A 71,703-nucleotide genomic window follows, 5' to 3' on the forward strand; every position below is an offset into this window, starting at 1 on the left:
CGGCGGGGCGGGTGCTGCTGCGCGCGCGCGCCTTCCCGCGCCCCGTGGCCCCGCCCCTCCGGCTCCATATTGAGGGTGGAGGAGACGAGAGAGCTCACAAAATGGAGGCGGTCGGTGCTGCGTGGAGCTTTGGCTTGAGGGAGGCAGTCAGTACTCAAGGCTGGAAAGAAAGTTCCACGCCTCCTGAGAACCTGTTAATATGTTTGGGAAGTCCCTTAATCTGCTTAGGGGGAGAAACGAAGCTTCTTGCCAGCTTGCTGGCTGCAGGCAGGCTAGGCATTCTTACAGCTGCCCCGCCCCTCCCCCACCCACCCCGGACCGACAGAGCGCTGCAAAATGGCGTACTGGCCTGCAGTATTGGCTGAGGGGGAGGGAGCCTGCTGATCTTGTTGAAGCAGTGTGGTGTTACACGAGGGAGGAAGGGAGAGGTGTGTTGTGCAAGGTTTGCTGCCCAGGAAAGACTGCTGTTATAACTAGCTTGCAGCAGAAGGACTGAGAAACAGCATCTTGTGTGGTGGAGGACAACACTCTGAAAACCCTAGAGATCCTTATCCCCAGTGAGAACAAAATGCTTGAAAAGAAACAACTAATTCCCTAAGAAAATGTTGCCTCTTATTTCTGTTCCTGTAACATAGCTGTGTCCTGAGGATAATTTCTCTCTGATAGAAGAGAGAAGTTGTAACAGCAAGTGTTTTTCCTCCCATATGAGAATGGCAGTTTATATGCACATAATAAAAATAAGCAGGAAAGGACTTCACTTTTCCTTTCAGGAGTGACCTGAAGAGTTCTGTGGTCATTCTTTTAAGGTAAAAGCTGGCTGAGTTGCTAACTGAAAACCTTGTAGCCATGAGGGATGTCAGAGAACATCAGAGAACAGTAAAAAGTCTGTCCAGTTTTTCCTTATATAGGTTTTGGAGAAGTCTAAACTCTACAGTTTCATATAATAGATTTCCTTTAATATGTGTAGGTGAGTTGGAAACACTTCATGTTCCCAGCTTTAACATAACCTCACTAAAAATTAAGTAGTGTCAGTATATTAAAAAAAAAAAAAAAAGAATTGCAGTTAGCAATAGGAAACAATATTTCACTTAACTGCAGTTTCTGTATACAGTAGGTGTGTTACCCTGTAAGATTTTAAGTTAACGTATAGTTAGAGGAGATTTTTTTTTTATTATAGTTCCGTAGTCCAGACCACTTGGAAGACCATCGAAAAGAAGCTTTACTTTGTAGTCACAGGACCATTGACTGTCAATCATTTATATAACGTTCCTGTAGTAACAAAGTTAGTGCCTTAAATAGAAAGTTGTTACCAAGAATGCTGGGGCTTTTTCTCGCTAAGTTTAGCAGGTGTAAGAGCAGGGATCTACTTCCCAGCCAGCTTTTCATAATCTTAGGCATTGTTTCATGTAGTACAACCTGCACATTATAAACAAATGGTTTCCTAAAGCATTATATAATTCAGAAATTCTCTTTCACCATGTATTGCTTCACAATATTTATTGCTCTTTAGGGTGGTTGTGTTGCACTCAAAGGGATGTATGCTTTTCTGACCAACCCTAGTACCACTACCCCCTTTATTTAAACTGTGGCAGACGTTAAGGCATTTCACCTTCAGGTTTAAAGCAAGAAAGCTACTTGTAGAAGTCTGTGGCTGGTTTTATGTAGTTAAGCTCTCAGGCTAATGCTGCATCTAGTCTAGGTTAACCCACTGTAGCAGAAACAGTGAAGCCTGTTACTCATTCATGCTGCAGAATTGAAGTCATGCAGCATAGCTAGCCAATGCCTTGTTGTCGAGTGTTTTACATGCACAAAAGAACCAGCTTGCTAAATAAGATTTTAATCTGGTTGCTTTTTGTAAGGCTTCTTTGTCTTGGGCATGAAAGAAAGTTGCAAAATAATTTTTCATAAACTCTTGTCAAATGTATGGGGATATTCCCTGCCCAACTGAAGAAAAACATGCAACACTGAAAAAGTGCAGAAACACTAATGCACTTGTAAGCCCACTTTAATTGTGCTATAGAAAACTGGGCTCTGAAAATTAGCACATTTTAAAATGCGGCTGGTCATATATAGGTGATATCGTCAAGAGCTTCAATTAAACTTAAGTCTGGTTTACAATGCTTGTTAAGATGCCAGTCTTAATTCCAGTAGTTGTACCCACTACTGGTCATTGATTGGTCATTATTCAAGACTTTTTTTTGTCTGCAAGGCGTAAGTCCATGTTGATTCACATTTAAGAGGTATTTCCTGTAACACTGAAAACCAAATACGTACTTCTACTTTCTTGCTTGCATGCACTCAACTTACAAAATAATCCGAGTACAAAATTTACAATATTAAGGAAATAAGAATTGATAAATTTCTTCAAAATGCATAAAAATAACCTTTCAGAATGGATATCCCAAAGACTAGAAACTCAACGGGACCATAACCTTTTTTCTTGTACACTGTGTTCTTAAACTTTTTATAGTTCTTCACGATTATGCTTCATAAAGTGCTAGAACTTCCCTTTATCTAGCAGTGCTTCATTGCTAATCCCTACAGAGCAATATGCAACTGGAACATAAGATAGGCATAAAATGAATGCACTTCCAGAGGGTTGGGTAGCAACCAAATTATTTAGTGTATTGAAATCTCTTTGCTGTTGTTTGCGTTTGAGCACTCTTAAGTTCTTAGTTAGTTAGTGTTTTAATTAAAATCACACCTCATTAAGAATGCTGCTGTCTAAACCCATTAGAAGTCATTGTTTTTATGTAAATGTATTCCACCTATTTGTAGTTATAATGTGCACAGATAATTTTTAGTAATTCTGTGAAATTTTAACTCTGGGTTATATTCAAAATACATTTTTTATTTTTGATTTTGTAGGGCCATGAGCCAAAGGAGCCAGAGCAGTTGAGAAAGCTGTTCATTGGAGGTCTGAGCTTTGAAACAACAGATGATAGCTTGAGAGAGCACTTTGAAAAATGGGGCACACTCACGGACTGTGTGGTAAAGTGTCAAATATTAGTTTGTGCTTTTGAAAGGCTACAGGTACTTAATCTAGTACAGAAATGCAGAGTACCCCCTGTGTTTTTGCAGGTGATGAGAGACCCACAAACAAAACGGTCCAGAGGCTTTGGCTTTGTGACTTACTCTTGCGTTGAGGAGGTAGATGCTGCCATGAGCGCTCGACCGCATAAGGTTGATGGACGTGTGGTTGAACCAAAGAGAGCAGTTTCGAGGGAGGTAAGTTAGTGTTTCTGTTAACCTTCTTTTGTAATCTTTACCTGATAATTTAAAACACTGAATGTCACTTTTGGCTTTGTAGGATTCTGTAAAGCCTGGGGCACATCTCACCGTAAAGAAAATATTTGTTGGTGGAATTAAAGAAGATACAGAAGAATATAATTTAAGGGAGTACTTTGAAAAATATGGCAAGATTGAAACCATAGAAGTCATGGAAGACAGGCAAAGCGGAAAGAAAAGAGGCTTCGCTTTTGTAACTTTTGATGATCATGATACAGTTGATAAAATTGTTGGTATGTAACTCTTCAGTGAGAAATGACTTGTGGGATAAAAGTGTAATGTTAGATTTCAGCACAGCAGTGTGGAATGTAAGATGTTGGCATAATCAGCTGATTGACTATTGTAAGAGATGGGGTATATTTGATTTTCCATTTAAAAGTGTATTCATGCCTTACAGTAGCTTTCTATGAGAGTTTTATCAATGATTTGATTTTCTAACTCTCCTATTCCACAATTTTCTCTAGTTCAAAAATATCATACCATAAATGGACATAACTGTGAAGTGAAAAAAGCACTCTCAAAACAAGAGATGCAGACTGCTAGCTCTCAGAGAGGTGAGTTTGGAGTTGTGCATGGTTATTTTATGTAACTGGTTTTCAATTAATGTAATTTAAGTAAAATATTTTGTAGGTCGTGGGGGTGGCTCAGGCAACTTCATGGGCCGTGGAAACTTTGGAGGTGGTGGAGGGAACTTTGGCCGAGGAGGAAACTTTGGTGGAAGAGGTAAATGACTGGAATGCTTATACAGAATGTGATTTCTATTTTTTTTAATTTCCTGTGTCAGTTGGCTGAAACACTTGGCACATGTGTTCAGGAAAACGTTCTCATCTGTTTTGTGTTCCAGGAGGCTATGGGGGTGGTGGTGGCGGTGGTGGGAGCAGAGGAAGCTTTGGGGGTGGTGACGGATACAATGGATTTGGTGATGGTAAGTGTATTGTTCACTTTTTTTTCCCCCCAATGTTATAACCAGCTGTAAGTCTTGCCTTCACCTTGGAAACCAAGTCTACTTTGGTGCTAACATTTTCTACATTGTAGAGCTGTGAAGAGATAATGTTTTTTGTTTTCCCCACAAAATGATGGGTGAAAAAAGAATACTCCTGTATATTTACCCTTTAAATAACCTCATGTCATGAGGTCGTGCAGCAGCTGTTTATGATTATTGAGAACTAAATGAAGATTGTGGTGACAGTTGAGACTAAAACTGAGTAAAGCAGTGTCCAACTAATATACCAGAAATCTTTTCAATCAACTGTAAGACTTTTCATGGCTCAGGTAGTATCTTTTTCATTATGAAGTTTGCATGAGTATCCAAAATGTATCTGAAGAGAACTGTGGAAATTACCAAATGGCTGTGGAAGTAGCATTTTGGGGGCGGGGGGCGCGGAAATGAGGGAAGTAGCATGTAGTTACTTACGTCCTGATTCTATAAGCAGATATATGTAGTGATGTTGAGTTCTTTGGAACTGTTTCCCAGTTTGGAACTACTCCATCAAAATGTCAGAGACCGGATCAGTATCTGGAATACTAAGTCTTTCAGATAGGCTTTATGTGATTAGAAAAAAAGAATGTCCAGTAGCTTTGACACAGATGGAAATAAAGCTATGTCTAGAAAAAAACTAAACCAGAAATCTTTTGAGGGCTTTGCCTACTGAGTCAGTTCAGAGGAATAGAGAGGATGATACATAGTACTGACAAAGCCATTTGTGTAAAGAGGCAGTTGTTACATGTAATGGATGGTGGTGGTAGCAGCTTGTCTATGTGTTTTTGTGAGCCAGAATGAACTTGTAAGTATCGTGCTGCAAGGGTATACATAAAATAAGTATGGGGGGTTTTTTTGCTTGGACTAAATAGTTTAGATAAATTATGCAACTGCAATGAATATAATACAGGGAAGACATTGTAGGACATTTTTATTGTGTGTTTTTGTTGGGTTTTTTTGTTAAGTGGACCTTTTCTTACCAATAGTTAGCTTTGGTGTGTTTAGTGTGACTCTTCTATTCAAAGGTGGCAACTATGGAGGTGGTCCTGGCTATGGCAGCAGAGGAGGTTATGGTGGTGGTGGAGGACCAGGATATGGAAACCCAGGTGGTGGATATGGAGGTGGAGGAGGAGGATATGATGGCTACAATGAAGGAGGAAATTTTGGTGGTGGTAAGATGCCAGCTTTAATTAAATTAGACATCTGTCTTTTTAGGCAGGTCTGAGTTGTACAATGCCTCAAGTATGATACTTTATAAAATTAAAATTAGGTCTTAATGCAGAACGCTATGTTATATAAGTAAAGTTCTTTTCTCTATGGATCAGCTTTGATACACTATACGACAGTGTTTTGCCTAGAACTTATTTTTGAAAAAACAGCAGCTATAAATCTGTGTGTGGCAGTAGAGCAAGAGAGTTTTTAAACTCCTGACCATTTGAGGTATGCTGTTGCTGTCAGAGACCAGTTCACATCATGTAGATCACGTCCTGCTTGATAAGGAGTGTACATCTAAGTTTCTGTTAAGCTTTTTTTATTGTTTGCCTGTGAAATGAGCTACTCCAGTTATTTTTATAAAAGAAGTTCTTTTGCCAATTGCACATTCTAATGAGATTAACCTGAAATCGCATAATTATAATACTGTTTTAAAGCCTTAACTAGTGTAAAACCCTTGATAAGTACATTTAAAATCTATGTTAATATCTAACCAAAATACACCTAGCTATGTCTTGTATGATCAGTTTAGCCATGTTTTACATTGTCCGTATTAAATTACCTGCAGGGATTTCTGAATGATAAGGCTAGTTTTTAACTCTGGGGTAAATTTATGGAGGCTTTTAGTGATAGACAGGATGTTTCTGGTAAGGGTATCCAACAAAGCTTAGGTGCTTTACTGGAATGTTGCAGAAGGAGTAGTAAGAACTTCAAAGGACTAGTGCAAGTTTGCGGAGTTAAGCTGCAAAATCTGCTGCATACTTTGTTGTACCCTCTGATGTCTACATGTAGCATGCCCGTTACAGTTCTATCACTTTTTGTAGCAAATAAATTGTATGTAGTATACATTATTGTCGTACATGCAAAGCGTCGGGCAGTGGAAGAATGACGGTGAAACTCGTGTGATCTTCTGAGTTTGGAGGCCTTAAATTTGGCCTATTGTGTTAGCTTCAAATTGCCTACTCAAACCTGTAAAAATTTTCTAATGTAGCATGACCTAATCTTCAAAATGCTCAGGGTCGTCTGTCATTTGTTCATTGTGAGTAGAGGGGGCATGCAAAGCGCTTGCAATTGTATTTTAAATTGTCTTAAACAATTACAATTTACACTTGCATTGGATGTCATAATTAGGCAAGCTTCATGTCCTAAGTGTTGAAGAAAAGTGGCTTTATAAATCTGCATTTGTTTCAGGTAATTATGGTGGAAGTGGAAACTATAATGATTTTGGCAATTACAGTGGACAACAGCAGTCTAACTATGGTCCCATGAAAGGTGGTGGCAGCTTTGGTGGCAGAAGTTCAGGCAGTCCCTATGGCGGTAAACATGATTTTGTACAGAAAATATTTTTTTGTTTGTTTAAAATTTCTTGTTACTCTTATTTCAATATACATCCTGTGTTTTGTAGGTGGTTATGGATCTGGAAGTGGAAGTGGGGGCTATGGTGGTAGAAGATTCTAAAAATGCTACCAGAAAAAAGGGTAGGTGTAATGCATATTTATAATGATGATTAATAATGTACAACTGTTCACTGAGAGTAATAATTTTCTTATCCTGTATTCAACAGGCTACAGTTCTTAGCAGGAGAGAGAGCGAGGAGTTGTCAGGAAAGCTGCAGGTTACTTTGAGACAGTCGTCCCAAATGCATTAGAGGAACTGTAAAATCTGCCACAGAAGGAACGATGATCCATAGTCAGAAAAGTTACCGCAGCTTAAACAGGAAACCCTTCTTGTTCAGGACTGTCATAGCCACAGTTTGCAAAAAGTGCAGCTATTGATTAATGCAATGTAGTGTCGATTAGATGTACATTCCTGAGGTCTTTATCTGTTGTAGCTTTGTCTTTCTTTTTTCTTTTTATTTTCCCATTACATCAGGTATATTGCCCTGTAAATTGTGGTAGTGGTACCAGGAATAAACAAATTAAGGAATTTTTAACTTTTCAATATTTGTGTAGTTCAGTTTTTCCACATTTAGTACAGAGAACTCTATAACAGAAATAAAATGTAGTTTAGGGTGTTTCCTTGTTAGTTAATAGAGAGGATTAATGCATTTCTCAATTACTATTTTGTATTAATTTAAAGTTAACAATAGAAACACCTATTGATTTGCAGTCTTAAGGGGTCTAGTCTCAGTGTATATATGTAACTGTCATTGACATGAGTTACATAGGCATACAGAGGGAAAACATCTGTATGTTGCATTATAGTTTGTTTAGATGTATAACTAGGATTGAGTTACTCAAATTAGTGTTTGTGAATTATAGAACTAAGCTTTACCTTAATGAAAATTTCAAATTACTTTTTGGTTTGTGCATATTTTTTTAATTTGTAGTTCTGTATTAGTACTAGCGCTTCAAGAAAATAAGGCATGATAAATATTTTAACAAGACCAACTTTAGACACATTAAAGCTGTCTCCCGTCTCATTTGAGATGTATAAGGCATAACTGCAGTTGCTTAAGTCTTGGGTGAAGAGAAAAAGAAACGTGCTTTTTACCTTTATATTTACTGTAATTCCCAAGAAGTTAAGGTGGGGGGAATCAAGTGCCTGTTTCCTTGGGATATACAATGATTCTGTTTCAATAAAACTATACTTTGGGGAGGGTGGCTTGGAATTTTCATCCCCTTCCTTTGTCCCCATTTCCCTCTCCCTCACACCAGACTGCGCTGTTTCAATTAAATGAGGCATTATAGTGAGAGTAAGAGGTGTGTTCCTCAATAACTTAATGGCTATATACTTTCTTGCATGCACCCTAGGCAATTTTCTGGACACATTCTTCTGACTGGGAGCCAAGGGTAGCACAGGTGTAATCACTGACAGTCCCAGGTAACGCGTTCCAAAGCCCATTCACGATGGGCTCTAAGTAGTATAGTTTTCAAGCTTTTTCCCTTGCGAACGTCTACGCTCAGCTAAGAGCTCGAAGAGAAAACAAAACACCATCTAGCTGCATTTTACTGACTAGAAACACTTCCCACAATGTAGAATGGTACAGTCTTGAGTTTCCACAGGTAGAATGATAGTGTGTTACAATTTGATTTGATGCACTGGAGTAGCAAATCTTATCAGCACATATGGCTGGAAATTGTACTTAATTCTCACTTCTGACCCCCAAATTAAGGCACTACAGTCTGTCCTTTTCTCAGCCGATGCGAATTCTGTCTCGACCATTGCCAGGACAGTGCTTTCTGTCAATTCAGACTCAGAAGAGTAGGGACCCAGTCAATAGAAGAAAGACTCAGACACTTGACAATATGGTATTGGAATTATTCACACCTGTTTCACTTCTGGGTCAATGTGCAGTATAAGGTAAATGCAATTCCAGTGTAGGAATGAATCTGCAAAGATGTATGAAATGGCTCAAGGCATAATCAGTCATATTAATAATGAATTATAATTTTAAGAAGTAGTAGAAAAATGAGTGTGTTGTTTGAAAAAAAAAATTAAACAATGTTATTTAAACACTGTTATTGGAGTGTATTTAGACTGCAGTGCACTAAAACAAGGAACCGGTGTCAAGATGGTAGCCTCCAAACTGGATTTCAAAGTCTGCTTATTCTTTTCTGTGGAGTTTTAAAATATTTCTAAAGTTAAAGCAAGAATTGCTGATTTAGTGAACGCTTCTGTTGTTGTATATATTAATTTGGGCTTCGGGTGGGGGGGAGGCTGTATTTCAATAAAAGCATTTTTTAAACAACCCATTTGGAGTTTGAAAACATTGAAAACTTAAACCACAACTCACTAGGGAGTGAGCCACCTAACTACCGACTTGCTTTGTACGTTACTACGCCTAGAAGATGTGTAGAGTTGTACCTGGGGCCTGCATCTGATTGCAGGGACAACTGGAGGATGGGGTTGATGTCCCTTCTGACAATTGATCTGGTATTTCTAAATTTTTTTAGAATGTATTGACAGTGTTCTTTTTAACAGGGCCTTTTGTAGCTGTACTGTGACAACAATGTTAACTTTGAAAAATAGTGTCATAATAAACTTTATGAACAAGATCTGTATGCAACCTTTTAAGAGATGGATGTAAGTGATCGCTTTGTAGGTGGGTGGGGTAGCTTAGCTGTTGTTTGTGATGTGGAAAAGTGTGAGGACAGTGATTAACCAGCTTTAAAGAACCTAGGATGTACTTCTTTGATCCATACTTTGCTAAGGAGACTCATAAGACAGGACTTCAGCAGCCTATTGAGTATGGAGAAGTCAGCCTAATTAAAGAATGACAAGGCAGCAGGAGCAACAGCTTCAACTTCCAGAAAAGTGAAGGCATAAGATACTGTGCTGATAGTGAGCAGCTTTCCAAAGGCTAGTTAAATCTGCTTATCACAGCTGAAATATCGAAGAAAGTCTAGCAAGAGTTCTTCACCTTTTGGAACCTCCTTGAGTGATAGCTACTTGAGTTGACTCAAAATCAATAGGTCTAGCGTTTAGACCTGAAAGGAAGGGCAATGAGCATAGGTAAGGTTTGCCTTTAAAATTTTTCATGAATTAAAAAGAGTAGTGGGAGGTTTTTAAACAAGGTAAGAGTAATTTCTTTAATTTTCAGGTTGAATGAGAAGCTGCTGCTTGACAAAATGGGGAATGTCTTGCACATCCTCTTCAATTGAAGGTTTCTGACTGGGTAAGATTTGTAGTGTATAGTAAAACACTTGTTTAATGCTTATTTCCTTCTAGGCTTTCCTTTGCCAGCCTTTTCAAGGAAAGGAAAGCCTTAAGTACTAAGGAGCAAGTATTCCAGCATATGTCATCCAGCGTTTCCTGTTCTGGATGAGCGTTGCTTGCTGGCATAATTGCTATTAAAGAATCTTCTGTTCCCGGCAGGTACAAAATCGCTGTGTGTCTGAGACCAACAAGACAGAAACGATAAATGTTTTGAAATATGTGCCCTGCTTTCCGTGGGGAGCGTACTGTGGGGGGGTTGAGAAATTGTTCGTTGCCTGGTAATAGAGATGCCGTACGGAAACCCAGAAAGGTGAAGACACTGAAGCGGGTCACGGCAATTCTCAGTAGCATGCGATACACCGCTGCTGCAGTAGTTCTGTAAGGGCACTTTGCATTGCTTAGAGCAGTGAGCTCCCTCCTAACACATTCATCTTGGCTTACCAGGTGGGCTTGTATTTATCCACACAAATCAAAGAGTTCCCTTTCAGATTTTTGGTGCTTTCAGGCAGGGTAGTTCAGTGGAGGCTGTCACGTGATGCCCCGCTGAAAGCACAACTGCCTCTATACAAATGAATGGCGATAAAAGAACGTTCCGTGGAATCTGCTTTTGCGCACATTGGTTCTTAACTCTTGGAACATGTATTTCCTTTTCTTCATCTTCAATTGTTACAGGCCTCGGATACTTTTAACTCCTTTTATACAGTAGTCTAGTCCCTATTTAAACTTACCAATACGTTTTTGAGCCTGCATCACTTTTGTGAAGTCAGTTTCCACTTTAGTGTTGGTTATGCTTCAGTTGCTCAGAAAATAAAAGTCAAATGGAACCTGTGCATTTCAGTTTAACCTGGGGCTTAGTTAGGCATGTTCACAGGCCGATTCAGGTATTTAAACTTGTTACCTGCTGTCTGTAAACATCCAGAAAGCAAACTCTTGACATTGTAATGTACAATTAAAAGTTAACTTGGAAGTAGTTTACAATGGTAATGTTGAGATTTTTGTATAATCAGGAGCTACTTAATGGAAATCTCACAATGACTGAATATATTTTTAAGAAAGGCTGACAAACATTTTTGGTTAGCCAAGGTTGAGCCAAATTTAAAACTGCTGCAGTAAGGTCATAGTCTCACCTTAGTGTAGTATGCTAGACAGCTTGTCGCTGGGGTGACAGGCTTGCTTTCTTACACCTAGAGGTGGAAAACCGTCGCTTTTCCTCTGCTTGGCAGGGTTGCTCTCGTGAGCTCACCTAGGCATCTGTACGTCGTAACAAGTAACAGGGAAGAGCCTTGGTGTGTCTTATGATTACTCAGTTGAGGGCAAATGCTTTTGTACTCGGGGGAGGGGGAACGTTACAATTTTTTAATGGTAAAATCTTGAAAATGTTTTGATGAAAGTAAGTTTTAACAAAAACTCTTTCTAGTTTGCATCCCATTACTAGGCCTGTGGGTAGAGCAACGCTCTACCTTAACATTCGAGGATTCTACATTGCTGCAGACTTGTTCTGTGCTCTGGAGGGGTCTTTTTGCACCACATATAGAACTAATGTTCACCATTAGAATTATTTTTACTCTTGGATGTACAACACTCTTGTTAGACTAATTTGCTTAGTATCAATTATTCATATCCCAATTTGTTCAGAAATAAACCTTGTCAAAGATAAACACATCTTTAAGGAGTACTTGGTTGAGTGTATCTTTGTCCAAGAGGCACTTCCAAGAGTTAAGAATATTGTTTCATGGCTAGGTTTTTCTATAGTGGTTGCTATTGAAAATAGCAGCTGTAAATGGAGATGGAAAGATGTAAAGTTAACGAAGCATTGGTCCCTAAGCCGCAGCTCTGCAGAAGTTTATTTGATACCAAAACCTGTGTGTGAGTTTAAAAGCAAATGGTCCTTCCAGGTAGCATAAATGTATTTCCCCCAAACGGGCCCAGGTTGATGCAGATGTGGTAAGTGTTTTGTTATTACAGAACACTGAGATTAAACACAGCATCCCAACTTTGATATCCTTTAAATATTTAAGGTGGGAAGGGGAATGCTCCTAGTCTTTCAAGCATTGATTGTGTGATGTACTGACTTGCTGTCTTTGGTTCCTGTGTTTACGACATTAACGTGTTTTCGTATACTGTCTACACTGTGGTGGAATATTCACTTACGTATCAGTCTGTGGTCTCTGACAAGTGTTTGTATCTTAAATTGTGTGAGGCATGAAAGATCTTGAGTATCGCTAAAATTCAGATATCTGATGGATGATTCTTTTTCTGCTGTGGGTGCTACAGGTTGACATCTCTCTCTAAGATTAGCTTTTTCCTGAACTAAAGTAATCCAAGTATCTCCGTAGAAGAAAAATGGCCTTCATGTAGAAGATAATATCGCAAGATTGGAAACAGAATAATATGTTGTAATAACTGGCAAAGACTTCAAGAGCAGTGGTGCTAGTGTGCTGAAATCTTAGAACTTGTGGTTAAACAAGTTTAAAAATAGCATGGAAATGAAAATTTCAGTATAGTCCATAATGGATTGAAATTGTTAAAGTATTTCAATTTTGTATCAGAATAAAGTGTATATTGTCAAATGACTTACAACCTAAAATGCGTTGCCATCACCTTTTTTTAGTGCTGTGAGGAACACAAAGCGGTCTTAAAGTACTTCAACACATTATGAGTTACAGGATCATCTTTCCAACTCGGGACTGCAAATCAGAAAACCTTAGTTCAGCCCAGCTCCTTGGTTTACTGTTGTTTTAAAACTGAATGTTTTGATCAAGAAATAAATGGTCTCCATGTGGAGAGTTGTCAGTGTATGAGGGCAGCATTGTGATGCATTAGACTTGGCAATGTCACTGGTTGCTCTAAGGTTTGGGAACATACTCTGTACCTCAGTAATAATAATAATAATAAAATGAAGGATATAGTTTGCAATCTGATGTTTTCACATATACCGAAATAATCTAATGTGGGATATTGTTTTCTTTAACGATGTTGGGTGTTTCAATGTGAGTGCAACATTCACTGTGTTCATTATATGAAGAATACTGGTTTAAACTGAATGCAAGTTGTTGTGGTCTGGGTTACTTCAGACCGATTCTTTGCCTGGTGGAATTCGAACAAGGCTTCTGTGTTAACTGCAGGTTTTTTGTGGTTGCTCTTTTCATCGTGGTAATGGAATAAGTATCCCTGTATTAGGTTTCAGTCACCTGGGTAGTACCAATACAATGGCCCCTGCAAGGATGCTGTTTGCCTTTGGCTTTTGCGTTAGTGCTAAAATAAGGCACAAACTGAAGTGGGCGGCAGGGGTTTACCGAGGTCTCTGGTTTGTAGCCAATTTGTGATTATTTATATTACAGCTAGAGAGAACATTTTCTCTGCAAGTCAGACATTCGATAGCCTAGTTCATGGCAGTGGGGAACCCAGGAGCTCTTTTAGGTTCTCTGTGCTTTGCTGTCAGACCTACCTGTGCATTGGAGCTACCGTGTCTCAGTGTTGAAAGACTGTCCAGGGCCAGAGCTTGGTGTGCTCCTTCTTAACACTGATGCTCTAAAACAGCCATCCTTAAATATGGATTAGATCCTCTTGCTTTAAATGGCAGCAGGGTCTCACATTCCCCTAGTGTTCACCCAGGCTTGGCGCTTGTTAGGGGCGTTCTCCTTCCTAGGCAGTGCTGGTGGCAGAGTCAATACAGGCACATTTGAACAGCAGCGGGAAGAAAAATATCCCTCAAGGCTGCGGTACCTTTCATTTAGTTTAGTTGGTGCTTGGCTGCCCTATCTAGAGCAAATAAACCTGCTTCATCCATCAAATCCAGCCTCTAGGTTTTCAACCACTGGCATTGACCTCTTGTTCCAAAGAGGAGTGTTCTTCCATTTGGAGTGTGTCAAGGGCTGTGCAGGGGGATGGACTGACATGCTGTTAACAAGGAAGGTCGGTATAAACAAGGTAAGCAGCCTCCAAGTGCAAGTTGGGTCATCTGGACGTATGTTTCCCAAGGTCTTCTGCAAAAACACTGCAAAAAATGTTACTACTTGATGTAAGGGGCAGGGTTCTTAGCACTTCCAGGGATGCTGGAAATCTGAGGCTACAGGTTTTTTTCATTACTTCACTGTATCTGCTGGCTCAGATACAGACATTTTGTGGGGCAGGACCTCACAGCAAATAACAGTAGGAGAGGTGGTGTGTGAAACTGTTACTTTTCTCTTAAGGTAGGCAGGGCTGGAACATCTGGCAGTCCCAGGTTTAGGTGCCAAAGACTTTCTTCTGGCACTGGCACTTGGCCATTCACTACGCCTGCCTTTTTTAAAGAGGATATAGTCAATAGGATCATGGTTTCTGATATTACGCTGCCCTGGAGCAAAACTGCTGCCTTGGGGAAGCTGTTATCACTGCTCTGCTTTCCTACCCCTGCTCTTCTCTGGTTTGCTAAGGCTGCACTGCAGATCAAATTGGGGGCGGGGGGGGGGGGGCGGTCTGCTTGCACCAGGCACTAGAGAGGCCTCTGCTATTCAGAATTGGTAAATGAGTTCACAGGAAGATGGGTGACAAAGATTGGAAGTCAAAAAGTATTTGGGGTGAAGAGCTGTTTGTGAAGAGTTACACTGATACTGCTGTGACCAGCTGGACAATAAAATAGCATGTGAAATTCTGTGTGTACAGGGAAAAACAAAACCAGTACCTACATAGTCATAGGCTCCAAACTAGTTAATGTGATTCAGGTGAGAGTGCTTGGAGTCACTGAAGAGTTGTATGAAAGCAGCAAACAGCAAAACAGTCAAACCCAGGAGACCTGCTACAGCATCCTGTGCCAGAACAATATTCATCAGAACCGTGGCTTGCTGTACTTCCCCTTTGTGCCTTTTTTTTTTTTTTTGAGGACACTCAGAAAGTTTACAGAAAGTGATACAGTATAGAATTGGGATTACAATGACCTAAAATTGTTCCTGTGGCTTTTATGGCCAGACATGAGATAAGATGCTTTCTGCTGGCTAATGCAACTCCAGCACAGTTAAAAAGTTTGGGAAATAAAAATCTCAAGACTGACTTCACCAACAACCATATAATTTTATTTAGCATTACTCTAACTTTGTGCATAATAAGCTAATGGAAGGCTGGTTCCCTAATCTGATGTCCCTCTTTAAACCCTTTCTCCTACAACATTATTAAAAAAATCTTTGTGGGTTCTACTCAGATTAAATGTGCCTTTTAGAAGTTTCATAGAAAAGATGAAAGATGATATGTTTTTTAACATTCAGATCAATATGTGTATTACAAACTACACATTTCTGTACTCAAAAAAAAAAAAAATCCAGTGATCAAGTACAAGTCCATTTGAAGAGTAAACAAACCAATGCTATTTATTTGCCCAATTTTTATTCTTTTATAAATCATAATTTAAACTCCACAATGCTTTCCAATTAACTGAGCACAGGTTCCAAACAGTGCAGTTGGTTGGCAGTTAGCATGCCTTTTTTGATAAGCTCCAAAGTAATAGCAGTGACAAACAATGCTTCCTGATCAGTCAGAGACACATGGTGTATTTCTAGAACAGTCAAAAGTGTAAAGACCTTTTAGTTGGAAAAATGCATAATGCTGACAGTGTCTTAAATGCCTTTGGAGGAAAGATCTCATCATGAATTTAAGTAGTGTTCAAAGAGCAAAACAAAAATCATGTAAACTGAGCATAGACTTGAAATGTAACTTTGTGTTATACAATCCTTCCAAATGGCTGTTAAAACGATGCTGAACAAAGCATTAGTAATGCTGACAATGCTGTGCGATACATCTCAGGTTATTAAGCATATTTGTTACACGAAAACTTAGCCTTGGAAAACTAGTGAGGATTTCCCTTCTTTAGGGAAATAAATGTGTATGAAGTAGAGTTAAAAAAAATTTAATGAACTGATAAATCAAACACTAAGTATCAACTTTTATACTAAATTAAAATAATATATTAAATATAAAGGAAGTATAAATGTGTAAGAAAAATGGGAAACACACTATTGCATATTTATAAAAAAGTATCAGAAGCCATACTGTTTGTCTTGCAAGAATTTATATTTAGAAGGCTAAAATCATTTATCTCTCTCTCAAATAAATCTATGAATATAACAAGAGATAGGAACAGTATATAAATATGGTATCTTTAAATATTTACATGTATATGGAAACTAGTCAAAGCAGTGCTATAAGAAGGAAATGTCTGTTATAAAAGTGAGATTACAAATTTTGCATACATCCATCCGCAATACACTATTAGTATTAAACTTGCATCTTCCATAAAGTAATTATTAAACTTTAAAATTATCATTGCATAGAATTACTTGAAAAATATTACCTAATTCTGTATTCCACCTCACAGTAAAAACTATCAGGATAATGATACAAAAATAACAACTCTGAGAACAGTAGCCAGCTGTGCTGCCCTTCAAAGTTTAGTCTCTGACTTCTTGCTTTTAGGAACAAGAAAGACATTGCCATCTCTAGTCTGCTGCAGCGAATATTCACTAGGAGAGTAAGACTTTCCATCTTCATCACGTAGCATGCTGAAGACCTCAAGGTACAAGGTCGTTAGTTGCTTTTTCATTTGCCGAAGGCTTTTGTCATGCTCTCCTTTTTCCTTAAGCAATTTCTCTTTCTCATCTTTTAGGTTACTCAAGTCTTGCTCCAGTTCCACTATATTTTCCAGTTTTCTTTTACGGCAATTTTGAGCAGCCACTTTGTTCTTGCCTCTCCTGCGTATATCTCGAATAAGCGCAAGCTGGGCTTCGCTGAACTGCTCCTTAGACATCATTTCATTGAAGTCATCAACAGGGAGATTGATGATTTTTTCAACAGGAAAAGGGATCTGCAGGGCTTTTGCTCTTTGCTCATCTCTTGTGAGATGAGCTTCAAGGCAGCTTGAAGGCTTATCTTTTGTGAACAGAGCTTTGGGGTGGCCTGGACCAGCAGGGGGTTCTTTCTTTGGTGTGTTTGTACACTGCAAACTAGGTGTTTGAGTGCTTGGCCCCACAGAAGAAAACACTTGATCCTGAAACTGTGAAGAGTACACACTAGCATTGCTCTGCGGCACACTTCCAGGAGCACTATCCATGTCTTCCATTTCAGAATCGCTACAACCAAAAGTCTTATCTCCATAGGCAGATGATTCAGCAGAGTGTTCAGGCGATGCTACACTAGAACTTGCATTCAGTGAAATACCAGAGTCAGAATCATTACATTCTGGTATGGTTCCTGAGTGGTTGCCATTAAAAGCTTTACACAGTGAGAAATCGGAAAGATCAATAGGTTCACTTAGAATTTCCGCGAGTGATTGACTGATAGTGTTTGTCGTTGCTGTGTCACCGTTTGCCTTTGTATCAATAAAGGCAGTGTAGAAATCCTCACAGAAATCAGAGTTTGAAGGGGACGTGTCATTTAAAGAGTTCACACTCAGCTGGCTGGTATCTTCTGGTGGCAAAATGCTGGAAAAGGGGCCCTCAATACTATCCAGGAAATCTGGACCGCAGTTAACATCTTTTCTCATGATGGGTAATGAGCTGTAGTAGTTGTAGCTGTTGTGCATCTCTGTTGGCTTGGTTTCGGGGCTTGTGATCGTGGTTACCTCAGCCAGGTTATCATTTTCAATGTTAAGACACTACATGGGAAATGCAAGAGAGAGGTTGAGCAACACATCTCCAACTGATAAAACCACGCACATAAAATGGGTATTACAATGTTGCTGTAACCTAGATGACTACAACACACTTCTACTATGGAGAGGCAATCTAGGAAGACTAGATACCTAAGCAAGAGTATGAAGCAACTTGTTCTGGATAAAGCTATTTATTTAGATTAAGAGAACACAGCCTCATAGCAAGATGCTGAAGAGACCCATTTCCAATGCTATATGGAAACTGCACGGAGCCCTCCTGTTCTGGAACATTGCCAGTGGGGATCCTGGAGCTGCCAGGTCTGAACGTCTCACAAGCACCACTGCTAGGAATGGCGTGAATATAGTAAATGTAAAATTACTGAATGAGACTTAATGAGCATTACTAGCAAACAGTTACTTTTAGCACTCTTAAATTTCATGTTATGGGATAGATTTCTTTTCCTCAAAACCCAAGATTCTTTTAGGATTTACTGAATGAAGCAGCTGTTCAGTGCAGAGGAATGTAATTCTCAGTGAAGTAAAGAGTACTAACATGAGCATTAACTCACCCCACGTACTTTTAGTTAAGCTGGCTAACATCAGCGTGAGTGTCGAAGATGATTACATTGATGGGCTTTCATTGGCTACAAGACCAATGTTCTTTCCAACAGGGTGGCAGTTTCTTAACTGAAGCTGAAATAAGTGTGCCTGCTGTCCCCAAAGAATTAGGCAATTGCCAAAATGATTCTGTTTCTCTTAAGAAGGAACCACACACTGATTATTTAACCAGAGATTGTTCAAGGCTTAAGCTAAGGTTTTGAATACAAGAGCTCTTTTTTTTTTTTCTTTTCTTCAAACATAATTCATAAAAGGTGATGCCCTCAATTTAATTATCTCACTTCTTTCAGAAGATTATTCAATTACTATTCAGAATTACTGCAATAGATATTTTTGTTTGGTTTCTTAATGTATTTTCAGCATCACTGCTGCCTCTTCACAGCCAATTGCCCTTGTTACTCATGTAGGGCTTTTAAGCCTACCACAGCAGTAAAGATTGGGAAACTAGGAAAATTTTGGAAAAAAAAAAAAAAAACACCAAAAAAACCAACCCACACAAAGGGAAAATGTACAGTGGCAGGAAAAATGCAGTTACTACAAACGTTTTGTGGGGTTGTTTTTTTTTTTTGTTTTGTTTGGTTGGTTTTTGGGGTTGTTTTAATATGATTTAGATTTACAGGCATTGCACTGAGCATTATTCTCTTGTGTTAACAGCATGAAGTAGAGCGGCATCATGCTGAAGCATGATGATATTCTACAGATATATTTGAAAATAAGTTCTCAAATTTATAGTCAAATCAAAAATATAAATAGAAACATAAGGATAGGAGAAAAATCCCTAGATGTCCTCTGTAATGCACAATTTAGAAATACAGCAAAGTGATTTCTTTGTTCCTTTGAAATATTCAGTTCATGTACGTTATATAATTAGTTATTACTGAACATATATCAACAGTAGTTATATAACTATGCCTGACTCTTCTATGTATCTAAATACATGTTCTATTATCATCTTTACAAAACCTTTTCCGTAGATAAAAGTTGAATGCAAAAGTAACCACAAATGATTCACACAATCAGGCACTGCAAAAAAACATTTACTATAATGCTTGTGGAAAGAATTCTTGTTGTAGATCCATAATTCAGAAGCTTCCATTTGTAAGCAGCTGGAATTTCAGCCATGATCATGCTGTAACATGTTGCATACAGAGGCAGTGATTTGCTAAACATGGGGAAATTCTGATTGGGAAGATAGGTCATGTTTTATTAAGGCCTTCTGATAAACAACTAGCTTCCTTCCTCCTACATGTTTTTCGATATATTATTTTTAAAAAATTAAAGCTTATATTGAGTTATAGACATCCTACAGGTGTGGAATCCAACATGATAGTCACAATCACCATCTGTTAAGATGCTATTGTACTACATTCTCCAAAATATACTCTTCCAAAATATCATGCTATTTTTTTTTCAGGCACTTATCACACTAAACCTTTACCTGTAACTCTGGAAGGGACAATAATTCTTCCCAAACTTGCTCTATGTTCTGCATATTCTCAGCATCAGTAAGTGGAACTAGAACAGGTGAATCAGGTGGCTGAGTTTGATCAGAGGAAATGAAGACTGCGTTGCTATCGATCTCAGCAGCAACCAGTGACTCAAATGCGGCTGAAGAAGCCTGGAGTATTTAAAAAACAAAATTAAAAACCCAAACAAAACAATAACAAAAAACCCCACATAAAAAAAAAAAACCACTCAAAAAACCAACTTTGAATTTTCCAAAGCAAAAATCTGGTTTCTGGTGTTCTACCATTTCTGCAGAACGAACAGACAGGTATTTCTTAACAACAGTGTTTTTTGTAAAACAATGGGATAATATAAAAATATTCCCATGAAAGGCGTTTTCATATTAAGGAAAGAAATGGGGGGGGGCACGGGGGGAATATAGGAACTGGCTGGTGAAGGGAGTATCCTTACACATCAAATAGTTTGGGTCAGCACACGGAAATAAAGCAACTCAAATGCACTAACTCCAAGAGAGCTGCACTGAGTTCACGGTAACAAACTGACGAAGCCCACTGCCATTATTTGCAGCAACTGGAACGGTTGCCATCAGTTGGCATTGCACACTGAATCCTGGCTGCAGGATTCAGTAAGCAGAAGGAACACAAGACTACCACTCCACTCCACTCCCTGCCAGACACAGCCCTACTTCAAGCCGACTACACCACTTTATTCCAACTGGAGTCAGCTTGAGGACAAAACTCAAACCATATCACAAATTAATATTATGCTGAAGAAAAATCTTAGTAGGAGAAGACATGAGACTGATCCCCTAGAAGACCACCTGTGAAACCGCCGTACTGAGCATTTTTACCTCATTGTCGTCTATAAACGGGAATGCTTCTGCCAAGAGCTGCATGCAGTCATCAAAGGACAAGGCCTCTGCTTCTGGTTTTGAAGTCTGTGTGGTCTAAATAGGAAAGTTATGAAAAAATGTTACTGCATCTTTGAATAACTGAAGAATCTTCCATTACAGTAACAAATGCAAATTCATTTTAGGTAACCACTAACATTGTGTCTTCCTGTGAATGGAAAAAGGTTTAAACACACATATTAAGAGTTTACCTGTGAGAAACCGATTGGTGGCTCAGTATTTTCTGACTGGATGCACTGAGCTGGCTGAACAGGAACAAATTCACCCGTCTCTTCGTCTAACTCCAGCTGAGCCAGCAAGGCTTTCTCCTGCTCTTTTTGGAGCTGCTCTTGTCTTTCCTTTTCAAGTTTCTTCTGTTTCTCGAGTTCATACTCCTTCCGTCGTTGACTAAAATCAAAAACTTCACGCCTTGCCCCAAGGTCTATATCTTGCCTCCAAAGAATGTCAATCAAGTTCATGTCCTGTAATAGAAATGCTTTTTTAAAGCAAGCATCCTCCCCAGCAAAACTGGGTTGGAACAAGAGCAAAGCTTTTAATTTCTGTATTATACAGGTAGACTCACGTAACTGAGGCTTATTCTCTTAATCCTACAAAATTATCTAAATAAAATAGGGCTCTATACAACCTTTCTGAAGTGTGTGAACTGATGGTTTGGTTGCTGTGGCCTGCACACAAGCTCACAGAAACTAAGCAATTTGTTACAATTGGCAAGGTAATACATGAACTAGCCAGAGGATGAATATATTCCTCTTTCCTAAGTTTCTCCTAATTTTTAGAAGAAAAGAACAGAAATGGAAAAGTTTGGCAGTGTAAATTTTTTTCAGGTGATCTTATAAAACAGTAAAAGCTGACTAAAACATGACAGGGGCTGTCTGAAGTAACTATAATAGCCATACTGCAAAACGTATTTTAAAATATTTATGTTCCATCCTGGTATTAAGTATTAATCTTAAAGATCAACACAACAGGGCTTCAGAGTCAGAGGATAATCTAGTTTCAAAGTCACCAAGTGACATGACATCACTGTAGCACTAAACACAATTATTAAGACTATTACAAAAAAAAAAGTAATTTAAAGCTTAGTCTAAGTTGATGTTAAGTGCAGTTGGTTTGGAGCAGCTGAGAATAAACTACAGGTCAACAGGTCTCAAATTTTGTTAAACAGTTGGCCTCTGGCTCATCACATTTCTTGGAAATCAGCCACCCCTTGCACCTGTAGTGTTGTCAGAAGACAAATTAAACTCTGCTATTTAGGGAAGACCAACTGGTTAATATTATTTGATTTGGCTACAATTTCTTTTAATTTATTGCATAAGGGTTTTTTTGGGTGGAAGGGGTTAGTGGATTGTTTTGTTTCATTTCTTTACTCTTCAAATATTCAATATTTTTAAGGGCTGAAGTTTGGACTATTTTCTTCTGTGAAGAAAACCTAACACTCAAAAATCATCAATCTGAACGTCAGCTGATGCTGAATTTTGATACTTGGTAGCCACGTTTGTCAGATGGGTAAATGCCAACAATTTCTAGCTGGTGCCTGGGAGTTTTGATTTTAAGGCATGTTTCATTATTCTTAAAAATACCCTTTAGCGGCAGCACACAAAAATAATGCTCAGTGTTGGGCATTCTCATCAGGCTAGCACACTACAAATAATATACTGAACACCAATTTAATTTAAACAGAACTTTACTCATTCAGTTAGCAGTTCCACACCCAAGATACATTTATTTTGCCATATATCAAATTAAAACATTCCCTCACCTCTAAAGACCATTTTCAAAAAAAGAAGCAAAGTAACCTGAATGCCAAGTCATGTTAACATTCAAAATGATCACTTCTGTTCAACAGTGAAGGCAAAAAGCTTTAGGACAAGTCCACATTTGAACAAACCAATTCAGTATTCTCATTTCTTCGTTAAAAATGCTATAGCGTTAACACTCATATTTATACATTGCATGAACTACTTCTACTAGTTACTATAAAAAAAATTACTTTTCTCTAAAATCAGGCGGTTACATAGAATATCTGTGTGTAACACAACACAGGCATTCCCAAATCTAAGACATATTTAATATACCTTGCTGGGAGAGACCAAACTCAGCTTTAATGGCCAGCAATGAAGAAGCTGAAATAATTACAGTGGCTGCCCAAGACAATGTTTGGTCTCTCCAGATTGGCAGGGTAAAATGAACTAATTAAGTTCTGCAGTAATTGGAGATATTGCAATATGGTATGGCTTCATTAAGGGCCAGTAGTTTACCAGCTGCTCACTGTCTCTTTCTGCAGCAGATTCAAAACTGCTTCCTAGTCTCAAAGCATTTGCAATATGTTCTGGATAAAACTGCAGGATCTGGATTTTAGGGCTCACTTCTGAATTATTCATTTACAAGGCACCATTAAAAATGTGACTCAAAAGATTTTTTTTTTTTGTGCGTATAATGCACGAGGCTGTGAACTAACAGAGCTGTTTTTCTCCCCGTGTTGCAACAGACTACAGCACAAAAATAGCAGAACTGGTGCTCAGTTTCAGTTTAAATCAAACAAAAGTGATCAAAAAGAGGTACAGAAGGCATAACATTTTCCTTAAGAAGAAAAACCACATAGCCTTAGTGCAAAAACTTAAGGCACAGCTATTAAATCTTTCATCCATACTACTGGCTATACTCATTATCAAAATAAGTAGCTTTGGGTGCTGCCTCATTTGTGGGATGAGAGATCTCCAAATACACCAGCTGGGGAAAAAAAAAACCAAAAATGCTGCGGCTGTACACAGCCTCTGTGTGCAACAATCAATTCAGCAAGCAGGATTATTTTTTGAATGAATATGCTTGCATGGCTTTCAGGATTTTCAGGATCTTGGGCCGTTGTTTGAGAAATAAGACAGCATTGATTAGCTCCTGTCACCATTTTTCAAGGGACCACATTTAGCCCAGCATCTCATCCCTGGCAAAGGGCTGAGCTTTGCTAAACAGCATTATGCTCTATCCTGGAGAGAGATGCTTGTCAGAAGCACCTTTTAAAATTTTATTTAGTTATTGTGTTTGTGGCATTTAAAACCAAAAGGGTAGTTTGGTTTTTGTGCTTTTTTTTTTTTTAAATTATCAGCATATAATTGGAAGAGAGTCCTCCTATTTTCAAATTGAAAAGTTCTACATAAATACAGCAATATTAGCCTTAACTTCAAATAACAATTCAGTAATTACTCTTCACATGAATGGTTGCATGGAGGAAGTGTTCTTCTGTTCAATATGTTAATATGTAATATCATCAAACAGCACACTGGTTTAAATATTAACCTGCCATTTAACACTATCTATAATTTCAGCCAATGATTTTAGTAATACTGTCCTTTTCAAAGAAAAAAAAAAAAGATCTGGGCATTAGTCCAAAGCCTCAGGTCAAAGTTAGTGAATCACTGGTCAATGTTGACTCCATTAAGGAATGAATCACAACCCCCAGCACAAGGTGATGGCAAAGAACTAAAAAAAAAAAAAAAAATTTGCAGTCCAAAGCAAATATTTTACAATTTTGTTCCTTTAGCCTCCCCACAGCCTTCCTCTTTAAATTATTTCTCTGCCTTGTTGGACACTATCACACACATACATAGAAGTATCCACAGACACAGGCAGGAACTCTATTTTAGGTTTATCACTGAAGCATTTTTCCCCCTTCCACTGTGAAAACATCAAAAAGTAACTGTGTATTTGATACCTGGAGCGTTTAACTAAAGCTACTAAAAGGTATTTTACTTCTTGCCTGTGCAACAGGTACCCTCTAATTTTTAGATGCCTCAGCATGATGTGCTGGTCTCAGAAAGATTCGTTTGGAGTGACAAGCAAGCACAGATTCGCATCCAAACTGGAGCACGTGCACTGAGAGTCCTGTGAAAGATTCATCTGACCCAGGGCTGGTTGCTGCCCTTCAGAGCCACACTAACCACTTCCCTTAATATCAGATGTATTTACTGTAAAGGCACCAGCGGTCCCTCATGTGACCGAGTCCACAAGCGCCCGTTTGTTCTTTCCTCCGTTGTGAAATTTCTTGAATTGCATCAGAGGAAACGCTGGTTTTGGCAGAGCTAAGAGGCAGCGAAGGAAGAGCCTTCCTGCAGGAGGAAGGACCTGCGCCTGGGAGGGACTGCAGCCGCAATGCTTCCCCCAATCTAGATAGAGCTCAGCTCTTTCCCACCAAACACCAACGCCTATTTTGAGGGGAAATACATTACAGCATTTAATGTGTGTATTACCGTTGTCCAACACTTCTAACTTCTGGGAAAATAATATATTTTTAATATTTTTCTCAAGCAGACAAACAGTGATTTGATTTTATTTATAGTATTTTCTTCACAATTTTGTAGACAGAGAAAGAACTTCTCTCAGAGAAGGGCATGCTTTGCTTTCCCATAATCCATGTAAGCAGGAAGGGCCTTGTGCTCATGATTTTTTTTTTTTTGTTCATTTAGTGATATGCCTTTCCAACCACATTGATAGCTTAGTTTGGACATATAAAGGCACTTTTAATAAGATAAACATAAATGTTAAACAATTCACATTAAGCCACCATCTGGCCCCCAATGGAAATTTTCATGTTTTAGATTTACATATCAGCATTTGCCATCTGTGCAGAGTCTGTTATACATTTTATGAGAAAATCTCTGACTACATTGTAAAGTTTGACAATTAACTCTTATTGCTGCTAAGCAAACATGTTTGCAGTAGGGTAAACAAAGCCAAGGAACCCCGTTTTCATGTTATTTTCACAGACTGACTTGTGCTTTAAACAAAATACTGATCTTTCATTTCATCCCTGTTTGGTTTATCTGCCTGGTTTCGGTTTTGTTCAGAACATGCATCATTTACAGGTAGCATTGGTAAAGTAGAAAGAAACATCCAGTGCCCCAAGTACCAGCAGAGAAACAATCTCAGAAAGTGCTCTCAAACAGTGCCTTCAACTCATCATTAGCTATCCCCTTAATACAGAGCACATCTGTACGTTTTGCGCATTTACTTCTTAAAGTTATGCCTTTTGCAACATAAATTAGGAAAGCATTAGCAGGACCTCTCACCAGACACAGATTTGTTTTTCTTTCCCACGATCCATTAGCACCTAACTCCAAGAAGAGAGAAGATTTCACATGCCAGTATGAATAAAAGCGCAACAGAATCAACAGATACTGCATCCAGCTGGGGAGCTCAGACAGGAACCCTACAAGCAGCAGGAACACACTCTTATAGCTTATACACAGAAAGAGAACTCACAAAGTATCCCCCAATTCCTATTTGCTTTCCAGAAAGTGAAAGGAATGAACAAAAAGCACCTTAATTTTTTGCTGTCCTCAGAAAAAAAAAAAAAACAACCACCCACCAAAAAAAAAACCCCACCAAACAAAAAACCCCCAAACCAAAACCAAGGACCTGAGATACTCAAGGCAAGAATGAAAGGGATGGAATCAAGTAATAAAGCAAGTGCAACAGAAGGAGCTGGAAGCATCTCACCACTTAAGAAAAGCACTGTCTGTGGAAGCAACAATTTTGTTCAACACAGGTTTTAAGAATGATTTATAAATCATTCAATGTTTTCAGATGATCTCTGAAATCACCAAAACTAGTGGTCTGTTTTCTAAATGTTTTTCAAGATAAGTTACTTATTCAATTACAACTCAATTACAGAAAAAAAATCCTGGACACATAAGCCTCATGCTTCAGGGAAAGCACAGAAAGCAGATAAAGTTAGCCCAACACCATCACTTTTCAAAAACAATTGAGTTTTGGAAGCTGACCCATAATTTTCTATCCCTTACAACTGGAAATTGAAGAACAAAAGTTAATTCAAGAATGTGGAAGGGACAGTGAGGACATGAAAAATCTGAACAAGCAACAGCCCTTATGAGAAGAATGGGGAAAAGGGAATGGCAGAAACTATTTACTCTGGAGAGCAGAGGGGTAAAATAGCAATTTTAGATGTCTGAATTTAGGATTTGGAAATGTGACAGAACAGGCAGCTGTCAAACAAAGCCATGTGACAGCAACCTGTGATTTGTGAATACACAAGGTCAAATCCCCAACTGCCCTGTGGAGCTGCCTGCTGTCCCACTTTCTTCAAGACCTTCCAGGCAATCTATGAGGAAACAGTGTACTTGGGTAGGTGCGAGGGGGTGTCTTTTTTTCTATCTTTTATACCTGTACCACTCACTACTGCTGCGACTCGACTGCCACTCAAACAGTATGTCTTGACACTAAACCAGCGTACTTCTTGATACCCATTTGCTCTTCCTGGCCCTAAAGAGTCTTTGGATGCCCAATATCTTGGTCTGCAAACTCTTTTTAAGCCCTGGAAGGCTAACTTACCTGAAAAAGGACTCTAAAAGGGTTGGAAAGCTGCAGCTTTAAAGAACTGATGTTGTAAGAGAATTTCCACTCCATGTCTATATAAATAAGCCTGTCTTGGGACATTCTTCTGCCCTAACAGAGATATGACATAAACTCAGTCCCTTAAAGGTATGTGTTTGTAGACAGATTTCATTTTCTTACTGAAGAAAGAAACCTCTAGAATGCTTTGCCAGGCCAGGAACAGAAGTAGTCTTGATATTTCATTAGCTAAAAGCATTTAGCCTCTGTTTTCTCTTAACATATCTCATCTTTCAGATTGTACCTCCCACTGTATTCCAGCAGGGTCTCCTAATAAATGCCAAATTGTCAGGATTTACTCTTATAAATTAGATTAGCTGAAAAACTCCTTGGCTGGATTGTCCAGCATTCTTAAGAAAGTTTCACTACAAGCCTTGTCTGGGCATTATTCTGACAAAGACAGGGAGAGGCTCTGGCTGGCTGGCAGGACAATCTTCCCCTGCAAGTGCAATTCTGGACAGTACCCACCCACTCTCCTAACCCTCACTCCAGAAATAACTCCTCTGAGAGGTGGATGATTTATGCGTTTCACCTGAAACGTAATCTTCCAGGAATGGTATCAACAAAGGCTAAGACTGTAAGATCTGCGCAGCTCCCAGCATGATGGTTTTGCCATGTGATACATCCTATGGCAAGCAAGCTTTCCAAACTGCCAGGGAAAATATATACCTCATATATCCTCCAGTAATAGTGAAATGACAGGTTTCTTTAAGCCTGAAGGATGTAAAATGAGCAAGAATGCAACTGCAATAAAGAATAGCTATTGTAGGCTGTTTGTGGTCATTAATGTACCAACTAACAGTAGAGCAAGACCACAGCAGGTAAAGAAAAACACCCTCATCAGAAAAACAGCAACGAGAAGCAAAAGGAGGGACATAAAGAGCAGTTTACTTCTTCACTTTGACCATAGTTTTCTCTTTCTGCAAAGTCAATTAATCTTCATCTCCATGACGCTCCTCAAAACACTGAACATGCGCAAGAGCCTCACAGCACTCCCTTCCAGCCCGGGGCAGAGCAGCAGGAGTGACACTCTCCTCTCTGGCTCATTAATCTCTGGAGTCAGAAATACATACATGTATCCTTTTCCCACCACATTCCGTCTGCCTTGAGGTGACCATTTCTGGTACAACAGATCAGGGGATTCTTGCTCAGTGCTGCAGATCTTTTTGCAGAAGATTGTTTGGTGCTCTATCTCAGACACTCCAGAAGTAGCTGTGCTTTTCTAAATTGTTTAATCAATACATATTTTAGAAGGTAGCTTTAAAACAACAGAGTTCAATATAAAGTATGTGGTTTCCAGGAGTTGAATGGTCCCAAGACTGATCCTGTCTCAACATCTTAAAGAAAAATTCGGGAAAAAAAAAAGCTGAAACCCACTGTCTCATTTGCATGGCTTACAGAAACCAAAGTCTTTAACCTGACATTGGTACTTTTTTCCTTTGTACAATATCTGATTTTTCAAAAGTTACTCTCTAGTCTTCATGGCCAAATATGTCATGCATTGTATCTGCTCCAAATTCCCCTATTTCTGCTTTAGCCTAACGGAAAAAACAGAGTGAGGTCTAATGTTGTGAGCTGATGACGATGAACTTTTGAATAAATTTAACTATGCCCATATTTACAAGCACTACCCTGGCTGCTAAGCAAAAGCCAAAAATGGTCATGGGTGTCATCCAGCTTCTTCAGACTTAGTCCTAAATCTCTTGACATCCCAGGGTGCTTTCTGGAACATCACTACCTAAAGCAATGAATCTTATATGTTTTCAGAGCTTTGCTGTTTCAGTTAGATGGGTTCCATTCTTCCCTTTTAGGTCTTAATTATATTGTGTTAATCTTAATTTCACTTTTCCACAGTATATCACAGTATATTTGGCTGGTATAAAACTGTTGTGGTCCCTTCTACTCAAATTCTGAATCCCTCTTTCAGCTTAACAGAGCCATTTATTTGCTGCTACTTTACTCTCTCTTGCATCAGCAGCATTACAAAATGATTAAGTCAATAAGCACACAAAGTTAATAAGTATTCAAGTTACAATCTATTACACAAGTTGCATAATGAAATTGGGAGGCTGGCAAAAATATGGGACTGTTTTATAAAAGAGTGCATTAGTCTATTTGTTTTTACATGCTTGATACATCAACAGAACTCTGCTCTGTTGCCCCGGCAAGTAAACTGAGTGATTCTGTTCTGACTGACTTTCTAGCTGTTGTCTAACCATCATGTACTGCACCTCTTAACTCCATTTTGAAAGGTATTCAAATAGCAGCCATCTCGGGCAGAATTCTGCTTCATTTCAAATAAAGCCATTAACACCAGCTTTTCCTGTGTTTGGGTTTTTTTTTTTCCTCCCAAGTTAAAACTGCATCATAAGAAAATGGGCGTTTATTGAATTTTGTCATTTATGCAACAAAAAAATCCTTACCCTACATGTAAACAAATAACATAAAAAAAAGCCGTCTGAAAATGCTGCTGATCTTTTAACCATAGGAATACAAAAGCTTTTGTGTCCCAATTCGTTTTATATATTGAACCTACAGTACTTGAAAAACAATTACCTGTTAAATGATTATCTTCAAGCTATCCAGCTGCACCCAGCCAGGCATGTACTGTGTGCGGACATTGCCACAGGCTACTCATTAGTTTATCTACAAGAGGATTTATTTATAATAATGGCTCAGTCATCTGGGAAACACAATCCAGTCAAATTATAGCATGCTCTTACATCCAATGAAAGAAATCAGGAAGCAAGAAAAGATGAACATAAACAGAGAAAAGAACCTAAAAAAACCTGCAAATAACATTTATTAGGTTGTATTAACGTTGTGTTATAACCTATTAGCCACTACTTTGATTTCATCAGGATTACACACTTTTTGGAAAAGCATGATTCAAACCACACATGAAAACATTGTGTTTGTTTGTGGCTCGAAATATTCTCCACGATTATTTAGAATCTTTCTTGAACTACACATTTTCACTGTACTGGGATCTTACTGTAAAGTCCCCCTTTTTAGCTGTCATTTTGCTGGTGGCTGGGCAAGTTAGGGGGACAGGCACCATACGGGTCATTACAGCTGCACTACAGCTTGGATGTGGAAACTGTGCTCCAGTATTTCAAGAAGCATGTCTCACCAAGTTTCACTTCACTGATCTTGCAAGCAACTTACTTTGTTGTTGTTGTTCATAGGTCAAACTACGATGGCAAGCAACTGGAATATCTGTGTGGGTTAGAAAGCAATGAGGTTCACTAACTGTACTGCCAGCACACATTCATCAGCCCTCCTTCAGTAACACAGACATCTACTCCATAAGGCTGCATCAAGGAAATTCTTCCACGCTTCCAAGCTGAGCTGACAAAAAGGAAGGATGCTTTCAAATTCAGAGAACTCGCCACACAAACACCTCATCAGCCTAGCACTACCTTAAGACTAAAAGCTTAAGAATACAGTTACATGGCAATGAATAGTTTGCTCCAGACATGGTCAGGTGTGACGTGTTCTGTATACGTCAGCCCACATCTGGCAGAGTACGTAGGTGCCCACCTCCCATTGCAGTCTGTGGGGCACAAGTGTTAAAAAACTTTGTGGATTAGAGTCTTGCAATTAATGTGCACTTGTCACATACATAATTTATATAGATAATGCTGGGAATTTAGTGTCAGTGCACAGTTTTGAATAAATAAGCAGGGTTCTGTTTGGTTTTTTGGGGTTTTGGTTTTTTTTTTAGTGTTCAAATACACTTGGGAGGGTCATTTAGTTTCTACAAGGAGAAGGTGGGGGGACCCAGAAAAAAAGATTTGAGGAAGGGAGGCCCAATGTGGCAAATTTTTGCTGTGGTGACACTATCTCTCCAAAGAAGTAATTTGTGGTTAAATGGTTTGACATCATGCACAGCCTTCCTTAGTGACTGCCCCTGGGTTGGGGCAACCCCCAGTATCAACACAGGCTGGGGGATGAAGGGATTGAGAGCAGCCCTGCGGAGAAGGACTTGGGGGTACTGGTGGATGAAAAGCTGGACATGAGCCAACAATGCGCGCTTGCAGCCCAGAAGGCCAAGCGTATCCTGGGCTGCATCAAAAGAAGTGTGGCCAGCAGGTCGAGGGAGGTGATTCTGCCGCTCTACTCAGACCTCACCTGGAGTACTACGTCCAACTCTAGAGCCCTCAGCACAGGAAAGACATGGAATTGTTGTAGCAGATCCAGGGTAGGGCCACAAAAATCATCAGAAGGATAGAACACCTCTCCTACAAAGAAAGGCTGAGAGAGTTGGGGTTGTTCAGCCTGGAGAAGAGAAGGCTCTGGGGAGACCTTATTGTGGCCTTTCAGGACTTAAAGGGGGCTTACGAGAAAGATAGGGACAAACTTTTTAGCAGGGCCTGTTGCAATAGGACAAGGGGTAATGGTTTTAACTAAAAGAGGGTATATTTAGACTAGATACAAGGAAGAAATTTTTTACAATGAGGGTGGTGAAACACTGGAACAGGTTGCCCAGAGAGGTGGCAGATGCCCCATCCCTGGAAACATTCAAGGTCAGGTTGGATGGGGCTCTGAGCAATCTGATCTGGTTGAAGATGTCCCTGCTCACTGCAGGAGGGTTGGGCTAGATGACCTCTAAAGGTTCCTTCCAACCCAAACTATTATATGACATACTACAGAAAAGCTTCAGTAAGTAACACCACCATTCAACCGTGCACTGATGACTAAAACTGCTCTCCCTAAATTTACATGAAACACCATAGAAATCATTATTTAATTTGCATGAAAGGAGTTTGTATAGCTTTTCCTCTTCCTCCAGCCACACCAAGATAGAAGATGAGAGTTGTTTTTCCATAGAATGAGGCAAGGATCGATTTTACTCATTTTCTTAAGCACTTGTAATTCACTTATTTCTCAGCAAAAAGCAATCCTCAAAGTCACCAACCCCCACAAAGGTTTCAGGAAGCTCCTTCATTTGAAGGTCCTGCAAAGTTAAACAACTAAACCAGAAAGCTCAAGGGCCAACATGTCAGGTGTCCATATGCTAATTTATCATTTTTGTATACGACAGCTTTTGCTTAAAAAAGGTAAACCCAGCGAGGAACTGAACAATATTGTGTACAAAAGTAAAGCTTTGTTTCCGTGTGATGCAATCCAGCCCTCGCTTTTTAAAGTCCTATGTAGTACTCAATTTATAAATTTTGGAAGCAAAAGGAGCTAATTCATCTTCCAAGGCATGAAGCAGAGCAGGTAGAAGGTTTTATACCTCTTGCCAAATTATATAACAGCAGTAATTCTTGATACCCTCAAAAGAACAACAAAACCTCCAAAACTCAACCATTGGTAATTGTGTCTCTCCACCCAAATCAAGATCCTCCACTGCCCACCACTGTCCTTGGGACTTCCACGTCCGTCCCCTTGGAGTACACAGGAGGCTCAGATCCTCACAGGGATATCTCTTTCAGCCTTTTGATTAAATCATAGAATGCTTTGGGTTGGAAGGGACCTTTAGAGGTCATCTAGCCCAACCCCCCTGCAGTGAACAGGGACAGCTTTAACTAGATCAGGTTGCTCAGAGCCCCATGGGTAGATGCACCTAAGAAATCAAGGTAGAGGCCAATCCCTCACTTGTGACCCCTCACACATTCTACCAGCACCTATGACGGCCAAAACAAGACTGTTTGCCACAAATAATAAACATGTCAATATACCTCTTCCATCCATAAGTAGCAAACGTACTCCAGCCTTCTTAAGATGGTGAACAAACATTAAATATCGGGAAGGAGCTTGCAAGTATATTACAGTACAGTATATTTAGCAGACTGTTTCTAAAATCAGCATTTACAGCTGATTTTTCTAGTAGAAGACATTATTGAAGATTTGACTGCTTTCCAGATGTAATTAGAATCAATTTGTTGAGCAAAAAGGGTAAGAGGATCACTTGTAAAATAAGAAAATACAGAATGCAAAGAAAATGTCAGGTTTTGATCTTAATCAGTTTTTTACTTCCTTATGCCTCAGTAAATACTTGGGAAAAAAATCAGATTATAGCAAATTATCAGTAAAAACGGCAAGATTCTAAAATTTCTCTATAGCACAGTTAATTCAGACAATGAGAGACAGAGATGTTGTTAGGGTAAATCACTATTCACAGAGTCAGTTATGAACGGTTAATTCTGTCATTACTACTTGCATTTTATAAAACCTTGCTCACCATCTCTGCCACATACACATGCACAATTTATCAATCCCAAGCTTCATTTTGAATTTAAAAATAATTCTATGGCTCTGATCTTAGTAACAGAGTTCTTCAGAATAATTTAAAGAACTCCATTAACAGTTTCATTATTTAAGTGGTTTCTGTTCTTCACTTTGCCAGCAAAAAGAAACTTTAAGAGATGTCTAGAGACGTTTGCACTGGTTATCAGCTGAGCAAGAGCTCCGAAGAGTAGCAGATGCAGGCTAGATCCCTGAAGTGTCAGATGATAAAGGATCTCAAATCAAGCTGGAAAACATTCCGCAGAACTACAACATTCCACTGAGTCACAACAATTTTTACTAGTTGAAGAATTGACCTGGTAATATTCTAGTTCACATACTCAAACTAAATTGGAAAGCACAGTATCAGAAGTTACTGTGCTGTACTTCTGTTATGGCATACACAGCTATGAGGCACCTAAACTTGACGTGTATTTCCACAGCCAAAGAATTCAATTTAAATAATTTGGAAGACCAGCTGCCAGAAGTTACAACTTAATTTCAAAAATAAGTTCTGTTTTATCACATTACAGTATTTTAATAGTACCATTTTTGTTACTGAAGTACTTCCATTTTCATCCTTAGGTATCTTAAACCCTACTTGTTCCAGGAATTTACTCGGGTTTGATTTATTTTACAAATATCAGTGAGACAATCTTCCACAAATTCGTCAGCTGACACAGACCTGCTCAAGACCCATCTACAGTAGGGGAAAAAAAGTGCAAATATAATTCAATGTTATAGAACAGAAAACATGTCAGTGCATCTCATGTCACATAATTCACAGAAGATTGCACCAGGGCCTACAGTACGCTTGTTCCAAGGACACTTAATGCACTGGTGCATACATATCAGTCACTACTTCTGTGATATCAATGAAGACAAATATTAGTGTAACAAGCTGGGGTGGAATACTCTCATTAACACATCTTGGATGACCTCTGCCACTAAAGTCGCCATGTTCTCCTTCCAGCCATGAAGCTTCTTAAAAATTGTTACCCATCGGAGCTGAGCTGCACCAGCCTTCAGAGCCGCCCACCCACCCCTGCCACCCTCTTTTGCCCATCGTTTTACTACCCAGCTGACTGCAGAACATGTCATCTGGTCACATAACTGCATGCAATCTCACTGGAAATACCCTGTTTTAGGACAAAATTCAGCCTTCTTACTCAACAGCACACAGCTTAACCAAGCAGTTCCTGAAGACAGAAAGAAGAAATGACCAAGCGTCCAGGCCCAAGGGGCACAAAATGCAAATGCCAGCTGTGGAGCAGACAGAAAGACTGGCCATGGTACACGGGAGCAGGCAGCATTCAGAGTGGCAGACCTGCATCGACCGCGTGCTGCTTGGGAATTCTGAATGAGGATCTTCCAACAGCCCAAGCAGCACAGGAATTGCTCCACTTTAATTGTAGCAATAAGTAGGAAGGTACCAATTTTACCACGAAGCTTCAAACAAACTGTCCTGGTTTCGGCTGGGATAGAGTTAATTTTCTTCCTAGTAGCAGGCATAGTGCTGTGTTTTGGATTTAGGATGAGAAGAATGTTGATAACTTGCTGATGTGTTAGTTGTTGCTGAGTACTGCTTATGCTAGTCAAGGACTTTTCAGCTTCCCATGCTCTGCCAGGTGCACAAGAAACTGGGAGGGGGCACAGCCAGAATAGTTGATCCAAACTGACCAAAGGGCTATTCCATACCACATGACGTCATGCTCAGTATATAAACTGGGGGGGGTTGGCCGGGGAGCAGCAATCGCTGCTCAGGAACTGTCTGGGTATCGGTCGGCGGGTGGTGAGCAATTGCATTGTGCATCACTTGCTGTGTATATTATTATTACTATTATTATTATATTGTTGTTATTATTATTATTTTACTTCATTTTATTTCAATTATTAAACTGTTCTTATCTCAACCCAGGAGTTTTTCTCACTCTTACTCCTCCAATTCTCTTCCCCATCCCATCGCGGTAGGGGGAGTGAGCGAGCAGCTACGTGGTACTTAGTTGCTGGCTGGGGCTAAACCACAACACAAACAAAACCCCCCAGGATCTTTCTATCATAGCTCTTTATGGCTAAACAGCAGTGATGATCTGAGCAGGAAGCAAATCAAAGTCACAGCAGCTTTTCACACAACTCAGCTGTAGAAAAGTCACTGCTTCAACATTTAGTGGGCATTAATTTCAAACACAGCAAATAGCCACACCCTGAATCATAAACCAAGTCTCTTCTTAAAGGCAGGCTATCAACCAAGCTCCTTCTGATTCAATTTCTCAAATATGCAGACTTTGTTTTGCAAGCAGTCTCCAGAAGTGGATTTTTTCATGCTTACAAGAGACAGCATGTAAAACCAATACAGCAAACAGCAATAAAACTTTGAAACTGCAAGACAGAGGTGGGGGCAAGGAGGTAAAAGTTGGTATCTTTACATTTCATAGTCATACAGAAGATACTTCCTTAAAAGGTTTGAAAGAGACTGTCTCAAACTGGTCTTACATAACTTGCTGCTGCAACATCAAACTTAAAGAAACCTTCTTTTCCTTTCTCTTCTCTTTTTTTAATTGCATTGCTCATAATAATACTGCAGAAGTTGGACTAAAAGTCTTAAGACTCTGCAAGACAAGTACAAGGTTGGGTGGTCTCAACTCCCTCAGTACTGCAATAGCATCAACAAAGACATACTTCTTGAAATGGTTTAGTTTACCTGCAAAGGTAGGAAATATTAATAGTCATTTACAGCACCTTCAAAATAACTTAGCTAAAAAATAAACACTATTTTATATTCCTTCTTCCCAATATAAAAACTGCAGCTAATCAGGTCAAAATAGAAATTTAAACTGACATAATGAAAACTTCAGCCAGATCTGTAGTATATAAATTGCACCCACACAAGTATTATTTCTAAGCGATACCCATTCTACTACAGCTTTGCCAATTAGTGCTTGTGCTAGGGATTACTAATATACCACTGAGCATCACTTATACTCTGCTGGTAAAACAATGCTAACTTAACTGAGTTATTAACACTCTTAGTAACTCCTATCAGCTTTCCACCATGTCCACAATCAACATACCAAAACACTTGAATTAATCCTTTAAAGTGAATATTGAAGCAGAAATTAAGAGCCAAACACAAAGCCCATGTATCAACACGTAACTTTAGAAAATCAGTGTGGCAGTTAAAGAAAACTGAACAAATATTCTACCAAGAATTCAAAATGGCTAAAGACAGAAAACAGAAGATGCTTCATAAGATGAAGACAAATCCTCTTCTGCAAAGCAGTCAAATAATTACACATTTTTATCTTTACTTGATGTTGTTACAGACTGCTTGGTTATCCAAATGAATATTTAATTTAAATATATGGTTCTGAGAGACTTTGCTTCTATTTGAAACAGGTACTGTTAAGCTATGCATGTCAAGGTAAAACTAAACTAATATTAAAACAAGATACTCCGCTGGCGAATGTATTTTTTTAGTTCCTTATTTTAAAAGGTGGCAAAGAAAAATTAAGAAATATATATCTAAAAGTCACTGAAACAAACAAATCCTGAGACAGAGCTGTCCCCATACCTGCTTCAGTACTGTGCTGCACAGGGGTAGTACTACTGTTCTTATACTTTAGAAAAACTTAAGCACTATACGATCAATTAACTTGCACTGCCAATTAATATGTGACTGTCACTAGCTTTCATTTTCCTGTACAGAAAGCAATTACTGGGTAGGAAAGATAAAAGTACACAATGCCTATCTTTACTTGAAATGTATTTGCCGGTGTCTGTTCAGATAAGCCTTCTGTGGTTTCAGGCAGTTTTATACACCACAGATAGCGTCGCTGGCTTCAGAAACAAATATGCCATAAAAGTATTACCATCAAGCAATCCCGAGCAGGATTTCAGTTCACTGTGTATCAGTCATCTTTGGATAACACAAATTCAAAGTCATGACTTCCAACTCCTCCTACCTGACTTTTCATTGGTCTACATAGAAAGACTTTCATAGGTTGCAGATGAAGTGTTTCCAAAACCAGTTAAACCAGATTATTACTGAAAAAGAACTAATCTGGCCAACACATTGTATGCTTTTCCCTTCACCTAACGCTGTATTCTATGGCACAAAGTCCAACTTGGGTATAAAACACAATCAGAAAACTGAACAGACTTCAAACCCTTTCAAGTTCTCTAGGAATGTGCTATATTAAAATTATAGGTTACTTAGGGCTGGAATGAGATGGAGGCCAAACCAAACTTTAACTAGGTGATTAACCTGGAGACTTTGGAGGACTTTTTGCTGGCTGCAATTCAAGCAGAGCAGCAGGGGATTAATATTTAAATCATGCCGACAAGTTACTGCCTGGACTTGTACTGCACTAGCCTCAGCCAACACAATCATTGCAAATACATCACACTTCCACAAATTGGCCTAATTTTAGTGAATGGTTTAGTAATTTTAAAGCTTATCTTTATAATTTTGAAGGGAAAAAAAAAGGAAAGAAGCAGTGTTCTAGATACAGAAATCAAACAAATTCCTTCTTTCCAATGAAGCATGCATCCTATGTTACAGGCATGGGCACAGTCGGTGTCATTTACTGTTATCATCTGAACTTTCTATATTCTCTCCTTTTCCTCTAAGCTCACCCTTTTCTGGGCCTGCAACTAACTCTTTATCACTCTCCTTTAAAAGTCTAATGCATTCAAAAAAATTTCAATGAAACTCTGACACCTTTTGCTGTTTTGGAGTTTGTTGGTTCTATTGAAGGGCCAAAACCAACAAAATTTTACAATGATATAGGAAAAATTATACTAAAAAAATAGTATTAATTGATTTTACTGAGAAAGTGAATAACAAATATTTCACTTAGCTCCTTCCACTTCTAGTGTTCCTCAACATCACCTCACAGAGTCCAGCATATTCCACAAAGGTACCTGAGATTTCTTTAACGAAATTAATATGTTCAATATGCTATTGCTACATTCATTTCAGTCAGGGTCACAAAAGTAGCAGTACCTATCAAACAAATACTTTTCTGCTTTGCAAATTTAACATATAGAACTTGCGGAAAAGAAACCAAAAGAACTCAAAAGGGTATTCAGGTGCAACAATAGATAATAAATATGTCAGATTATTCCTTCAGGATTATACATAACCTGCTGCATTCTTGTTCAGTGTAAGTATTACACCACCTCTATTTTTTCAATCAAAAAAAAGAAAAAGAAAGAAGTAAGGGACAGAGAGCCAAAGTTTATTCTTGCCCATGAACATTAGCAGGAACTATACACAAGCCTTCCTAACCACCCACACAGCGCTATAAAAACGTCTCAAGTTCTTTAAAGCACACAAGATCATCCAGCTGCCCTCTGCTTACACTGCATGTTCTTTTTCGTTCCAGTTTGGGTTCTTTCAAATATTTCCCAACAAACTTTCAAAGCCAAACTCTTCTCCAACTTTGAGTCCTAACCACAAACTTCTTCAAGTCAGATTTTCAGAGGCAATTAACTTCTTGCACTTCCATCCAATATAACTGTAAATTCTTAGCACATTTTAAAGACAAACTACAGAACAGTGTTCATATGATGGATATTTACTACAATAACAATAATATCCAATTAGCTGTTCTCCTGAAGGGATTGACACAGTCAGCTCTTATTAGTCTACATTCATTTTAGCTAAACATACTACATGGCATTGCATCTACCACTGGCTTAACTGAAAGATATTCTTTTCTGACTTTTGAAGGTCAGAAAGCTCTATCAGTGCAGCTTGATGTCAAGGTGAGCAAAGAAGAACTGAGGGTCAGAATAAATGCATTTTTAATTAAGGTAGAGCTTGTGATACTCTCTCATCTACTTCCTCCAAACTTGTCCATAATTTTAGTAGATAACATTATAGTCAGAAATGTGGATGTTTTCTTATATTGAAATTTATCCACATACACAGATAGATAAATAGGTATTTCTACAGATATCTTGATCAGATATTCCCATTCAACAAGGTTATTAAACCTCATTATCAAGAAACAAAACAAAAACCCAAAACAAAGACTTGTTGCCAGGCCCGAGCAGTGCACTTGTTTGTCTTTGCATGCAGAATCTACCTCATGTGGAAATGATAGGCCATTAGGGAATAAAAAATAAACCTATTCACTTGACAACTTAATGCAGCATGTCATAAAAAAAAGTATGTGTAATTCCTCGTTAAAGCCCTTTCAACTGAGGAGATCACACTAATTGAGCTGGAGACTCTTCAGGGCAGTTCTCTAGGTAGAGAAACCCTAACAGATACACTTACACAGGCAATCATTTGCTTGGTTTTGCCAGTTGTTACAGTTGGTCTTACTTCAGTCTAAGTGCAACCCACAGCTGCATTCTTTGTGTTGGAAAGTGAATTATTTTTACTCTCTTCTTGTTGTGAGGCTCAAAGTTTAATAACTGATGAGCCTGTTCAGCTGTTTTACAAGGTTACAAGCAACCATTTCAGTAACTTCAAATTTACAAGAGAACAGCTACTATGAGAATATCATGCTTTCGCATGTGATATGAAACATCTTGACGCCTGTTCCATTGCATTCTTTTTTCTTAGATGTTTTGATGTCTGTGTCATTAGCATGTAATAGGCAACATCCCATTACACCTCTGCATACAGACCAGCATCCTATTTCCAGGCAGAGAGGTACAACAAAGGAATACTTTTTTTCAAGAATACTGCAGGCAATAGCACTGCCAACTCCCACAGAAGTATGGAGCAGAAAGTGGCAATTCTACATTCTGGTTAGGGAGCTAGATGAACCCCAGTCTTTCACGTTCACCTTTTCTGTGTGCCTGGTAGGGATTGTCATAGCAGTAGACTAAGAGCTTGTACTGTATTTGCACAGGCGCACACCGTTCCCATCCGCTGGCTTGCAAAATCTGAGGAGCTAAATGAAGACTGCATTTCCCTTCTCTCATTTTGAGTGAACATTTTATGGGAAAGGGTATTTGAATTTTCCATTTAATAAGTACATTTAAAACTATATGTCAAAGATGGTAATCATTTACTATCTAAAAAATGCAGTGCCTTTTCAGGCTAGCTCTGCAAGAGAAGAAACCAGCAGCTGTTGAGCTCAGATAGGAAAATTGCAACGGGTGGCGTGGTAGAAAGGGTTTGACAAAGTAGGCAAACAAGTAACAAAACCTAGGTTTGCTGGCAAAAAAGTCATGGTGAATTGGGCAAGAAGGTACAAAAGCAGGTACACAGGAATCAGTCTGTCAAGATTCTTTCAGAAATGAGAACAGAAATGCCATAGCTGGATACCACAGGCAAAAAGAAATTCACAGGGTGTTTACATAGCACAGGCCAAGAGCCTGATTTTTGTTGCAGTATTTTCCAAGAAACTGAGCAGGGCAAGGTGGAGGTCACGGCTGTGCTACCCGGGGCTAGAAAAACAGATGGGCCCAGCAGAGCTATGAGTGGCCTAACACAGAACAGCAACAGCATTCAGTCAACAAAAGAAGGTATATCCAACACTGCTAAAGAGATGTTACCTGTAGGAAGTACCCACTCCTGGACAGACTACATTGAAAGCAACTGTATTGCGTAGCATATATTGTACTGACATACACTGAAAAAGCCTCAAAACTTGTAGTATTAAAAGAATTAAACCAGCTCCAGCTTAGGTTTCAAGTATTACTTCTTTAAACCTAATACTTAGTTGATAAGGGTATGTTTCCCATTTAACAGCCCAGGAAAAACATGTAATGATTACATAAATTTAAAATGGAGCTCAGTTATGTTTTCAGTTATTCACCCCACTCTTGTGCAACTAGTTTGCCATACAAAGCACCGAACTTCCCCACGCTTTTAGAGAAGAGTTTTGGTAGCACAAGAGTACAAAACACAAATACGCCCAAATACCCCTAAGCCTCCAAGAGATTTGCCTCGGAGGAGACCGCCAAGACTTCACCTCCTCCTGTGTCAAAACCCCGCAGCAGGGCTGGCTCAAAGCCCTCGAGAGGCGTTTCCAGCAGGCGGAGGTGCGAGGGGCGCGCCCCAGGCCCAGGCCCTCACCTGCGGCCCAGGCCCGGGCCCAGGCCCTCACCTGCGGCCCAGGCCCGGGCCCAGGCCCAGGCCCTCACCTGCGGCCCAGGCCCAGGCCCTCACCTGTGGCCCAGGCCCAGGCCCAGGCCCTCACCTGCGCCCCAGGCCCAGGCCCTCACCTGCGGCCCAGGCCCAGGCCCAGGCCCTCACCTGCGCCCCAGGCCCAGGCCCTCACCTGCGGCCCAGGCCCAGGCCCAGGCCCTCACCTGCGGCCCAGGCCCAGGCCCAGGCCCTCACCTGCGCCCCAGGCCCAGCCCGGCGCCCTCCCGGCTCAGGCTCCGCAGGCCGCGTGTGAGAGGCCGAACCAAACCCGAAGCCGCCCCGGGGAGGTGCATGATTGTGCGACAGCTCCTGCTGGCCCGGCTCGGGACAGGGCCCCGGCGGGGCGGCTGCGACGGGCGGCCGCGCAGCAAGAGAAGGAAGCCTGCGGTAACTCACCCGAGGAAGGAGCGAGAGGCGTACGGACACGCCGGGGGCAGCGACGCGGGGCTGCGCCCGGGGCGGGCAGCCCTTCCGGCGGCGGGCGCCTCCCCAGCCGCTCCCTCAGGAGCCGGCTCCAGCCCTCCCGCCCTCCCCGGATCCTCCGAGCTCCTGCCCCCGCCCGAGCCTGCCCGCAGCGGGCAGCTGCCGCGGAGGCGGCTCCTGGAAGCCCCGGCTGACCGGCGCGGGCGGGAAGAGGCGAGACCCGGCCCGACCCCCCCCCTCCCCGCGGCGGAGCGGGGAGGGGCGGGGCCGCGGAGGCCCGCCCCCGCCGCCCCGCCCCCGCCGTGACTCAGCGCCTTCGCAACGGGGGGCGGCGGCACCACCTCCGCCGGTCTCGTGACCGGCCGCCCCGCCCCTCGCCCGGACGGGCCGGGCCGCGCCGGGCCGCGCCGGGCCCCGCGGGGGGAGGCGGGGGGTGCCGCCGCCCGGCCCCGCCCGCCGGCCGTGCTCTCACCTGGGCGGCGGGGGGCAGCTCGATCTCCATCGCGCGGGGCCGCGGGGCACGGGGAAGCCGGTACGGCGCGGCGGCGGCTGAGCCGGCACCGCCTGCCCACTCGCTCCGCCGCTGTTTGGGGACGGAGGCGGCCCGGGCCGGGCCGGGCGAGCGGCCGTCCCCGCGCTCCGCCCCGCCGCCGCTCAGCCACTCAGCGGCTGCGGGAGCCCGCGGAGGCGGCTCCTTTCCCGGCAGCGGCGCCGGCCGTGCCGGGAACCTCGCCCGCCCCCGGCGCTTCCGCGGCCCCGCCGCCCGCGACCCTCTGCCCCGGCGCCCGCCTCCCGGAGGGGCCGCCCCTGCCGGCCCGCCCCGCGGGGCCTGCCCCCGCCCTCGCCCCCGGGAGCGGCCAGCCGCGCCTCGGCCCGGGGGCAGCGGGCAGGCGCCGGTGCTCGGCGCGCAGCTCCCCGGAGCCGGGGGCGGCTCGCTGTGTCCCACCCCGGAACGGGGAGCGGCTCGCTGTGTTCCCCCCCCGGAACGGGGGGCGGCTCGCTGTGTTCCCCCCCGGAGCCGGGGGCGGCTCGCTGTGTTCCCCCCCCGGAACGGGGGGCGGCTCGCTGTGTTCCCCCCCGGAACGGGGGGCGGCTCGCTGTGTTCCCCCCCGGAACGGGGGGCGGCTCGCTGTGTTCCCCCCCCGGAACGGGGGGCGGCTCGCTGTGTTCCCCCCCGGAACGGGGGGCGGCTCGCTGTGTTCCCCCCCCGGAACGGGGGGCGGCTCGCTGTGTTCCCCCCCGGAGCCGGGGGCGGCTCGCTGTGTTCCCCGGAACGGGGGGCGGCTCGCTGTGTTCCCCCCCGGAACGGGGGGCGGCTCGCTGTGTTCCCCCCCGGAGCCGGGGGCGGCTCGCTGTGTTTCCCCCCCGGAACGGGGGGCGGCTCGCTGTGTTCCCCCCCGGAACGGGGGGCGGCTCGCTGTGTTCCCCCCCGGAGCCGGGGGCGGCTCGCTGTGTTCCCCCCCGGAACGGGGGGTGGCTCGCTGTGTCCCCTCTCGTGCCGCGGCGCAGCTGCGCGTCTGTGACGCTTCTCTGTGCTTCCTACTCGGACGGCACTTGGCACCTACGTGTAGGCAAGCGGGGAGCTCGGCGCGGGTGGCGGCAAGGTGGAAGTGACGGCAAAGCCCGGCAGCGAGCAGGGGCGGGCGACGCTGCGGGGCTGCTGCCGGGGAGCGGGAAGGCGGAGCCGTAGTCCTCGGGCACCGCGTTCCTCAGGCGTCACTGCTCCCCCACAGAGCAGTAACGTCACCGGTCCTGATGACATCCGCGTCAGCCATTTGACGACTTCAGCTACTTCACGTGCGTTCAGCACCCTGCCGTGGTCCTCAGGCACCGCGTTCCTCAGGCGTCACAGCGAGCGTGTGCCACAGCGCACCCCAGAGGAGGGGCAGCGGATGGGCCGCAGCCTGGTTCCCTACGTCATAGTCACCAAGTTACTGGATTGCCTTACCTTAAATCACCTAGAATCATAGAATCACAGAATGCTTTGGGTTGGAAGGGACCTTGAGAGATCATCGAGCCCAACCCCCCTGCAGTGAGCAGGGATTGAACCTGTGAACTTGGCGTTATTAGCACCATGCTCTAACCAACTGAGCTAACCCGGCTGGTCAATAGTTTGGTAAATGCTGTTGGCCAGAGAGCCAGCGGAATTCCACTTGGAAACACAAGTGGCAGTCAAATAGTTAATCAGCTTAGGGCATGAATACGGCTGTGAGAAGGCTATGACCGCTGCCATAGTGTTTGTAGCCTGGCTGAAAGTATATGACAATATATACCTTTCAAATGACCCTTTGGGCCCATTTTTGAGGCTGCTCGCAATGACCTAATATAACTAAATAGTGTGGAATTAGGACGCTTACTAGCCACAACAGAAGATCTAGCTGGTCCTTTGCAGGTGCTTATTTAGCTTCCGTGGCTCGCAGCCAGGGTGCTGCCGTAGTCTCTCGGGCTGGTGCGCGACGCCTGCTTTGGGTATTCACGACCGTTGAGCCGTGTTAGTGCATCTCACAATTTAAATGGGGCTAATGTGAAGGTCTCATTTTCACATTTGCCCTACAAGGTACAAGGGTGTGACTTGCTACATTTAAAAATAGCACAAGTGTATACATTTGATAAATCTGTAATAATTTAAAAAATTCTTTGCACCATCAGGTTGCAGGTGGGTGTCTACCCAAAGATACTGCTTGCTGTAATTATATGAAATTGATATATCCATTTGAAGGAAGAACCTGTAATCTAAGTAGATTTACTATATGCATGTATGATAACTGTACTAGATAGACTGGAAGCACTTGCCTTACAAAGAAAGTTTAATTAAAACACATCCATAGAGCCACTAAACATATCACGGAGGTCTAAGCAGAACATGTGCTGCATCACTGAATGAGGCAGGTATACTGAAGGAGCTCTTGCGATGCTGTGACTTCGATTCCTTGGAGGGAGAATGCATAGTGACAATAAATTGTAACGGAGAACCAGCAGCAAAACTTTAAGTATATTCCTGTGTATTATTTTTGTAGTACCACTTTATTCTGCGGTCTAAAAGTGAACCCAACTGAATCGTCTCTGTTGGAGACTCTGGAGAAACAGAAATGGGCTGTCGCAAGTTAAAAAGCCTCTGAGTACAGCTGCTGCCAGCTCCTTGCAAATGATGTTTTTATTAAGTACCAGCTTTTGAATTTTTCAGTATTATAAAACAAACAGCAAGCAGACTATGTTAGCACAAAATGAGTAGTACACAATGTCAGTTTGTGAAAAATTGCTCTGAAGCTATAAAGGTGTCTTTTCTACATGCTTTATTTAACAGAAAGCAAAATAAAAGCAATTGTGAATCTTAGGTGTTGGCATAGATTGTATCATAATGCAGAAGTAGTATGCAAAGCTAAGCAGCTTGCTTGGAGCCTGGGGTGAAAAAAGAAGGGAAGGACACTTTCTGGCCAGGCCAGATAAAAGAGCATTGACTATATATTTCATTTGTGTTCCTTGCTTAATTTCTTTTCTCCTTTCCTTATCTTCACACCTTGAGCTCAGGCAGACCAGTGCTTCATTTCTGATGAGAAGGCAGCCATCCAAAAATCAGCTTAATGAAAATGCTGTATCTCACTGCACTATTCCCACCGTACACCACTGACAAACGAGGTGTATGGCATTAGGAGCTTTCTGAAACAAAGTATGGGCAATACTTTTGCAATATTGTTATTTTCATTTGATTAGACAACCTGAAATACCTGGAAATACATGCTTGTTTGTTAGTTGCCCTTTATAGCTTTTTGTATAGTAAAGTTTTGAAGAAAATGTTTTCAATTAACATTGCATCTTTCTAATCCTGGAGTTTATTTGGGATATAGTAACATCTCCATATGATATTCTTAGAGGAGTATGGGCTCACAGGTAATGCTTTGGTCTCCACTGGTAAATATGAACTTTTGGCCAAGCACCGAAAAATCCAAATGCTTTTCCATTTGCTGTATTCCTGTTAGTATACGTTCATCTACCTTATAAAACTCACATACCTAGTCTATATGTGTTGACGCCCATTACTGCAATACTACAGCTTGCAAGAGAATGAAATAGATATAATTTCCAGGAAATTTGAAGTAGCTGAAGTAGTATATTCAGGAACAACCCACGGCGGTACTTTACTGAAAAGTTACAAAGAGTATAGAGAACTTTTTATGATGCATATAATTTTAAATTTTATTAGTTGCCTATTTTTATATTAGACATGCTCATTATTCCTATTCTTGCATTAGACTTTTTTGTCAAGATTTAGAAAAACATTTTATTATCAGAATTTATTCTAAACAATTTTCATGCTCTTTTTAAAATGATAAGAAAATGGAAAGATCTGACCATAGTTTTAGATAATGGACTATTAACAACATTTTGATTAAATTCTTTCTAATGTATCTGCATAACATTATATATTAATTTACATTAGAGTAATTATGAAGATAGAAACTTCATAGTGCCACCTACTGCTGAAAATACAAATTTTAAAAACCTTGCTAGTTTGGGTACCTTCAAATAAAAGGGCAATGGAGGAAAACAGCTGTTGGAATAAAATCTTTCACACCTCTGAAAAATGTTGGAGACAAGTCCTGACTTGCCAAATGAATTTCAGTCACACTGAATTTCTGAACTTTGAACCAGTGACTATTTTGACCGAGACTGTAATGAGAAGTGACTCTTAGGATCTGGGATTTTGACTAGAAGTTTTTTCGATGTTACGTTTTTAATAAGAACTTTCATTTTAAAATTACTCCCTGTGATGCCACTAGAAAAACACTGATGAAAGGATTCAGTGAAACAAAATTTATTTTTCACTCAGTGATAAGGAGACATCCTCTGTTTTACAGAGAGCTCTACACAAGATGTAAACCAAGGACCCTGGAATCAGCCTCACATGCGGCACAATCTCTGTTCCCTTCTTACATCGTAAAGTCATAAGATGGACCATGGATCCCTGCTTGGTTGTTGGCATAAGATGGTATGTCCTCAGCCACAATGGCTGGAATTCATCTTCCCTAACCCTTACCATCTAAAAGTTAGATGAGGTTAATGTACAGTCGAAAGTACAGTAGCTGGTTCTTTCTTCACTTCATGGAGAAGACCCTATCTCTAGTACTAGTGAAAGAGTAACCATATGCCTACAACCTTTTCCCATGTCTCAGATGTTAAGCATCGGTTATGATCTCATTCCCAGGAACCACAGAAATACCAGAGGTGGTAGGACTTTGTACATGAGTATGAACAAGTCGAATACAGACCCTTAGTGTTCCTGAGGGAAGTTCAACTTTAAATTTGGCTCCGAGGAATCAGGAATGGTTTATCTTCTGCTGGTACTTGTCTCATCCTGTAGAATAAACGGACACTGAAATGCCTTGAATGCATGGCTGTCAGAGTTTCTGTCTTGTTATGGCTTGATGACTTAAACTTAAAAATTAATTTATTTTCAAGTTGAAAAATTCTTGAGAACAATGCATTTAAAACAGATAAAAGAGCTTGTAAGGATTATTTAGCCACTTTGTGGCAGCATTTTAGAAGCCTTTGGATGCACTCTGCACGACCCCCCTTTTCATTCACAGAGGAGAAGGACTGCTGTCATGACAGTATCACACTGTGGTCCTTCATTTTGCAACAGCAGCCTGACCTACTCAAGAGACAACAATTTTCAGAAGAGCTTTTTGTAATGTACAGATGCTTATGTACAGGCAATTCTGGGTGCACATTTTACCAACGTTACACATTAAGAATTCACCTCCTATTAAGTTAGCTTGATAAAAAACAAGACAAAGGACATTTCTTAGTTGTTGAGCTTATTGTGTTTTTCATGCAGTGAAAGTTCGTGCTGACCTTTTGGTCAATTTTTTTTTTTTTTTTTTTTTAATTTACTGAACTGGTTTTGGCTGGGATAGAGTTAATTTTCTTCATAGTAGCTTGTATGGTGCTATGTGATGAAAACTGTTAATAGCACAGGGATAAGTTTTAGCTACTGCTGAGCAGTGCTTGCACAGTGTCAAGGCATTCTCTGTTTCTCAGGCTGCCCCACCAGCAAGCAGGCTGGGGGTGCACAAGAAGTTGGGAGGGGACACAGCCGGGACAGCTGACCCCAACTGACCACAGGGATATTCCATACCATATGACACTGTGCTCAGCAATAAAAGCTGGGGGAAGGAGGAAGGGGGGGAAACTTTCAGAGTTATGGCATTTCTCTTCCGAAGTCACTATTTCGTGTAATGGAGCCCTGCTTCCCTGGACATGGCTGAACACCTGCCTGCCGATGGGAAGGAGTGCATCAGTTCCTTATTTTGCTTTACTTGCGTGTGCGGCTTTTGCTTTACCTACTAAACTGACTTTATCTCAACCCACAAGTTTTCTCACTTTTACCCTTCTGGTTATCTCCCCCATCCCACTGGGGGAAAGTGAGCACGTGGCTGCATGGTGCTGAGCTGCCCACTGGGGTTAAACCACGACAGTCCTTTTTGGTGCCCGACGTGGGGCTCAGAGGGTGCAAGGTAACGACAGGTTTGATTGGAGTTTGCTAGACTGAATTTATAGCTGTCATAGCTATTGAGCTATTAATTGGCCAGGTCCTGTGCTTGCCATGGGGCTTGCTTGCCTTACTGTACCTTAGAGTCTAGTGCTCGTAAGTGGCTGCTTTTTGCTCTTGCTGTTTGCTGTAGGGCTTATCATCTCACCCTGACGTGCCTGGGAGCATTTTGATAACAACAGTGGCCATGCGCGTGGACTGGCTGATGGCCAGTGCATCGCTGCTGCTCCTGTGCTGCTATGCTGGACAGGCTGGAGCTCCAGTGACAACTTGGGTTGAAGGGACCTGACCTGTGGATAAGTCCATGCGGGAGCAGGACATCCCAAAGTGCCTGTGACTGTGGATAAGTCCACGTCAGAGCAGAAGCATCCGTGGCCACGGCTACGTCCACACCACAGCAGGTATACCCCTGAAGGGATTGTGGCCCAAGGATAAGCCCACACTGGAAAAGGTACGCTTTGAAGCATCTGTGGCCACAGATTAAGTCCACGCCACAGCAGGTACACACCTGAAGGGACTGTGGCCCATGGATAAGGCTGCGCCAGAGGAGGTAGACCTTGAAGTGACCGTGGCTGTGGGTAAGTCCAGGCCACATCAGGTATACCCCTGCAGAGACTGTGGCTCATGAGTAAGTCCATGCTGGAGCCAGCCCACCCCTAAGAGTCTGTGGATAAGTCCATGCCGGAGCAGAGGCAAGGGGAGGAGTACACTGCAGTGTCCAAAGGGACCAGAGGCAGAGATTGTAATAGATATACCTTTAAATTGTTGTAACCCAGGATGTGAGTTGCATGTTACAGGAAGTACTATAGCAGGAACCACCACCAGCGGAGGACGAGCCTTACAAGAAGCAGTGCAAGTGCAGCAGTGACCCAACCTGAGCTGGCTTTGGTACCCAATAACTCCATGCAACACACTACCTCTCCTGTCCTGAGTGACCACCATAACAGAACCCAAGTCATGGACTAATGAACTCAATGGACATTTCATGGACATTTTATGGACATTTTACAGGGGTGGTCCATAGACTAAGGGAATGATATCTGTGTATATATCAAAGGATGGGAAGGGGGAAATGGCTAATGAGGATCTATTGGATATTGGAGCATGATGTAAATGGTATGGAATAAGGTGTGGAGACTGTACTGGTTCTGACTGGGATAGAGTTTATTTTCTTCATAGTAGCTGGTATGGTGCTATGTTTTGAATTTGTGATGAAAACAGTGTTGATAAAACACTGATGTTCATGCTTCCTGGTGTGATACAGGGGATGCCTGCACCATGACAGAGGAGGAGGTACCTTACCATTGGCTAGGTAATTATTTTGCTCATAGGTGCTCAAGTTACAAGTTATGAGTTAATGAATTGTGAGTTATGAATTAGAGAACTTGTGAGTTAGAAACCCTGTGACTTAAGTGATGAATTAGTGAATTCATGTGCTAGACTAGCCTGTACAAAGGGGATTGAGCCCTTGTTTGTCATGTTTGTTTTCTTTCCTAATGAGCTCATAAAATAAAGTTTAATTTACAGACTACGTTGTCTTGTAAATTTGAGAGATCCAAACAGACTGTGACACAGAGTAGTCTGTGGCCCTTCTCCCTATCACCTGTCCAAATGCTTTAAAACTGCTTCTTTCCAAAAGAGCAAACAGGAAGTGACTAGGGACACTCCTCTGAAAGGAGCAGGGGAAGTCCTTCACAACACTCAAATTCTGTGTTTGTTGTCTACCCCAAATTCCCACTTTCCTTTAAGGGCCTTGCCAAAGACCTCAGGTGCGTGCTCCTCTTCCTGTGTCAGTTATAATCCACCCGGTCCTTCCCTCTTGTTTCACTCACTATGGACTATGGACTTTTACTGTTAATGTGTGTCAGCCTAAATAATTAAAAGCAATGCACACTGTATCCCAGAAAACTAGAAAGGTTGAAAATGTGCTTCTTCCTTCTCAAAGAAAGGCACAAACTCAAATCACAGTCAGCAGGAAAATGAATAAGCTATTTAGTGATACCATGTACAACAAAATAGCATCATAAAAATGAAATTATTTAAAGTAATATTCAAATCACGCAGTCATCGTTGATTTAGTTTCCAATTATACAGAGGTAATTGTATTAACGAACTGCCTCGTTCAGTTTGGTGGGAAAACAATTGAAAGTTTTAATGTCCTGGCATCTGCAGATAATAAATGATGTGATCTGTGCTCCTAACTCAACTAGAATCCTAATTCTTGTTTTATCTAGGGCATACTACAATATCGGTATGTCTGATGAAAGATACTTCTATGACCTTCTGGAGCCAAGACAATCCTGGAATAATTGTAGACTAGAATAACTGTTCTAGAATTAAATACTCAAATAAGCTAAAATAGATGAAGGAACTTATTCCAGAATTAATGACCCCATATATATAGCAATTTAAAATCTGAGTTAAATTCCATGAATAGAAATGTTTGCAACCTGCATTGCACTGAATATACCGGGAATAGTTTTAAAAGACTTAGTTTTGTGACTTCAACTGCTGAAGCCAGACTAACTATAAACAAACATATTACAAAGAGTCTAAAATGCATCATGTGCTTTGGAGTCAGAACCCCATGTCTGATATGGTGTTAAACTCCCCACCATTCCCTAAGTGTTGGAATACATTTATGCCATAGGTGAGCTGACCCAGCTCCTGCCTGCCTGCCTATCTTTTCCTTTAAATTCTCAAGTGTTCCCAGGAGCTAAGAGAGCCTAGACATTTCTCAGATGCATACTATAATTGTTCATGGATTTTTTGTTGCCGTTTCTACCCCCCAAAAATCCAGAAAGTGCAAAAGCGAGAATAATACTGAGGTCTCTTTGACTTTCATTTTCTGATGCAAGAGATAACACAAACGTTGGGTAGACTAGCTCTCCTATAGAAGTATTTTAGTATACTAGCAGTATCTATAGAAATAGAATTAATAATTCAAATAGTGTTTAATCTATGATACATTCATAATCTCTTCTAGAAAAGATCATATCCTCTTAACTCATCATCCTGCATGTCCTCTGCTATAACAATAGCATTTGCTAAATAGGGGAAACCCCAAGTTATTTCCTGTTCTGATTTTCAAGGACAAAGGGAAAAGCTGGTTGCTTTATTGCCACTTTTTTCCCGTGTCTTTTCTCTTTTTTTGAGATTTTTCTCCTGATAGCCACACAATGTGGGAAAATAATATGTTGTTTACTCCTTCAGCCTTTTGTCACGCCCCATATATTCTGCTAACCCAGCAAGCAGTCCTTACTTACCATGTTTAAAATATAAGCAACCTGCTGACTCTATTGACACTGTTCTGCAAGACCTGCTCTTGGAACGGCCGCACGCACAGGATGCTCTGCTTCTTGTCCGCAGGGCTGTTATGCAGGCAGCCTGTTAGCTATCCGCAACCGTCAGTGCCGAGCCTGTCCTGATGTATCTGGTGGGATGCTAACTCTCAGATGTGCTCAGGGTTGTGAAGATGGGCATAGGCAGGAAGGCAGACACCAGTCCTGTGTAAGAATGCTGGTGCAGCCTCACTGCTAGCTAAGCAGCAGGGGCAGTACCTTGAATAAGTTGCACGGACTGGCTCCCAGTGTCGACGTGTCCTCTATGCCTCCGTATGAAGGCAACAGTCAGAAATGCAGAAACTCTGGAGTCACGATGTTTCTGTTGGTGTTTCGCCCGGTTCTTTCTTTCCTTTCTAGCTTAACTTGCATCTCTTTCTCCTCTCCTAAATATGTCATTATGTACGCGGTGTTGCCACCCATTAGCTTCATTCCTAATCTCATCTCCATTAGTGTGCTATAGGGAGCGGGTAACACATAGGCCTAGGGATGAACGAAGACTGCATTTGAATAGGAAGCAATATCAAGCAATTGTGTGATTCTCAGCACTATACTGGACCGTGTGCCTACTTTTTATTTAAATACGTAGTAGAAATGGGGAGGTTTGTCTCTGGAAGTGAGTTTCTGAGGAAACAAAAACTAAGCTTGATTCTCAGAATATAAATGCAACCCTCATTTTCACGCACTCTTTTGGGATCTGCTACTAGAGTATTTTGGCGGCCGCTCAGCAACAGCAGCTCACAAAGCAGTGTTGGGATCTCTGGCAGCCCATGACCTGCTGACCCTTTTTTTTCTACTTTTTATTTCTAAGTGCTCTGTTCCAGTCGTCCATTATGAAGAAGTCGTCCATTATGGGTTCCCCTTAATCACCCTTAAAGGTTTGGACAAGTGAAACATATACACGTATTTCCAAATAAATCTGGCCTCCAGCTGTCGATTGTTATTCTGGCTTTTTTCAGAACTCTTTCTCATTTATCTTTTGTCTTTTAGATAGTGCTGTGGATGGAACTGAGTATTTTAAGCCAAAATCATAAAGAGAATGACTTAATCTGATGCTGTTACAGCTCTTCATGTGGAGTCCAAAACGACATTGCTCTTTTGCCTTGCTATATCCTGTGCAAACTCACATCTAGTTGCCAGGGGAGAAGAAGTTGAGTTTCCCATCATTCTTTTTCCAATTCATGCTATTCAGGCTATTTCTTCCACTGAAAATTTATTTGGATTATTTGTCCACTATTTATCAATTTGCCCTATTCTAGATCAAAACTATTACTTCTTGAGCGCATCATTTCTTTACACCCCATCTATAATTCTCTCTTCATCGGTATTTGCAGCTCTTTGTGATATACAGTTGTAAATGTCAGCAGCATGCTGAAGTTTACTTTCCTGATGGAAATATTAAAAAAAAAAATCAGTCCTCACACCCATATCTATCATACCTAAACCTCTCCTCACAGTTCAATATATCGTATGTCTTTGCAACACTGTATTGAGGTTCCCAGTATACAGTAATGGGGTTTCCAGTGTGCTGTAAGCCATGTTTGAAAGGGAGAAGTCTATGTGGGAGCTGGAGCAGCAGTTTGGTAGCTAGCAGAAGGAGGCAGCTGGGCTGTAAGCAGCCTGAGAGCTTCCCAGGGAAATAGCTTGCTGCTGGCAGGGTGTCATTAGTAGCAGCAGGAGGACATAAGGAGGCAGGAGACACAACAAAACTGCATATGTGACTGGCAGAAGACTGGTGTCAAACGGTCCCAACAAGGCCCACCCCATACGATCATAACCCTCATCTGAGATTCAGCTCCAGGGCTGATAATGTTGCCACTGTTAAGAGTTAATTGTGCTTAAGGGAGTTGCCCTATTTGTTCCCAGAAAGCCATAAAGCAGTCGCGTTGCTGCTGCAGACCCTGCGTGTTAAACGAGGACAGCCTGGTAACTAGAGCCCACAAAGCCTCCTGCCTCCAACACCTACAGCGCTTGGCGCTGAGCTGGGGGAGCCCCGGCTGCGGGGCGCATCCTTGCCCGCCATCAGGGGACAGGTGCTCCACAACAAACTTACAGCTTTCCTAGCAAAGCCAGCTTGAAGTCATTTTTCAAGTAAGATTTTTATGGAATATGATTTGAAACCTTAAAAAAACCTACTACATTACATCTTCAGCCAATCCTTTTATAAATCTGTCCTAACAGATCGCTCAAGTTTGCATGGCAGGAGTTTTTTTCGTAAGACCACAGTGTTTGTTGCTTGTGGCCCTAGAACCTTCCAGATGTTGAGCGATCGCTGTGCAATGTTTCTAGTATTACTCACTAGGAACAGAAATTAGGCTTGAGAGACTGATGCCAAGTACCGTTCCTTTTTCTTCTGAATATTGGTGAGATGTTTGGTTAATAGATGCTCCTCGGTTTCCCACATCTATTGTGATGATAATTTATGCTAGAATTATAATAAGTCCATCATGTGCATTCCAGAAACTACAGCAGCATGCAGCCAACATCCCTTGACCTCTGCAGCAAACGTAAATTATCTCCTGTATTCACTTATAGTTTCTTAATCAAACCATTTTCAATCAAGCTATCTGTTTGCAAGGTCACAAATGCTATTTTTATTAGCGTGTGGTGTGTGTTACGTTAGCTTGCAGACTGTTTGCAAGTGCAACAAGAGAGCTGGAGGTATGTTGCTTGATGAAAAGAAGTTCACTGAACACGTATGTTTTGCTTAGGTGACCTGACAATATCAAGCAGAAAAAGCAGGCCTGGAGTAGCCCACGTGCTATAATTTGTGACATTCAGGAGCTCTGCAAGTCTTTTCAGGTTATTATGCAAACTTAACAAGAATTAGAGCTTTTCAGAATACGAGATTTTTACTGCAGTTCATGCACACAATTTTTTCTCTGCTAATACAGACAGTAAGTTGGCTATATTAGTTGGCTAGCTTTTCAACAAACTAAATTCCTGGGACTCTGCCTGACTTCTTGGAAAAATTGAAGCTGTTTTTAAGGAGGTTCTGTGAGAAAACACAGCACAGTGAATTTCACTAACTTTGGCCGGCTTATAAGGGAAAGGCTTGCAGTTACCCTCAGGCATGAACTTGATTACATATAGAGTAAGAAATACAAAATAAATCATATGCTTTAATTCTAAATTACATTATTTGATGTAATAAGAACTTCCATACCAGATCAAATCTAAATTAGTTGTCTGCCAATAGTAATTCCCAGATGTCTCTGAGGAAATTGCCCTATTCTTCAACCTCCTTTCCCCCCTCCACAAGTATAATGGATAATTATATAACAACCTGGCTATAGGGGAAGTTATTTTCTAACCTCAGGCTGGTGGCTGATTTATGCCCTGAACTGTGAACATTTATATCCATTATGAATTTTTATTAGGTCCAATCTAATTCCCCACATAAATGTATGAATATGTATGTATAACCTTTTACTGAATCCTGCTAAGCACTTGGCCTCAATGATACCATTTGCCAGCACGTTTCGCGGGAGTATTACTTTTGCCAATTTTAAATATATTGCCTTTTATTTTCATTATTACAATCAGTGTTTACTTGGGGAATGTATCAGTGGTAGCAATAACCCCCAACATCCTTTTTCCCCAGTCACTCCCTGCCCTGAACAGCTCTGAAGCCTACAGCCCCAGCTGGAGCCTGGGTACCTGTGCTGGACCAGAAGGTAGCAATCTCCGGCCTGCTGACATTTCCTCCTCCATCCCCTCATAGACCAGACCTTGCCTTTTACATTACGGGTTGATGAAAGGCAGAGGGATGATGCTTGCAGTAAATGAAAAGGTTAAAGTCTCTAGGACTACTATCATTCTGCTGCACCATGACTTCCTGAATTTGCAAGTGTCATTACAATTTAATGTCAAGAGAGGAGTTTATTTGGGGGGGAAGAAGTTGGTTTGGACTGTGGGAAAGAAATTAATTTTGATTTGTGTTGAGTCAGGTCAAAGAGGTGCTTTTGTGAAATACTGGTGAGGGAGGGCTTAATCTTGGGGCGGGCTATTACAGCTACATTTTATTGTGGGAGGAGGGTATAATACCTTTGATTATGGGGAAATTGGTTATACCTGGTAAAGGAAGGTTGGATTAGGAATGATTCTGAATAGAAAAGTAAGAACTATTTTACCTGAGGAAGGAATTTCACTGTACTTCTATGTGGGCTGACTACTGACATAAAAAAGTGGTTGGCTTTTGACTAGAAGTAAAAGAAGATGGGACAGACTGCAGCGAAGACGATGCAGAAGAAGCAAGAAAAGACAATGTTTTCCTTTCTCTTCTCAAACCCGGACATTACTGATGGTATCTTCATTCATAGAAATTTGAAAGGCAGGCAATTCCCAGGGTTGCCAAAGGGAAGAGGCACCCTTGCAAATCAAACCTTGAATAAGCACCTGTAATGAAAAGAAGGCTGTGAGACTGACTTCAGTAGTCCATAATATATGAAAAATCTTGAGTTTGTGAATCCTCAAAACACACTCTCAGTGAGGAAATATTATTGGGCTGAAAAAGTTCATTTACGGAGAATGGGGATACATGCAAAGCCAACAGAGACATTCGGAGCAGTTAAAAGAGACAGCAGAAGTCAAGAGGCAATAACTGCAACACAGGGAACTTCGGTGATCAGGGTCGGTATAGGGCATCTGTGGACTTAGCCACCGAGTTTCAATTTTGGTGTAAATTCTTTAGTTTGGGAGTGCTGAGACATGGACTCTTGTTGGTTCATTTAATTATATAATGAACAGCTGTGAAGTTTTTCTTTGGATTAAAATTTCCCTGGAACTCAAGGTAATTTAGGTTTGAGCTTTTGGCTCCAGTCCCTTCCCAGCTTGTGCTCAATATAAATTACTGCCCTAGAACCATGACATGTTCAATTTATCCTCCATTTTAGATGGCTGAAAAGTGCATGCATAATTCTGTGCATACCGCACTTCCTGTAATCTACTGTGACAAATAGACCAAATGACTGAAACTGCTAGGTAAGACACTTTATTTTAGTCATGAACCCACACCCAGCCTTAGTTTAAATACCAGGCAAAAATGACATTTGAATTATTTGATTTGAATCAATGCCAAATTCAATCTTATGCTAACTCAGAAAGAGAGAGGGGAAAAAAGTCTTGGAATAAACCCAGTGATTTATGCGTGGGAACATAAGGCAATAACAAGCATCAATCGATTCAATTGTAATGACAGGAGTGGACCACCATGAAAAATCTGACAACTTTTCATTGGAGCTACTGTGACTGAGGGATTGGGAACCGGGTGATATTTTTACACATGGATAACGACTACAAGAAAAGTAGACTCGGGGACCAGCATTCCCAGTTCCACTTTCTATCAAAAACGCTGGTCAAGCTCTGTATGCCATGCTCCACTCACACTGCTGTGAGGTTCTCCATTGCCCAGTACAATGGGGGATGACAAATATTCCCATTCTGGAGAGAAAAATAGAAAATAGTTATATCACACCTGCCTGAGAGAAATATATATATTTTCATAAGCAATTCCAAATAACTATGTTAAATGAAGACCTGTTTCCAGAAATGATCCACTCAACCTTGGTGTTGAGTTTTGATCTTCTGGGTCAGTCTGATTTGCCCATTAGTGCCATGAGTTCAGGTGCAGGGAGGCAATGTCACCTGAACATTCCCCAGGGAGAAAGCAGGACTGCCTACAATTTTGTCAGTGTTACACATCCCACAGGGACAATGTTTTCCAGGATTATTTTATACTCTGAAGTATTACTATTTTTCTTAGGGCTTTCTTTCCGATGTAGCAAGCCTTTCTAATAAGGCTATGTTTGCATAACCAAATGCTAGGAGTTCAGTTCAGAAAGGCAGCCAAGACAATTTTTTAGCTACACCTACTAATTCCAACATTCAACTCAATCCAAGAAAAGAGACTGGGGGGTAGTTGCCTAGAAGGTTCGTTACTGCAGTTCTCTTTGGCCACTTGTACCCAGAAAGACTCTGAATGAGCTTTCTCTGAAGGTACGCTCAGAAAGGTCTGACTCTTTAAGCAATTTTGTCCTCAGCCAGAGACCTATCCTCTAATTTGATGCCTCTCAGTAGAAATTTTTTTTCTCTGAATTGTGATGCCAAACAGTTGTCTGCTTTGTCGGTTTTTTTCACAGAAAGGCACCTGTTCAGTTTTAGATACTGTTCAGCCTGTTCCACTTCAGTGGTCTGCACTACTCCTCTGAGAGCCCTGAGCTTTTCACATATTTCAGGCTGCCAGCTCTCTTATGTGCTTTTCCCCGGCAGCCAATTTTGCTCTGAAGCTCTTATGACTGAGCCAACTTCCATTCCTTCATAAAGGGATACACTCTTGTTATTGCAATTGAGAAGTTCCATAAGAGGCTTTTAATGTCTCCAGAGTGTTGTTATGTACGATAAAATCTTGAATTGAGCTTTACCTAACACTTGTTCATGCAATATTCATTTATTGGCAAATTGCATTTGTTTCTGCTGTTGACAAATACTTTTAGGTTTATCTCTAATACCGCAAGTATATGATCAGATTAATATATGACTGAATAAAATGTTATATGCTCCGTTTGAGTAGCAGAGACAGCTTGAAGCCTGAATTCGCTACAATGTACACTGCCATCTTGTGTTCTGAAGTTCTAGATAATATAAACATGCACACTATACATACAGCTTTTCACAAAATAGGTGTTGGCTATATGAGAGGCACATGCAAGGTTATCAAAAGATGTTTACTGTCATTTTCTTTTCTTTCTTGTAAAATGTAAAATAGTCCTGAAAATAGCAAGTCTCACTGCTAACTCTGAATTCATCTGTTCTAAGGATCCATTCCACTTAATTAGCGATTTGTGGGTAACCCAGTAAAAAAAAAAGACTACAGAGAATATTCTGCTACAGCCAAGCCATTCTCTTTTTCCAGCAGTTATGTCCAATATGGACTCCAAGGAGTAGCTCTGTTGCAAGGCAGCCTCTGTGCTGGTGTAGAGTTGCCAGAAGAGTTGTAGGCCAAATGCTTCTCTTCTGCAAAAAGGGGGTATGATAGAAAAGAAGGAAGACTTGTATTCTTAGCTGGAATCTCTGTCCCTTTGGAACAATTGAAGTCCGAGCATAACTAGATCATCCCTGAGGCTGTTCCAGTATGCACCAGAGTACTGGTCACTTGGTTGTAAGAGGACCTAATGACATTTACTTTCAAAATGAAGAAAGCGAATCTAACATCTCTGCCCCATGGTGTTTATTCAAAACTGGATTCAAAACACAAAACCAATGACATATCTTGGTGGATGAAATAAGTACTGCATGCTCTTCCTCTAAAAATGATCATTCCTTCATAGTGGGCTGATCAAAGAAGTCCTTTTGTACATGCATACTTCTAATTGCTTTCACTGTATAACAGTATTTAGCTCTGCCTTTTTATTGTTTTTATTAATTCCAGCTTCTTTCTATAGTTGTTTACTATTGCAAATATGTAGGAGCACTCTTAAACACAGCTTTGAACAATGGCTCTATAAAACCCAAAGGGTTTATTCCATGCAGCTGCTGTTGCCTGAAACAAGCATAAGCATGAAAGGGGAAAAGGTGCCAAAAATCAAACACTAAGCTTAGAGACACCTGGGGCAGGGCAGGAAATAGTAAAAGCATATCAAGATAACAGATGCCAAGGTAGAAGGGCAGAATGGCAGAGAACATTAGCAGGGGAGAGAAGCACACTTGGCCTTTCTTGCTCAGAAGTTCCCCTCAGGTTAGTTGCTTTCCGTACCAGAAACCTTTCATTCCACCTGTTTGGCATTTCTCAGCCCATTTGCACATACTTTTGTATGTGAACTTATAGTATCATTTGCCACCTCTGAGAGGCAAACACTTATGGCACCCATTATTGACTGGTGCAGGCAGTGTCTCCCAAGGTTACTTTTTATGGCTTACAGGCATAATATTCCACGGCACAAACCCCCCTCTTGTGAAATGAGCAGTTGCAATGATTCAAAAGAGCTTTTGCTCCTGTAACGATACTTTGATAATACTTTACTGCTTTTTAAACTTGTCTTCAAAAGGCAACGTGTGTATTGTGGTCTGCTTGCATAACCTCCTGTTTCACTAAGAGGAGAACATTAAAACTGTTTGCACAACACATTGCAGTCAGTGTTTAAGTAATGCAAAAAGCTTATTGAAAAGGACTTTGTCATTTCAGAATCTGGAATGCTTTGATAAGATTGTTAATGCTATTTTGTTTACTTTATTTGCCCGCAAGATTCCTGCCAGTTTTCTTAGTTTTCTAGCATAGAGTCATACTTTCTTAATTTACATTCTTTGCTGTGTTGCCATCTGAGATATTTTCAGAAAGAAAAAGCTAATTGGCTACATATGAGGAATAATAAAACAGTAACTCAAATTGTGCTAGAAATTATATCAAATAAAGCAGGAGACTGTCTTCTGTACTCTCTATACTACAGCAATCTCTGTACATTCACCTCCCTGGTGATTGAATAGCACTGGCTGTAACAGTCACGGGAAAAGCAGAAGAGGGAAAACTACTGCAAACAGAGCAGGTCTGGGAGGAGAACTGACATCTACTGTGTTCTCAGTTCCTGGAGATGTACGTTGACAAAGCCTGGGACTGTGGTCAGTCTAAGCCTCTTAAGCACCTCATGCTCCAGCTTTTGAGTGTCTGCCAATGGTTGCCATACTGCGTTAGACTGCATAATGTCCCAGCAATGGATGAAAGTTTGTTGTTTCCATTCCTAGTTTGTTTTCCATTAGCTAGTTCGTTTTGGCATTGTGAGACCTTTACTGATGCTAGGAGATGTCTGTCCATCAGCCTGCCTATGCTGGTAACTACCTACTGTCTAAAAGTTAATGGTGGGAGACAAAACGTTAGGAATAAATCTAGCATGTGAGTTGAACCTGTCCCCTCCAGGTAAGTAACTGTACATTGCAGTACCGTGTCTGAGCTGCTGGGTTAATCCTGAATGTGAACTTTGGAGAACATACTAGCTCAAGTTTAGACTTTCACGTTCCCATCTAGGAACGCCCTCTGACCACCTAAAGTCACAGGCATTAGGCAGAACTGCAACCACTGGGTGCAGCTGGGTCCAGTGAAACCTGCAATGCCCTTGGGAACAGCAATGAACTTTCAGAGAAAGAACAAGATCGGGGAATGGCAGATAGAGTTGCATTGAACAAAACTTCAAAGCATTTGTTTATATTTTCTCTTGTAATTAAGCTTAGTATTTCTAAGCTTTTCCAGGGATACAAAGCCTACTGTTTCTGTTATGGCAGCCTTTTGCACTCCTGGTAGAAGTAAACCACCACACATCCCTGGAGCACACGCTGCACTTCCCAGAGGCCTTGCATGTCTTTTACTACTCAAGGAGAGCTGTCTGAAGAAAAGGGAGATCCACCACAGAGCACAAAATAATCAGGCCTTGAATTTCAAGATATCATAGGTTTTTGTTTTATGTTTTAACTAAGCTGCCTTTCCTTTAAAGTGTCCATCTGCAGAGCTATAAGTGTTAGGAAGAAAGCCTCTGCTTAGGTTTATTTTCTGTTACCAAGAGCAATTGGCCATCTGCTGGGTAAAAGGAAAGCTGTGCTTTGTTGCATTTGGAAGCAAAGGTCACAGATAGCACATCCCGGTCCTTTGCCATTAACACTTTTCGGCTGTGTCTGATCAGAAAATGTCTTGTTAACCCACCCTGCTCAGCTTACCAGATGTCCTTAGATCAGAACTCAGTACTGTGCAATGTTAAATGGCTTTCACATGGAGATGCTGTCTATGTGAGACTCCTCTGTCCCTATGTGGTAGGACATAGGAAAAGATGAGGCTTGCTTTTTGTCACCAGATTTCAGGGTACAGCTTCAGCCTCTGTGTTCCAGCATGTGTGGTGGGGATGTCTGTGCTGGCTGGTGACTCCAGGACCCACTGCCTGCTCTGCCTGGCCTGTGCTGGGACTACCTGCAGGGACCTTCTCCCGAGTAACTAGTGATAGGATGAGAGGAAATGGCCTCAAGTTGCATCAGGGGAGGTTTAGATTGAATATTGGGAAAAATTTCTTCAAGGAAAGAGTGGTCAAGCATTGGAACAGGCTGCCCAGAGAGGGGGTGGAGTCACCATCCCTGGAGGTGTTCAAAAAACATGTAGATGTGGCACTTTGGGACATGGTTTAGTAGGCATGGTGGTGTTGGATTGACAGTTGGACTGATGATCTTAGAGGTCCTTTCCAACCTTAATGATTCCTAGTTTTACTTTCATTAAAAAATAATCCAGCCACCAAGCCAGGAAACATGAAATTAATTTTTACTCTACCCTTAATTGGTTTAGTGGTGGACTTGGTAGTGTTAGGTTAATGGTTGGACTTGATGCTCTTAAAGGTCTTTTCCATCCTAAATGATTCTATGATTCTATGATTTGCAGGGGTGAGGACACTGCATCAAAAGCTCGCCAGAGAGGTGCTGATTCAAACCAGCTCATCACAGTTCAGCACTCCAGAAGCCTGGGAGATGCTTGTGCGCAGGGCCTGCTGACTCCGGAGTCTTGCTCCAATGTTTCGTACTTTTTAAAGAGTCCTAGGGGGCAATGTACAATGTAAGATGGAGTGAAAAATGGAGGGTTGACAGGGGGGAAAAAAAAAGGAAAGCTCTTCTGTTAAATCCAGTCAAAACATAACTGACTGAAATCTCAGGTAAGATTGACAAGGCACAAGGATCAAGTCTGCCTGTTTTAACACAGCCAACAATGCCCTACAAGTCAAGTAAGAGCTACAGAAAGCAGGAATGCTTGGCAATTCTGGGATACATGGTATCTCCGGGAAAAGAAATCTGAGGCAAATAATTTTTCCTTTTTAATTTTTTTAATGGTGTTTAGAAACCAGTTAGAAGCTACAATAAAATATATTTAGACACTGTAACAAAAGTGTTTAGAAAATACTTTGCTGCTAAGCAAATACACGCTTCAGTTGAGTACAAAATAATTACTAAAAAGCTTTCTGTAGAAGGAATGTGCTATGTCTCTGCATTCCTGCTCCAAGAGCAGAGAACTCGCCACTGAAGATCCAAAAGCAGTGCTTTCTGCTCTGAGAGCTGGAGAGTTTGGATGATGTACTGAGCAGTAAATGAGGAATTCAAATATCTTATTGGAGGAATGAGACAAAAATGATCTCTAGATATTTAAGGAAATATTCAAACACAGAACAAAAACTCAAATTAGGGACTCAAGAACAGGCATTTGAGCTCTGTCTTGCTTTCCTGTGTACCAGAAGTCTCACCCTCTCCATTCCAGCTGAAATTTGGTATTTAAATAGGGGTAAGGCAGTTTTAATGATCTTGGATCAAGCTGCTTTGTACCAAGATGTCCAGGGTAAGTACTGTTATTGTCACAGCAAGACAATCGTCCTGATAAATGTCTCAATTTTCTAACTCTCCCTCTGCTGAATTTATTATCATGGTTTTATTCTTCCTTCAGTCACAAGGTTGTACTATTATCCTTAACTGCCCTCTTAAAACTAATCCATACATTGGCCAGGAGGGAGTGCTCTAGCAGGGGAGCCAACACTATTATCCTAGAAGCTTGATGTTCCAGCAGGCTTGGGAATAATTGCCCTGAGGTTTCTCACCAAGCTGCTTTCAGTTCACAAGAGCATGAGGAATCACTCAGTACTTCTTTTTATGCCTAGTCATTAGGTATATTTACAGTAGTACTTTTTCCCTCAAAGTTTGGCACTGCTTTCTCTGCCCCCACTTTCTGTTTTACAACTGTTCCTTTGCCCCTAAACTTCCAGTGCTGCAGTGCCGAGGAGCCGTGAACACAAGGACAGTTTGTTTTTTTTACTTCTCAACATACAAAGAATGTTGTGTTAAAGAGAAAATAAATTCTGGTTTTCTCTCATTTGAAAATGCCTACCTTCTTCAGCAATATCATTGCATGTAATGGAGCAGTAAGCTGGTCCCCTATCAAACAAAAGAAAGCAGTAGAGATTAATTATCTCACAAATATTTTGGAGAATCAAGCAGTTCACCCATTTGTGCTGCTCCATTTCCCATGTTTTCAGCTGAAAGAGCAGGCTGCTGTCTAAATTGATGGCATCCTTTTCAGCTGAGACCAGCTTAATCTATTTTGTGTTCTTCAAAAAAGGAGCTGCCTTTGTTATCCCTTGTATGCACCACATTTCTCTATTGAAACAAAGCACTGGTGAACAGCATTGGCTTGACAGTGCCCGAGTCTGGAGCCCTCAGGTCTGGCAAGGCAGCAGCAGTAGCAGCATTTAAGGTGTCCTGCTAGTGCAAATTCAGCAAGATGAGCTGAAGCTATGCTTTGATTTTAGATACTAAATTACATTTCTACAATACAATAATCAAATATGCAGATGAATTCAAATCACATCATCATCAGGAAGGAAACAAGATTTTAAAAAGTTAAAATCCAACAAATAACCAATAATTCCAGAAGTGAAAGGGAGACAGTCTGCCAGGTTGCCTGCTAGTGACTCTCACAATTCAGTCTGCCCTAGCGGTGCTTGCTTACTTATACATAATGATGCTTTTTAACTGTTCTTTCCCATGACTGTCCACTCTACCCTTCTCCAGGAGGCTCTCGCTCTCATCACAAAGACAGTTTAGCTGCCTGTGGAGCAGCTGCTGAACTGCTCCGGTTTATAGCCTTGCATATTCAGATAAATTGCCACTCATTCCTCTTAATATATTGTGCTGTAATTTGCAAAATCCTGAAAATCATCCCTTTTTACTAGCATCTCCGATGTTAAAACTGTATTTTAAAAACTGCAACAGATTTGCATCTGAGCAGAAATGTTGCTTTTACTCGTACAAATCCTCTGTTCAGCTGCCTTTGGCTCCCCAGCCTAAATTATAGTTGAATCAACATTTGTTTTGTTTCACAGAATGACAGAATTAGCTACATTTGTTCAAACTTCCTTGATTTACTGCTTGATCTCATTATTATTACTTCAGCCTGTGTCCTCCTTCTGGTTTTTTGTTTCTCAGATGGGGCAAAACTGAAGAGCTTAGACCCAGGTCTGGGAAAAGGAGAATGAAAATGAGGTGTGGCAGCTGCATGCTCATGCCCAAACCAAAATGCAAATGCTATAGTACTGGCATAATGATAAGTTAGCTGAATGTAAACCAGGAAATCACTCCCTTTCTGCTGTGGTTAGCCACGAGTGCAACATCACATGGTGGACGGCGCTAACCAGCCCGTGGTTACGTTCCCTGTTCACAGCTCTGTGCCTCCGGTTCCTCTTTCGGTGACTGCAATTCCCCTTTCCCATAACTCCATTCCTTGAGGAACAGCAGAGGTAGAAAAGAAACATGGTACAAGGACACAGATCTTGTGTTTATGGCATTGGCAGCCCCGTTCTGAAGCTTTCTATGGCACAAGCCCATAAAAAGCCATTGCTGGATGTCCAGTTTGCCTCCATTATCTTGCCATATAATCGCTTAGGGTGCTTGATCCCCTCTTGGCAAAGCACATGAAGAGACCTATTAAATGTCTAATACCACCTGTTTCTGTCTACACTCTGGCTGACTGTTATCTAATCTATTCTCATCATCTTTGCATGTATTCTTGAATGTCTTTCTCAACTTACGATCCTGAAGCATGTCTCTCAAACTGAAGGTGAATTGTATTATCTACTTAGTACATACAGGGAAAGGATCTTTGTTTTGTCAGAGGCATCTCGGATTTGGTAATGCAGAAGGAAGCTGGGCCAAACTAGAAGGAATAACATAGCATTGCAGGAAACTTTGGGGGAACAGACTAAGAGGGAAGTGAATATCACTGCGGGCTGAACAAAGATACAAGTACAGTGGATGGGGAGAACAGTGGCTGTTTGGATAAGAGTGCGTGTAGCTTAGAGCATAAGCTGCAAATCTGCTGCAGGACATCAGGACACAGCTTAACCCATGCCCCCTTAATGGCAGGGATAGTATTCGCTCTTAGCTGTGTGTTGAAAGACTATGGATCTGAATTATAAAAGGATATGGGTGCCTGCATGTATCAGAGCAAATGCAGAGGCTTCAGAGTAGTTGTATTCTTTCTACCATCTTCACAAAGCACATATCATGCACTGGAAAATTGAGATGTTTAATAAAATTCTCTCTTACTAGTTACAAAATCTTAACTTTCCCTTAGTAGCTACCTTTACAGGACAATTGTATTATTGTGGGGGAGATAATTACGGAGTAATATAAGATCACAGTATAAACAGTGTTAATCTAAGCTGTAGATGTTTCATTCTGCTTTGACATCTAGTTCCCTCGGGATCATGGAAAAACCTATCATTTTAAGCAAAGGAAAAAAAATCTAATCAACTGTTTTGCGTGAAAAGTGACAAAACCAATGGCACTCTTTGAAGGGAACCCTAAAAGTAGAATCAAACACTTCAGTCAAATACAACTCACATTTAAAGAGCGTTTTGTTCATTTTAAAGAGTCACGTGATGATTTGTCAGCTTCCACCTGGGAACAGTTTTTGCATGGTCTGTTCAAACACTCTGCCTGTCCCAAATACGGTGTTTATGCAATTACATTGCTTAATTGCGTGTCTGATGTTGCATACCTTGGTATTCCCTAGAGCATACTCAGGTAATTGTCTTAAAATGTAAAAGACACTAGAAGAAATTGTTCCTTCTCATTAAACTCCGAGGAAGGATTTGCAATAGCTGATTTGTTAAGCTGCCTTGCTATCTGACCTCGGAAAGGGTTTTTCTGAGTTAGTCACAACAGTTAAGTGTTACAGTTTTAAGTGAAATATGTCAAACATTTCTGCTAAGTTATCTGATAAATGTCCATTTTCCAGCAGTAAAGAATTCTGTAATAAGATTCAGTCAAGAACTGCACAAATACACTAGGCTTTTCATCAGCACCTTTTTTGTATTTTAATTAAGCAAGTAAAAATGCAACAAACTTAAACTGCCTTCAAGCACAAGCAGCCCTCTCCATACCCTTGTATTTCTCCTCCTTCTGAGATGCTATTTCTCACCCAGAAACTGTAGAGCTCTTGCCATACCTATAATCTCCTCCAAAGGATACATAGGGATTGAGTTTCTAATTAAAACCCAAGCAACATTCTCTTCCACATTACAGTTTATATGTTATATACCCTTAGGAGTAAACCAGTGGTTATTAGAACCAATAATATGTCTAGGAACATAAGCAAGGGAAATACAGAATTAAGCAAATGCAGTTATTAGGTCATTTCTTTGTCCTCCTCTAAATTCTGAGAAATTGTGGCAGACTGGGAGAATTTTAGTGCAAGAATTTTAGTGCATCAAACTACATACTCAGAATGGATTATTTAACAAAATTCTGTAATACAATCTAGCTTCCAGTATCTCCCCAGAGGATCAGATGCACACAGAGATCCAAACAGTATCCTGAGTTGATCTCACACTCCATACGCATTAGAGCACAGGGGACAGGAGAGTGCCAGGATATAGGATTATCAGGACAAATTGTTGAACTTGATTAGTGTTTACTACATCCAGCTCCTCCTGCCTCAGTTCCCCATGGAATGTTTCTCTACTGTCTGCTGGCTATCAAAGCAATATATTTTGGGAAAATATAGAAGGGCATCTTTCCTTTCCAAACATACATAACTATCCAAATGAGGAGAGTATCATAATTATATGAATTAAATGTCTCAAAAGGAAACTACCAACTCTATGCAGGAGAAATTCATAAACTGGGCTGAGAAATGCAATGCTCCTTCTCAAAAGGGGATTTTCAGAGTTGCAACACTTCCTGCCAGACTCTTCCAAAGGAGGGCATAAAGCTGGAATGAAAAATGGAGGTTCTGAAAGTAAATAAAGAGAACTGAGAATAGTTATGAGATGAAGTCACCAAGACAAAATGCAGGTGTACAGGAGTTGCAACAATCAGGAAAGTGTAGAGGCAAATAGTTTCTACAGAAGCTCCTTTGTCATGCTGGGCAGTTACATTTCACTTTAATTGACAGCTCTCTTAAAAAAGAGGAAGGAGAGGAAGTCTTGGGGAAGTAAAAAAGAGTGTGCAAGCCACACTTGAGCTCCTTTGGGATATGCACCTTGAAAGCTAACTGTCTGTAAATGTCAAATTATGCTTACTTTCACCGACAAAGCTGCGGGAAGCCATATGTGGTAACTAGGTTTGGTTTTACTGAACTGCCTCAATAAATAAATATGAAAGCTTTTTCTCTTGACAGGCTTTTGCCATATGCTGCAGAAGAGCTGAAACTGGGCAGGCCTATTGTCGTAGTTTAGCCCCTGTCAGCAACCAAGCACCACACAGCCGCTTGCTCACCCTACCCCATGGTGGGATGGGAGAGAGAATCAGAAGGGCAAAAGTAAGAAAAATCATGGGTTGAGATAAGAACAGTTTAGTAATTGAAATAAAATAATAATAATAGTAATAAAATAATAATTAAATTGTAATGAAAAGGAGAACAACGAGAGAGAGAAACAAAACCCAGGAGAAAAAAAACCAAGTGATGCAACCGCTTACTGCCCGCCGACCAATGCCCAGCCAGTCCCCAGGCAGCAATCGCTGTCCCCCAGCCAACTCCCCCCAGTTTATATACTAAGCATGACGTCGACGTCATATGGTATGAAATAGCCCTTTGGCCAGTTTGGGTCAGCTGTCCTGGCTATGCCCCCTCCCAGCTTCTTGTGCACCTGGCAGAGCACGGGAAGCTGAAAAGTCCTTGCCTAGTGTAAGCACTACCTAGCAACAACTAAAACATCAGTGTGTTATCAACATTCTTCTCACACTAAATCCAAAACACAGCACTATGCCAGCTACTAGGAAGAAAATTAACTCTATCCCAGCCAAAACTAGGACAGCTATACATCTCTACACAGAGTTTTCTAGGAAGCTTGCCTTTCTTCCCTTGTTTGGATGCAGCAGGACTGTCATTACCATAGGATGAAGAAGGTGAAATGAGTTCACTAGGAACCTGGGAAGCACGTAAAGATAAGCATATCTGCCACTATTGCTACCAGTCATAGAATTTAACTGGTTTTACTACCAGAAGTAATCAGAAGAAACAAATAGAAATGTGTCTTACTCAGTTTGCAAAGTCCAACCTTGAACTGATTGATGCACAAATTCATCTGTGCATGCAGCTAACAATTTAGCAAGTATTTTTCTTTCATGCAAAATGTGATATACAGAAAAGTCTGATCCGGAGTTATTACTAGTACATAGGTAATAACAATATGTTACTAATAACTCTGCCTTGGTGCACCAGTGGAAGGCTTAGTGAAGTCACAGCAGTTTCACGGAGGAGTCAATATGCATTTTATAACATTATAGACAAGAATTTAGCATTTGCTTCTCAGTGATCAGCTCTTGTTCAGATACAGACTTACTTCTAAGCTCTAGCATTTCTAAGCTGTTCAGATCATCTTGTTGACGGAAAGCTGGAATAGTTGACTATCTTTGATACTTTCTCTCTTTACCAGGAAAGAGTTGACCACCATGTACAAAAATGTCTGTATTTTTTGCATGTTTAAAGAGAGAGCATGCTGCCCACTAACCTTTTCCATATAAAAAAGGTCAGCTTCTAGTTGGAGATCCCTAGATAGGAGGTTTCATTCATGGCCCATGCTCTGCAGGCTTTTATCACCTTTTTCCCAGTTTCAGTTCCTCCTATCCTTGTGTAACCTTTCCAAATCCAGGCTGGTCCTTGCCCATGGCTTGAGGTCCTGCAGGCTTCTCCCTAGCTGTAAGCTCTGAGACCTGGGCCCTTCTCGTTCTGTGGCACTGAGGCCTACAAGCTGAGCCTCATATTGCTATATTGCTATATTGCATATTGCTGGTAGTGGATGGATGGATGGATGGATGCGGTACCTTTCCCCCAGGGTCTCTGCTGACTCTAAAAATGTCACCAAGCTTAAGCAGGTCTCAGACAAATTGGCTCCTTTCAGGAAAACTTCTTGGCCCATTCAGATACCAACAAAACTCCTCCCAGAGCATTAATTACTAGGTGTTGAATGACATGTTCATGAATGGGTGTAAGCTTTCTTCTTTTTTTTCTCTGATGAAAAAATGACTAATCCAGAGATAATCTCAAGGGCTTATGCCCTCTTCCCCCTTTTATTGCCTCATCAGCTTCTTCTGAGCCCAATTCAGCTGTGGATGTCCCACACCCATCCTGTACCTAGGGTGGCCAAAACCCCACCTCTTCTGTAGGTGGTGGCTTTTTGTACAGGGGTACAGAACAAAAAGGTGTTCTAATATATTAGTGTCAATCACATCTGAATAGTAGTTGAACTGGAGAAAGCAAGAACACCTAAAACACACCTTATTCAAGTAGGCATTTCCTTCTGTTTTAACCTTGCAAGTACTGCCATGAAATGAAGACTCTTGAAAAAATTAGTTTCTAATCTCCCATCTTTCTAAAAAGCAAAGGATTCTTTACGTTAATTTTCTCATTGGCTACTATTACGATAATGTTCTTCTGTTGCCCTCAGAAGCAGTGAGGTGAATTATCTCATAACTCGAAACTGTTCTACTTTAAAAGTGAAAAATAAACAAAAAATCCCACAATATTTTTCTGCTATTTGGTCAGTAAAGGAACAGCACAGGCATGTACTACAGCACTGGCAATTCCTGCTAGTTTCAGCTGGGACCAGGAACTTTCTCAGGTTTCAGTAAAACTTCTTTGAAATTTTTCAAAATTCTTTTTACAGTTTAAGTTGAATACAGTACTCTACCTTCTCTTCTGGACGTGTGTGCAGTTGCTATTTCAGCAACCCCTCCTGCACAAAAACAAGGTGTTGCTTAGTTATACCTTTGCTCTGTGTTAACACAAGGGCTTTCACTGGTTTCCAAACCATACTACCATGCCTTCTACCACCCCCAGTTAAATCTCCAGACACACACACACTTGAAAATTAATTGGGAACTTTTTGGAGAATTAAGTTGTGAGGTGGTGACAAATATCGCTTATCGGACACTAGTTGAATTCAGTTTTTTACTGGGAACCTCTACGATTAGGATCAAATAAATGAGCAGTGGGCTCATTATTGTTTCTTAAAAGTGACTGTGATACAAAGAAACATTCTAGGAAAATCTGAAGCCTACTACAGTGAATCTAGTATCCCTTTGCCAGTGTTCAGCAATGTGGAAAGATTTAGATAACTGTGACTTAAAGTCCCCCCAGCTATATCCAGAACTTCAGTAAACAATGTGAATGGAAACTCAGTCGAGAACCCGTGTTTGTTCCCTACAGACTGCCTCCACAGCAGCAGACAGTTAAATGTGGATGTGCATGAGTTAATCCAGAAAGTAGTATCCAAATTATTCACAGGGGGGAAATTTAACTCCATAACCAAACTATCAAATTGCCAGAACAGCTGTTTATGTTGCAGTAATGCCAGAAACTTAACCTAAAGCTGAGACCCCATTGCAACTAGTGCAATTCCTGCCCTGGGAAAATTACAGACTATTTTCTAGTCAAAGCACACAAAGGGCATAAAATCAAGTAACAACAGTGAGAATAAAAGCAAAACAAATAGTAGTAATACCTGGGTAGCTTTTAGGTACTGCTTTTCATCAGTAGGTCTTATAGGGGTTGAGCCTATATTGTCACACAGTCCTTAGCGTATTTATCTTCAAATCAGTCTCTCTAGGGAGATAGTGTTATCCCTGGTTTATATATGGGGAACTATATGACTCAAAGAGGCACCAATATTGCATGTGAAGCAGGGAACTGAACCAAAGCCTCACTGCTTGCGCACCACATACTGCTCCCTGGAGAACTTTCGGCAAGATGCTGCTCCCTGGAGAACTTTCTGCTTGTTGCTTAGCTAATGGAAATGTATCATGTTGAGGTATCATGGGAGAAATAGGTCCCTGAAAGAGATTTGAAAGAGGGTAGGGTAAGAGTTTTATGAATTTTCATG

General features: G+C 41.1%; 2 protein-coding genes and 1 long non-coding RNA gene across 20 annotated transcripts in view; 2 read left to right on the plus strand and 1 right to left on the minus strand.

The window, feature by feature from the left end:
* HNRNPA3 (heterogeneous nuclear ribonucleoprotein A3) overlaps positions 1 to 13,065 on the plus strand; it is an 18,883-nt gene extending 5,818 nt beyond the window's left edge. For 5 of the 11 annotated variants that reach the window (XM_075711539.1, XM_075711540.1, XM_075711531.1 and 2 more), the window contains 10 exons: positions 2,869 to 2,991; positions 3,082 to 3,228; positions 3,311 to 3,521; positions 3,753 to 3,842; positions 3,904 to 4,011; positions 4,133 to 4,213; positions 5,293 to 5,439; positions 6,671 to 6,796; positions 6,885 to 6,957; positions 7,044 to 9,477. In XM_075711539.1, the coding sequence (XP_075567654.1) occupies positions 2,869 to 2,991; positions 3,082 to 3,228; positions 3,311 to 3,521; positions 3,753 to 3,842; positions 3,904 to 4,011; positions 4,133 to 4,213; positions 5,293 to 5,439; positions 6,671 to 6,796; positions 6,885 to 6,937 (1,086 nt within the window). In that variant the 3' untranslated portion in view covers positions 6,938 to 6,957; positions 7,044 to 9,477. Of the gene's footprint in view, positions 1 to 2,868; positions 2,992 to 3,081; positions 3,229 to 3,310; positions 3,522 to 3,752; positions 3,843 to 3,903; positions 4,012 to 4,132; positions 4,214 to 5,292; positions 5,440 to 6,670; positions 6,797 to 6,884; positions 6,958 to 7,043; positions 9,478 to 10,022; positions 11,795 to 12,412 lie in introns of those variants that run through there. The other 6 variants (XR_012831076.1, XR_012831077.1, XM_075711532.1 and 3 more) reach the window with 6 other exon arrangements.
* A 2,390-nt stretch (positions 13,066 to 15,455) lies between these two features.
* Positions 15,456 to 42,442, minus strand: NFE2L2 (NFE2 like bZIP transcription factor 2). 8 transcript variants are annotated; one of them, XM_075710022.1, is made up of 5 exons: positions 42,399 to 42,442; positions 20,943 to 21,212; positions 20,692 to 20,787; positions 19,813 to 19,992; positions 15,456 to 17,759 (listed from the first exon to the last, which is right to left on the minus strand). In XM_075710022.1, exons 1-5 carry the CDS (start codon positions 42,426 to 42,428, stop codon positions 16,551 to 16,553), a joined length of 1,785 nt encoding a protein of 594 aa, XP_075566137.1. In that variant the 5' UTR covers positions 42,429 to 42,442; the 3' UTR covers positions 15,456 to 16,550. The 8 variants fall into 8 exon arrangements, with proteins under 8 accessions (XP_075566137.1, XP_075566142.1, XP_075566139.1 ...); XM_075710027.1 differs by lacking the exon at positions 42,399 to 42,442 and adding an exon at positions 41,900 to 41,965; XM_075710024.1 differs by lacking the exon at positions 42,399 to 42,442 and adding an exon at positions 41,328 to 41,344.
* Positions 42,443 to 44,008: 1,566 nt separating this feature from the next.
* Positions 44,009 to 49,997, plus strand: LOC142593514 (uncharacterized). Its single transcript, XR_012831038.1, has 3 exons — positions 44,009 to 45,593; positions 46,783 to 46,913; positions 48,610 to 49,997. It is a non-coding gene; the product is annotated as an uncharacterized LOC142593514 (long non-coding RNA).
* The last annotated feature ends 21,706 nt before the right edge of the window (positions 49,998 to 71,703 follow it).

The sequence above is a fragment of the Pelecanus crispus genome, chromosome 5, assembly GCF_030463565.1.
Source record: "Pelecanus crispus isolate bPelCri1 chromosome 5, bPelCri1.pri, whole genome shotgun sequence".
Lineage (NCBI taxonomy): Eukaryota > Metazoa > Chordata > Aves > Pelecaniformes > Pelecanidae > Pelecanus > Pelecanus crispus.

Coding starts and splice junctions, on each gene's coding strand:
- NFE2L2 (XM_075710022.1), bottom strand. CDS start 42,428: ATGGAGATCGAGCTGCCCCCCGCCGCCCAG. Junction 21,213..42,398: donor AGCTGCCCCCCGCCGCCCAG/GTGAGAGCACGG, acceptor TTTCTATTACAG/GACATGAACTTGATTGACAT. Junction 20,788..20,942: donor CACCAATCGGTTTCTCACAG/GTAAACTCTTAA, acceptor TTTCCTATTTAG/ACCACACAGACTTCAAAACC.